This window comes from Sus scrofa, chromosome 13 (assembly GCF_000003025.6).
Source record: "Sus scrofa isolate TJ Tabasco breed Duroc chromosome 13, Sscrofa11.1, whole genome shotgun sequence".
Taxonomy (NCBI): Eukaryota; Metazoa; Chordata; class Mammalia; order Artiodactyla; family Suidae; genus Sus; species Sus scrofa.
This window is the reverse complement of record NC_010455.5, coordinates 199,541,777-199,613,157: the sequence shown is the minus strand read 5'-3', so window position 1 is coordinate 199,613,157 and position 71,381 is coordinate 199,541,777. Positions and strand designations below refer to the sequence as shown.

Here is a 71,381-nt window from a genome sequence, read left to right as displayed (position 1 = left end):
CAGTGTTTAACAAGCCTGACAAGTATTCATGGCGACATGGGTTCAATCCCTGGCCTAACTCAGTGGGTTAAGGATCCAGCATTGCTGTGAGCTGTGGTGTACATCACAGATGCAGCTGGCATCCTGTGTTGCTGTGGCTGTGGCATAGGCTGGCAGCTACAGCTCAGATTCGATCCCTAGCCTGGGAATCTCCATATGCCACAAGTGCAGCCCTAAAAATACCAAAAAAAAGGAAAGGAAAGAAAAGAAAAGAAAAAGAAACCTAAAGAAAAAGCAAACTAAGATGAATAGCATAATATCTGAAATAAAAATACGCTAGAAGGAATAAACAGCAGAATAACAGAGGAAGAAGAATAGATAGGTGATGTGTTAGATAGAGTGGTGAAAAATCACTGCCACAGGAAAAAAAATTAAAAAAAAATAATGAAGAGTTCCCATTGTGGTACAGTGGAAATGAATCTAACTAGGAACCATCAGGTTGAGGGTTTGATCCCTGGCCTCACTCAGTGGGTTAAGGATCTGGCATTGCTGAGAACTGTGGTGTAGGTTGCAGATGTGACTTGGATCTGATGTTGCTGTGGCTGCAGTGTAGGCCAGCGGTTGGAGCTCCAATTGGACTCCTAGCCCATGACCCTCCATATACTGCAAGTGTGGCCCTAGAAAAGTGAAAAAGAAACAAGAATGAAAAGAACTGAGGAGAGTCTGAGAGTCCTCTGGAACAACATTAAATGTACCAACATGTGCATCATAAGAGCCCCAGAAATAGAGTAGATAAAGGGCTAGAGAAAATATTCAGAGTTTATAGACAGAAACTGCCCTAATATGGGAAAGGAAACACTCACTCAAGTTGAGGAAGCAAAGAGAAACCCACACAGAATAAACCCAGCAAGATACAAACTAATCAAACTGACAAAAATTAAATACAAAGAAAAAAATATTAAAAGAAGCCATGTGGGAAAAGCAACACAGCATAAAAGGGGACACCTATAAGGATAACATCTGATCTTTCAGCAGAAACTCTGCAAACTAGAAGGAAGTGGAAAGACATATTTAAGGAGATTAAAATAAGGAATCTAGAACCAAGAATAGTATAACCACAAGGCTTTCATTCAGATCTGATGGAGAGATCAAAAGGTTTTCAGCCAGGCAGAAGCTAAGAGAATGCAGCACCTCTAAACCAGATCTACAACAACTGCTAATGGAAATTCTCTAGGGAAAAAAAGAAAAAGCCACAATTAGAAAGAAGAAAATTTCAAATCAGATACTTAGAGGCACTGGTAAAGACAAAGATAAAGGTAGAAAATCACCCATTGACAATTTAATGGCAAAACTAGCAAACATAGGAAGAGAAAACAGATGCAAAACATTGAAAATACATCTGAAGATAAGATGTCTGCAAGCACAAACAATTCTATACACATATAGCTGGTTATATCCAAATCTAATGGCAACCAAAACCCAAAGAATTTGGGTTTGAACACATGAAAAAAGAAGCAGCAATCCAAACACAACACTAAAGATAGCATATCACAAGAGAAAGCAACAGAAGAGGAAGGGAAGTAAAAAAGACCCAAAGTAGTATTCCCAAACAATGAGGAAAATGGCAATAAACCCATTTTAATCCATAATCACACTGAATTTAAATGGATTAAATGCTCCAACCAAAAGACACAGACTGGTTGAATGCATGCAAATCAAGACCCATATATATGCTGTTTACAAGAGACCCACTTCTGTCCTAAAGACACAGACTGAAAGTGAGGGGATGGAAGAAGCTATTACATGCAATGGAAATCAAAGGAAAGTGGGGGTAGCAATACTCATATCAGACAAAATAGACTTTAAAATAAAGAATGTCACAAGAGCTGAAGAAGGACACTACATAATGATCAAAGGATCTACTCAAGAAAAGGATATAACAATTGTAAATATATAAGCACCTAATATTGGAGCACCACAATATAGAAGGCAACTGCTGACAGCCATAAAAGGAGAAATAAACAGCAACCCAATAATATTGGGGGACTTTAACATCCCACGTACATCAAGGACAGATCATCCACACAGAAAACCAACAAGGAAACACGGGCCTTAAATGAGACTCTAGAACATATAGATTTATCTGATATTTATAGAACACTGTGTCCCCAAATAGCAGAATATATATTCTTATGAAGTGCACATGGAACATTCTCCAGGATAAATGACATCTTGGGCCAGAGATCAAGCCTTGGTAAATGTTAAAAAGCTGAAATTTCTTTCAAGTATTTTCTCCAACCATAATGCTGTGAGACTAGAAATCAACTACAAGGAAAAAACAGCAAAAAACTCAAACTTCTGGAAGCTAAACAATATGTTTCTGAACAACCAATGGATCTTTGAAGAAATTGAAGGGGAAACCAAAAGATACTTAGAGGAAGATACAACAATCCCAAATCTCTGGGACATAGTAAAAGCAGATATGAGAGGGAAGTTTATAGCAATACAAGCCTATCTCAGGAAACAAGAAAAATCTCAAATAAACAACCTACCTCACACGTAAAACAGCTAAAGGAGGATGAACAAACAAAGCCTAAAAAATAGTAGAAGGAAAGAAATCATAAAGATTAGAGCAGTAAAAAATGAAATAGAGACAAAAAAACAAGAGAGAAGATCAATGAAACCAAAAGTTGGTTCTTTGATAAGATCAAAAAATTTATAAACCTTTAGCCAGACTCATCATAAAAAAAATGAGAGGACTCAAATCAATAAAATTAGAAATAAAATGAGAAATTATAACTGACTACACAGAAATCCAAAGAATCCTATGGTATTACTTTAAACAACTGCATGGCAATAAAATGGACAACCTGTAAGAAATGGACAAATTCTTACAAAATTACAACCTACTAAGACTGAGCCAGGAAGCAGTTGAAAATATGGGTAGACCAATCACTAGTACTAAAATTGAAAATATGATTTTAAAAAACCTCTAAAAAATAACAGTCCTGCACAAGATGGCTGTACAGGCAAATTCTCTCAAACATTCAGAGAATAGTTAACACCTATTCTTCTGAAACTCTTCCAAAATATTGCAAAGGGAATAACATGTCCAAGCTCATTCTATGAGGCCACCATCACCAAGAAACCAAGAGCAGTCAAGGATACCACACACACACACACACACACACACACACACACACGCACACACACACACACATATCACACGCAATTACAGGCCAATAATGCTGAAGAACGTAGATACAAAAAGCCTTAATAAAATATTAGCAAACCGAATACAAACATATTTTACAAGGATCATACACCATGATCAAGTGGGATTTATCCAAGGGATGCAAGGATTCTTCAATTTTTGATTTGCAAGGTAATCAAAAATATGCAGGAAAATCTTTTTGACAAAATTCAACACCTGTTTCTGATAAAAACTCTCCAGAAGTATTGTATTTTAATATTATTCTCTTTTGAATATTTCGTTCTTAGTACACACAATGCAACCAATTTTTGAATGTTCATCTCATATCCTGCTATTTGCCTAATTCATTGATCAGTGTGAGTAGTTTTTGTGTGTGTGGCATCCTTAGAGTTTTCTATATGTGGTATCATGTCATGTGCATAGAGGGCCATTGTATTTCTTCTCTCACAATTTGGAGAGATTTTATTTATTTTGTTTGTCTGATTGCTGTGGCTAGGACTTTCAACAATTTGTTGAACAAAAGTGGTGAGAGTGGCATCCTTGTCTTGTTCTAAATTTTAGCGGGAAGGCTTTCAGCTTTTCTCCATTGAGTATTATATTTGTTTTGGGTTTGTCATAAGTGGCTTTTATTATGTTAAGGTATGTTCCCTCCATACTCACTTTGGTAAGTGTTTTCATCATGAATGGATGTTGGATTTAGTCAAATGCTTTTTCTGCATCCATTGAGAATGATTGTGTGTTTTTTGACTTTTATTTTGTTAATGTGGAGCATGATGTTGGTTGATTTGCATATGTTGGACTGTCCTTGTGTACTTGGGATGAATCCTACTAGGTCATGGTGTACGATCTGTTTTATATGTTGTTGGATTCGGTTGGCTAAAATTTTGGTGAGTATTTTTGTGTATATATTTTCATCCAAGATATTGGCCTATAATTTTCCTTTTTGGTAGTATCTTTGTCTGGTTTTAGTATTAGGGTGATGTTGGCATCAGAGAATGTCTTTGGGAGAGAAAAAATACAATATCTTTTAAAATTAGACCTCAAAAAATTAAATGTCTATAGCAATAAACATGACCAAGGAGGTGAAAGACTATCTGCTGAGAACTATAAAATATTAATCAGGGAAATTAAAGAGGAATCAAAGGAATGGAGAGATATTCCATACTCCTTGAATAGAAGAATTAATAATTAAAATGGTCATTGGTGTACATATATTTGGCTCACTTTGCTGTAGAGCAGAAATTGACAGAAAGTTCTAAATTGACTATGAAAAAAAAAATCAGCCAACTGTTCCAAAGTTCAATCAGAGTGATACTGTGAAAATCTGGACTCAGTCCTTAAGAATTGATGAAAAGTATTGCAGGGGTGTTATGGCTCTAAAGCCTTGTTAATCTGGAAAATTTCTGCTCCTTGTGGACATCAGTACATCTGCCTTTCTAAGGAAGAGGTTTTAGATCCCAAAGCAGAGACTTGGGCAGGAGCTCACCCATGCTGGCTACCCTCACAGTCTGTATCCTTTGAGCTTACATCCACTTATACTGGAAAGCGATGGCCCTGTTGTTGACCAGAGTGTGCAGCCCCTAGGTACTCTTTGCACAAGCAGTTGAGCAGGGCGCAAATCCTCTACAGGTCATCAATGTCTGGCTGGTGGAAGCACAGGCTCAGGCTCTCTGCCTGGTGCTGCTTCTTGGCTGCTTGCCCTTGTGCCCACCCGGGGAGATCTATATTCCCAGAGAACTTCCAGAATAGCTCCTGCATGATGGCCAATCCAATACCTGTTTGCCTTAGTCAAGAGTGCCATGTGAGTGTGGACAACATAGCCAATGCTGTTGGGGGGACCCTGGTGTGGTGAGTGGAGGGTGGTGGGAGTCTAAGGCTAGAAGCTCAGCTGTGCAAGGGGCAGCACTTGGTAACACAGAAGCCAGCTAGACTAGCGCTGGGATTCAGTGTGTCTGGGATCCAGGACTGTGACTCTGCCTTCTCCCCTCCATTCCAAGGACCACCCAAAGTTGCAGTAGGTTCCTAACAACTGAGTCCTGACTCTCCCCTCTCTCTGGTGCTGCCTCCAGAGCAGAACCTGGAAACAGCTGTCTATTGATCTCACCTCTGAGTTGCACATGGGTTGGAAGGGTGGAGACGGGTTGATGAAGGGTCTGTAGGGGGCTAGTTATTCCTGGCGATTGACCAAAAAATAATTTGGGGGGGAGATCTCCAAAAGGAGAAAAAGGAGTGCACATTCATTGTCTTGGGCTGGCTCAACACTCTCTCCAGAATGGCAGGGATTGCTTTTCCCTAAAATGCAAAAACAATTACTGAGGGCGATGGCTTCTGAGGACATAGTTCCAGGCACTTTCTTAAGAGGAATTCAGGACACGGAGTGAGAGAAAATGGTCTTGTGATTCCACTTACCTGTGGGCAGGGTACCTGACTTGTGGGATTCCCAGTGTTGCCCCAGGTGTTGGTGTTGTTTGTGAAGCGCTCTGTGCCAAGCCACTAATTGAGTGTTTCTTTAATGGTTACATAATTTTAGGATTGCTGAATGTTCCTAAATTTGGTTTTGCTTTATGTCGAGCTAGCACTAGGGAGCTCCCTGGTGGTCTAGTGCTTGGGACTCATTCCTTGCCTGGCTGCAGCCAGGGTTCAGTGCTTGGTCTGGGAATTGAGATCCCACATCAAGCCACTGCATGCCATGGCCACCGCCCACCCAAAGTAATGTATGCAAGAATGTGTTATTTACATGGAATTTGACAGGGAGTGCCTCCCTGAAGGCAGGAAACAGAAGGTGGGGGACCATTCCTGGGGCCCTGGGGAAGCCAGGCTTGATGTTGGGCAGAAGAAGCTTGTCCTTGCTGTCCTGGGTGGTACTGCGACCCTGTTATAGGGACTCATGCCAGAGGATGCTTAGCACTTCCTGTGCGTTTTCAACACTGTCACCTATATCCTGACACTGATCTTCCCAGCACACCTATGACTGTGATCCCCAGTTTACAAGTGAGGGGATACAGTAGATGCAGCATTTGCTCAAGGTCATGCAGGAAGGTGGCCCAGCCAGGACTCTTTGGTTCCAGATGTTCACTTACAAACTTGAAGCTATACTAGACACCTCCAAACTAGACTCGAGAATTATGTATATTTGAGCTGAATTAACATTTAACAGTCTGCATGCATGGACAGGTATAAAGAACTATTTATTCATCTTTGATTTTTAGTCATCATTTGGAATCCATTCCATTTTCCCTCCCTGGGATAATAGAAGAAATCACAAAAGCCTTCACAGAATGAGCAGCCGTCTCCCAGTGGCGACTTAATAGAGAGAGATTTGGATTCTTTTACAAAGTTTTTTTTTTTTTTTTTTTTTTTTTTTTTGCACAGGAATATTTTTGATAGTGTAAGTATCCTTTTGGTGAAATCAGGACACAAATTATGCATTGACCCAGGGGTAGCTCTAAGGGGGAACACCCCATTCTACAACTTTTTTCTCAGAAACAAACTGACCGTGAGGCCCCTCTGCATCTGAGGGCAAAAGGGCCAGGTACGCGGGGGTCTCTGCTCCTTCCTCTGGGCTCTTGGGGGCTTTGGGTCCAGCCATGTCAGTTCTCACCCACCCTGGGCAGCAGGCATTCAGGAGGATCTTGTCCCCTGCTCTCTGCTCACTCAGTTTCCTGGCATAGATCCTGGAGAGTACAGTGACCCCGATTTTTGTCACTCCGTACGCGGTACTTGGCCAGCCTTCCTTCTTATGGACTCCGTTCTTTGTGTCTTCCACAAACTTGTTCATGAGCCCCACCAGCTCTTCCTCTGTGATGGTCTCACTCTTGAACTTCTGTTGCAGTTCAGGACTGCAGTTGTTAAGAGCTCTGACACTCTCAGTGCTAGACACATTCACCACTCTGCCTAAAATACACACAAATCATTACATAGAGAAGTGAGTACAAGAAGGATGAATACCCAGCTTGGGACAGGACTTACCTCTGTAAAAGAACATTAGGGAAGGAAAGGAAAGTACTTGGGGTGGTTACTCACTGGGTTTTATTTGTTTTATTATTTTAAGTAACCATCTGTTATTTCTAATGTTGGTTGAAACCATCTGGGGGTTTATCATTTTGGAAATTACAGGAATGAAGTCTTCTACTTAAAATCAACAAACAAATCATGGTAATGTGAAGAGTTTTGTAAACCTACTACCTAGAAATTTGTGAAAATTACTGTAAAAATTCAACACTTTAAAGTCTTTGGAAATGGTCCTTAAGGCATACAGCAAATGAAGAAATGATTTCCAGAATATCTACAATAACTCAGGTAAGAACAGAGAGATTCTGTGGTGATTCAACCATGACTTGCTCCTTCCCTTCCCCCTTTCTGTCCACAGCAATAGAAACTGCACCCTAGACGCTGCATCTGAGAACACAGGACTCTCTTCTCGTCAAGGGCTATGGTATCTTCCCAAGATGGGTAGGACATCAGCATTTCTCACCTTGGCCCTCAGCTACCTGTTGCAGAGGTTCGGTTCCTGGCAAGTGTATCCAGGAGGTGAGGACTTCCTTCTTCCACCTGGCCCTCATTTGTGGGACAAAGGCTCTACCTTAGGTTGGGCATCTGGAGAATACTACAGCCTAGACTATCCTTGCCCCAGCTTGTTTGTAAGGCAGAATTATGCAAAGAGAAGCGAGAAGAGAAGACCAGAGACTACTGCCCCTCCCTCGCAGCTCCTAAAGCAGGAGTGTCACTGGAAGAGAAATGTCACCATCCCTGTCCCTAATTTCAGACCTGTGGCTTAGAGATTTTGCACAGTGGAAAGAGGCAGGACGTAAAACCTGAGAGGTCTGAAGCTCTCCCAAAAGGAACTGATTTTATTTGAAACAGCATGAGGAAGTTAGATCTTAAGGGCATTCTCAAGAACAATGGAAGTTGTGCTGAAAAGCAATTAGGAGGAGATTGGTAGCTTCACTAGAAATATAAGCTAAATCATGCAAGTCAGCAATTTTGCCAGAGAAAACGAGAAAAAGGTGAGGATAAGAACCCTCCTGGGTTCCGAACAGACCACAAAAAGTACCCTTTCAAAAGAGCCTGAATTTAATTGGATCAAGACCCATGTGTGGAGTTCCCATCGTGGCGCAGTGGTTAATGAATCTGACTAGGAACCATGAGGTTGCGGGTTCGATCCTTGCTCAGTGGGTTAAGGAGCCTGCATTGCTGTGAGCTGTGGTGTAGGTTGCAGATGCAGCTCGGATCCTGCATTGCTATGGCTGTGGCGTAGGCCGGCGGCTGCAGCTCCAATTTGACCTCTAGCCTGGGAACCTCCATATGCTTCGGGAGTGGCCCAAGAAATGTCAAAAAGACAAAAAAAAAAAAAAAAAAAAAAAAAAGATCCATGTGTGGAATAATTTTTGCTTTGCACTGTTAAAAACAATAGAGCAACTGGCTGTCCAGTAGTGGAGATTAACAGCCGGGTGTGGTCCAGGAAAAAGAAGGCAAAAGAGAACTTTGCTAAATCCACTGTGATCCCAGAGGGACAGTGGTTCTAAACTAGGCTGTCCTTTCTGAGCTGTAACATTAGAGGCTTCACACTGCAGAGGGAGGAGGGTGGGAAACCCAACTTCAAAAAATAATGTCTATGAACGAATAAGTAAATAACAACCACAAGCCCAAGGAAGATGGGGTCTAATAGCAAAAGTAGCTATAAAATTCTACAATGTCCAGTTTCCAATCCAAAATGAGCAGACATGGACAAAAAATTTTAAACTCTGACCCACACAGGGGGAAAAAAGTGGCAACAGAAAATTGGTCATGCTGCTATAGTCAGTTAGCTTTGATTTCCATCCCCCTAAAGGTTCGTGAGTTCAGAAAATATCAACAAATAAGAGAGTCAATGGCCTAGGAGTCCCATTCGATGATCCTGTGACATAAAGTGATTTAGAGAAACTGTTTTATTAATCATCCAAGCATTCTCCTAAGATGAGTACATTTTAGAAACGAGTCAATTATCCCATGTCCTTCTTTTTACCTAGAACAGGTAAGGAGTATGAAGCAACTCGTAAATTACTAGAAATGGCATTGTCCTTAAGACAGTATAGAGCCATCAAAATGTTGCAGTAGCACCGTTCAGAGATGCTATATATGGGTTAATTTATTTCACTCTCAAAAAAATATGACCAGCCTCTCTCACAACACAAATAACACATACTTCATGACTTAAAAATGCAAAACATAGAAAGGCGTAAAGAAAGAAAAAATGCAGGAGAAGAAGTCAGAATGGTTAACTGGTATACAGGAAAGGCAGCTATATTGCTCAAAGGGCCTTGACATTATTTTTCATGTGCCTTCAATCTGGATAGCAGATAGGGAGACACTATTCTACTAAGTTGGTTATAATTAGTAATCAAATGGCAAGCTCTTTTTCATTCTTCATTCACTAGTCTATCTTAGGAAGGCTAGAATCAGTGGTAGAAATAATAATCTGGATTAGGGAAGTCGACCAGGAGATCAAAATTCTCTCGGGCTAATACACTCCTGAGTGCCGAGTGCTCCTGAGTGCTTCATTTCCCCAGTGTACCATGCCGGCTCTCCCACTGACCCAAGGATTCGAACCAGCCTCCTGGAGCCCTCTGCCTGAAGCTAGGTGAGACTGTAGACTCCTCAGAACAGAATCCCATGCTAGATTAAGTCATGATAACATGAACCGCTTCCCCAAAGAAACAGAAGAGTTCTCTCATTTCAAAAGTCTAGTAAATCTTACACCCATCCTGAGACTACAGCTCGTATTTAGATTTTCATTAACTCTAGCAAGAGAAACTGTTCAACAGCGGCTGCCTCAGCAAATCCAGGAAGTTCTCATTCCTCCTTCTGGACAAAGTCCAGAGGTGGGAGGCAATGGCCCAGATAACTAAGAAAAATTGTTGGCCAGAAGTCGTTAGCATAAGGAGAAGGGGCAGTGGTGACTCAGGGAACTCCACTGCTGCCCTCAAATACTGGGATGAGTGGACAAATTAGGGGACATTCTAAAGATTGACTTTTGAGGCTGAACCAAGTCTTAGAAGTAGTAGAACTTTTCAGGAGGACAGGATGGGGAAACAGGGAAGAAGCTGAGTGTAAATTGGAAATGTACAAACTCAATCTCAAGCAACACCTCTTAGTCTTTCTAAAAGTATCTGCTTGTCTTATTTGGTGTATTTAATGGGTGGTGGTTCTCCTACTGTCTCCTTACTTCTGGGTCAGTATTACAGTAGTTTAACCCAAAGGAATAGGAGAGTGTTTGATCAGCAACATTAAGCACTTTGAAGGGCAGTTAAAATGGTCTTGGAGTTTGGCAGCTCAGATTACAGATCCCTATGAGCCATGCTAAGGGCTTGGACTTTGCTCCTGAAGGATTTTAGGGAGAGGAGTGAGCCTGCTGAGGGCAGAGAATGAAAGGAAAGGACTCAAAATGAGGGGAGGGGTCTCTGAGGAGGATTTACAATTGTCTACAAATGACACTGAAGACCTGCTGTAGAGCTGGAACGGAGGAGAAGGCCTGGGGCGAAACTTAGTAGGATAACTCTTAGGACCTGGTAAATGGTAATGAGTGGGAAGACATGGTGACCTCCAGCATCTCCAGGTGGGTGGAGGATGGGATCACTGACCAAGATGATTTGGGGAAAGGATGAGTCCTTGGACATAAGATGGAGAGGCTGGAAAACAAAATGTGTGCTTGGAGCTCTGGGAACGTTCCCATGCAGGTGACAGACTTTGGGGGCGAGGGCACTAATGAACTGAGGGCAGCACAGGTTCCACTAGTCTGATCAGGTCACCGTGAGAGGAAGAGGTGGAGGAGAAGGTCTTAGGTGAAATCCTAAGGGACGTCCGGCTGTGATGGGCACTGAGCAAGTTAAGGGCCTCTTGGAGGAGACCTCTGAGCTAAAATGGAAAAGAGAGGAAAGAGCCAGATATGCAAAGAGAAGCCAGACAGAGAGCACCCCTGACCTGGACAGTAAGGTCTCAGGGCACCTGGCTGGGTGGAGACACATCCTGGAGGCCAGTGGCAGGCAGGGCTCAGGTCCTACTAGAAACACTACAGCTTGGGCTCCAGTCAGACTCACCTTGGGGTTTTATCAGAGGCAGGAGCTCTGTGCATACATTTCGGGTTCCCAAGAAGTTTGTTTTCATAGTTACTTCTGCTTGAATATGAAACGGTGTGGGATCAACAGCTTTCAGGAGAAAAGGAGAGTGACTATCAGCCATGTCATAACATTCCATAGGAAGATATTAAAAAATGGTGCGTAAGAAATCTGCGAAGTTTTGGAAAAGTGCATCTAGTTAATAGCATTGCGCCCATGTGAATTTCTGGGATAATGCTGGGCAGTTTTGTAAGGTCACACCATTGGGGGGAGGCTGCACAAAAGGTGCACCGGGAGGGATCTCGGTGTAGCAGTTTTTGCAATTTCCTTATTTCAAAATAAGTTAAAAATTCACTCATCTGCACTCAGGTCCAGTCAGGAAGAAGTTGTGGAACAACCTAGAAAAGTTCCCCTGGAACCAGCCAAAGACACAGTTCCCTCTGGCTAGAAAGCACTCAATTCCCAGCGGCCTCTGCTAGCTGTACCCTTTCCCACTTTTCATTTGCTTCCCTATTCCCATTCCGGACCCCACAGCTGCGATTCCTCAACAGTTCCAAACCATCCTGCGCGACCGCCTTGCCTGCGAGCACCTACCCCCTTACTTTTGAAAGCGATGCCCGCGTTATTGACCAGCACGTTGAGTCCCCCATACTCCTTGAGCAGGAAGTCGCGCAGGGCCTGGATGCTCCGAAGGTCGTCGATATCCAGCTGGTGGAAGCGCGGGCTCAGACCCTCAGCCTGCAGCTGCTGCACCGCCGCCTGGCCTCTCGCCACGTCCCGCGCCGTAAGCATCACATCCCCCGAGAACTGCTGGCACAGATCACGCACGATGGCGAGGCCGATGCCCTTGTTGCCGCCGGTCACCACCGCCACGCGAATGTTGGACGACATGGTCGGGAGCGGGGCAGCGGTGCCTCTGCACGGACAGCGGATGGGTCTGGTTTCTCCCAAACGCGAGGCCGAAGGTCTGCGCAATGCTGGCAGCCGATGCGACGCAGAATGGGTTGGGTGCCCACTAGCAGCACTCTCGCCGCGAGCCTCCGGGCTGAGTGCAAAGGCGCGGGCCCCACCTGCTGAGGGCCTGGCTCCAGGATGCCGCTCTAGGGCTGAAGGGAAAGTAGAGAAGGGGCGCTGGGGTTGGTTTGGAGAGCTGTCAGCTGAAGAGCCGTTGCCCAGCGACCGCGTGCCTGACAGCAGAGAATCATTCCGATTGGCTGTTGTTGAATACGTTTAAACTGAGCCCTTATCTTCTGTTTTGCCAGCTTTTCTTTGTATTCACCCACTGCTAGCCTCTTCACAGTTGCACTTAAAGAAATGGGTCGATTTCACAGACTTTTTTTTTTTTTCTTTACAGCGTTTAAAAGGATATTGCTCAAACTCTTTGGAACCTAGAGTTGTGGAATAAACTGGAAGAACATGATGGGGATCAAATGTGTGTTGATATCTTCCCAAAGAATGGGAAAGCAAAGCTATTGGTTTATCCTTGGCTGGTTATCACCTGTTAGTGGGTGGAGGTAGATGATGGGCCCCTGGGCAGAGAACAGCTAGGACTTCTTTCCTTTTGACACTTCAAGGAAAAAGTTAATGGCAGGAACCGAGCTCTGCAGGAGTGGGAAGATCCGAGGACCATTTCAATCACTCCTGGGGTGAGGGAGACCTCCCTGATTACATGTGAGCAGTAAGACTCCTGAGGTCGAAAAGGGAGGGGGCGCCAGGCCATAATAAGTCCTTACTGAACACCCTTTGCTCTGGAATCCATCTTGGCCAAAAGATGCACAGGCATATGGGGGAAGGTCCTGTGTTCAGTCAGGTGTGAAAAATAAAACAAGATAATTGGCTATACAATGATCATCACAGCTCAGTTTTACAGCATGTTCATGTCAAACCCCAGCTATAAAAATATAGTAAATTTCATTGAGTTAAAGAAAAAGATAATGGGTTAAAGGTAAACAAAGAACTGTGCTGTATAAGTGATCTAAATCACCTCTCTGCTGCTCTTCTCACTTGGGGACACCTGCACCCACACCTCTCCTTAGGGTGTGTACTACTTCTTTGCTTCTAACTTAAATTACTCCTCCATTTGCTCTCCCACATGTTGTACTGTGACTCTGACAACAAATTTTACACCTGTTTTCATAGTATTTGCCGCCTTGAAACATTCTTACTTTCAACAGGCGGCAAGGATCAGGACAATTCTCTCTGGAATCTTTATCCACTGGTTTCAGTGTTCATGTGATTGCATAGTTATCTGGACAGATTTTATAGGAAATAGTTAATAAAAGTCAAAAGTGAAGTTAGATAGGAATTCCCTGGTGGCCTAGCTGGTAAGTGTTTGGCATTGTCATTGCTCTGGTACAGGTTTGATCCCTGGACTGGGAACTTCTGAATGCTGCAGGCATGGCCAAAATTTTTTTTTTTTTTTTTTTTTTTTTGTCTTTTTGCTATTTCTTTGGGCTGCTCCCACAGCATATGGAGATTCCCAGGCTAGGGGTCGAATCAGAGCTTTAGCCACCAGCCTACGCCAGAACCACAGCAACCTGCGATCCGAGCCGCATCTGTGACCCACACCACAGCTCACGGCAATGCCGGATCCTTAACCCACTGAGCAAGGCCAGGGATTGAACCCGCAACCTCATGGTTCCTAGTTGGATTCGTTAACCACTGCACCATGACGGGAACTCCAATTTTTTTTTTTTAATTGAAAAATAAAGCACCATTAGATCACACACACACACACACACACACACACACACACACACACACACATCCTCTCACATGAATCAGGGCAATTCTACTTTTAGCTTCTAGCTAATCTAGTGGCTAGGATTCCTAGTTTTCAACCAGGCTCCCCAAGTTTCAATTTCTGAACAGAGAATGAAGATTTCACTCTGAGCCATCATTCACTGCTGTCTCTCCGAGATCAGAGAGTGTTTACTAAATCATCAAGGGGTTATCTCCCTGGACACTTGCAGGGTTGCCAGGCAAGCTGTATGTGGCTCCTGGGTACAAAGGGGATTTGCAGCCCTTTGTTACACCGACAGTAACTCATCAAGATGCATCTTATCACCCCTTTAAAGTGAGGAAAAGGATCCCCAGAAAGTACATAAATTAACTTTAAGGTTGGAAATTAATTTTCTTCCTTACTATGTATATATATACCACTGAGGAATTCAGGGGAGTGTACAATAATATTCATTTGTGTACTGTACTCTTGCTGAATGAAAAAACAAAAAGCACAACCTAAAAGTTGAGAATTACATTTTATTCAGCAGACTTACTAAAGACTTAAGCCTGGATGCAGCCTCTCTGATATCTCTGAGGGACTGTTCTGAATAAGTAAGGGAAGAGCCAGGATATATAGAAGTTTTTGCAAAACAAAACAAACAAAACAACAACAACAACAAAACCAATAAAGCCAGGTAGTTGGAACATCAAAAGATTACAGCTAATTAAAGAAAACCAGACATCTCAATGTATTGAATTTAGCACTTTTCCATGTATGCGAAGATGCAAGAGCCTGTGTTTATTGAAATTATTCCTTTGGTCTGCACCTTTACTTAGGGCCAGTATCCTGTTTTTCTCCATCCTGAATCCCCTCAGGGTATACCACTGGCATCAACTGCAGTGGCTGATGGTTTGATGGTCTGTTAACATCTTTCCTTTGCAGAACCAGTTGGCAACATTCTTTGTCCACAATCTTATTGTAGCCACAAGCTACCAGTGACCATTTAAATGTAAATTTAATCAAAATAATACAATGAAAATCAGTTCTTTAATTGGATTAGCTACATTTCAAGTGCTGTATAGGCATATTTGTTAGTGACTGATGTACTGGACAGTGCAAATATTTCTTTCCATCAAAGCATAAAGTTATCCCGAACAGCAATGCTTTAGATAGTTTCCAATTATGTAGCAATTTCAAGGTAGTTTTCCAATCAGTTGCAAAAAATGAAACGAATAGTCAGGGAAATACCTTTGCATTTTTTGACATGGACGGGCCCACAGCATACACAGTTCCTGGGCCAGGGATCAAATCTGTGCCACAGCAGCAACCTGAGTCACTGAAGTGCCTGTCCTTAACCCACTGAGCCTTCAGGGAAGTGTTACTTTTGCTTTTTTTTGACTTAAAATTTTATTGAGGCTCCAGAATAGACATTGGCAACTAGCCTCTTATTTACACTTCCTGAGGCAGTAGATAAATCGGCTTCAGGGCGAACATTTACAACCAGCCACATCTATCTATACTATAAGATAGACATTAACAACAGGCACAAGGCAAATAACTGGTACTGGTCTTCTGCAAATGGTTAAACAATGGTAATGACAGGATCGAAAGAGGGGCTGAGCCCTGCCTGGGCAGAAGAACAAAGACGTCACATAGTCCCCGTCTTCAGGGTCAAGGAGCCCCAACTGCACGTGTGCAGAGAGACCCTTCTGGGTCAGAAAGGGAGGGGGTGCCTGGCCATAATAAGTCTGGATAACCTTCCCGCCATGCTCTGCTTCAGAATCCATCTTGGCCAAAAGATGGGCACACAGATCAGGGGAGGGCCCTTGGTCTGGTCAGGTATGAAAGACAAACAAGGTAACTGGCCAAAGGAAGACAAGCCCCGGGAAGAACTACCCTATGTAAGTGGTGTAAGTCACCTCTCTGGCTTGCTCCTCATTCAGGGGATGCCGCACCCTCACTCCTTTGGGTGTGTATCACTGCTTTACTCTGCCTTCGATAAATAGACTAATTCTCTGTATTTCTATGCTCTCCCACATGTTGTACTGTGTTTCGAACAATAAACTTTATACCTATTTTTACACTCTTTACTTACTTGAAATATTCTTGCTTTCAACAGCAGGCAAGAATCAGGGGAATTCTGCTTTCAGCTGATAGCTGGTCTAATGGCTAGGGTTCCTGGTTTTTATATCCAGGCTGCCCAGGTTCAAATCCTGAGCAGAGAATTTGAGATCTCGCTTCCAGCCATCACTTACGGCTGTCGCTCTGAAATGATGATCATAGATTCACATGTACTAGTGAAAAATTATACTTTACCCAGTTCTCCTCAATGGTGATATTTTGCAGCTATAATACAATGTCACAATCAGGATATTGATATCAAAGCAATCCACCAAACATATTGAGATTTTCTCAGTTTTACTTATTTGTGTGTGTGTGTTCACACCTATAGAATTTTATCTCATGTGGAGATTTATGCATTAAAAAGATATAACAGTTCCATTAGCACAATGATCCTTCTCGCTATTCATTCATAATCAAACATACTTCTCTCTTGCCCTCCACCCCCAAACCAATCCCCTGACAATCACCCATCTGTTCTCCATTTCTAAAAGTTTATTGTTTCAAAAATGTTCCATAGTTGTTGTGGTACGGTATATAAACTTAGGGGATTTTTTTTTTTCCACTCAGGATAATTAGGTGCATTGTTTTGGATTTTCCCCTTTATGCAAGTGTATGGGTGTTCTCTGTCACTTTTCATACCACTAGCTACTTTTTTCCATAGCTGGGGTGAACCAGTGTCAAAAGAAAGAGGATGCATTAAACTAATTAAGAGAGCCACTCAGGGAGAGCCCGTGGTGTGCAGGGAACTTGGGGCAGGGAGAGATCTGCTGTGTCAAAAGGCAAATTCTAAAGGGGCCATGAATCATGATTTCAGCCTGATTTGCTTATAATTTTAGCACCCGTACCAACACAAGAATTGACAGGTCCATGGGGCAGGATGCTTCAGAAAACATAGTACATAAAATATAATGTAAAAAGAATTAAGCATATGATTGTTGACTTAAAAAAAAAAAAGCACAATGTGAGAATCATGAAATAGCCTTTCAGTAAGCTCTGATGATACAGCCTTTCAGTGAGCTCCGGAGAGGTAAAGAGGAAGTCAATGTATCTGTGATTTGGGTGAAGGAGCATAGATGCACTCAAGCACACATTTTGGCAGAAGTTTGCTGCCAGTCATGAGGAGCAGATATTTCCATTAACGATTTTGTGCTTTTCTAGCTATGAGAAGACACAAGAAATTAGGCTTTTAAGTTCTTCTCCTGAAAATATCTAAATATCTGCAGGTGTGTTCTGACAGGTTTTCACAGAGCACAGAGTGCCTCATTTCTAATCTCTGCTTTCAAAGTGTGTTGAAGGTCAGTGATGACAGAGGCTAGTGACTTTTTTTTTTTTTTAGTTGGCATGATAGAAGTGGCATTGACAATTGATAGGGAAACAAAGGGCTATTGCAAAAATAGTTCCGGGGAAAGGGAGTGACAGTTGGAAAGAAAAATGATACAAGTATACCAATTATGTACTAAAGAGAGAGAGAAAAAAGGTGATTTCTCATTTTGAAATTTTACATTTTAATAAATGAAACCATAAAACAGGCATAGGAAAATATAAGTCAAATTTTACATTTTTCAGTATGGAAAAGAACTCTGTAAGCTTAAACCAGGAGAAAAATCACAGAAGAAAGGGTGGACAGATGTGACTATGGAAAACTTTTTGAAATTTGTTTTTGAAAAGCATGCTAATTTAAAACCAGTAAAGTAGGAATTCCCTTCGTGGCTCAGAGGTTAACAAACCCAGCTAGGATCCACGAGGAGGCAGGTTCAATAGCTCAGTGGGTTAAGAATCTCGTGTGGTATAGGTCACACATGTGGCTCCAACCCCTCCTTGCTGTGGCTGTGTTGTAGGTGGGGAGCTGTAGCTCTGATTTGACCTCTAGCCTGGGAACTTCCATATGCCATGAGTGCAGCCCTAAAAAGCAAAATAAATAAAATAAAATAAAACCAGTAAAGTCAAGTCTACTTGGGTGATTTTTTTCTCTGTCAAATTTGGGATTGATCCTGGTGGTGAGTTTGAGCTTCTCCCCCTCCCCATAGGGGAGAGAAGAGCCCCCTTCTCCATTGTCCTTTAGGAGTTTTTATTCCTTAAAGATGGGAGGGTACCAACGTGGAGTGCAGAAAGATGTGATTTTCTCCCATTGACCCTGCTCAATTACTTATATCAGTCCTTGTCCAATGCGGGTTTTAGGGTTGGAAATGCCCCATAAGCTTTATGGTTTCTTTGTCCCCTTTCTTTCCTTAGATTAAGTCACCATTGCTCTTATTCCTTTTTTATCAGTTGAGGAGTGGGCTAGAGATTGGTGTTTCCTACAGTAAACAAAGTCTGTGGGCAATGTGTATTTCCTATAATAAAACAAGACCTGTGGAAGTGTGACTGCCTGGAGGCCTTAAGCCATAAATGTTAAGCAATATCCACATCCAAAAAATGTATCAGAGCCCATGTTCCTACACTACTACCTGAGTTAGTATTCTGTCTCACAGCCTTGGGGCAGGGTCCTGGTTCTCTTTCAAGGGATATACATGATACTATAGGCATCTTATACACTTAAGAGGAAAGTTATGGAGTTCCTGTCTTGGCATAGCGGAAACAAATCTCGCTAGGAACCATGAGGTTGTGGGTTCGATCCCTGCCCTCGCTCAATGGGTTAAGGATCTGGCATTGCTCTGAGCTGTGGTATAGGTTGCAGACGTGGCTCAGATCCTGTGTTGCTGTGGCTGTGGTGCAGGCCAGCAGCTATAGCTCTGATTGGACCCCTAGTCTGGGAACCTCCATATGCCATGGGTACGGCCCTAAAAAGCAAAAATAAATGAATAAATAAATAAATAATAAATAATAAATTTAAAAAGAAATAAAGTAAAAATGAATCCTTGAAAACTGACCAGCTGAGAGTCCTTCCTTGTCCTTCATGGCTTAATTGCACCCTAAACACAATCACCCGTAAGCTAAAGATTAGGCACCCTGAGCAAAATTGGCTGTGGGTTAAAGATTATTAGCACATGCTGTTTCTCAAGAAGTTTCCTGGTTTGTTCTACTCTCTGATCTATGTGCCCTTGACGCAAGTGCTGTTATTCTAGGCGACAACCCGGAAGACCACCATTGTGATCAGGCCACGACCCCCTGAGTCCATCTTTGATGACCATGATCCCCCCAAAGAAGGAAAAAGGCATGTTTGCCCCACATCCTGATTCCTATTTGAAAACCTGTTTTTCTCCTTTTTACTATAAAACTCCTCGCGATTCATTCCAATGGGGGCAGAGTCTTTAGGGCATTAGCCTGGTGTGACCCTCCTTTGCCTGGCAAAGCAATAAAGCCATTTTTTCTCCTCCACCCAGAACCCTGTCTCCATGTTTCTATTCGGCAATGACAGACAGAGGCCAAATTTTAGCAACATTCCTAAAGAGGTATGGATTTTGAGTCCCGGAATCAAATTGTTGCTGAGCTGCTTAGTAGAAATGTAACTCCAAGCAATTTACTTAATTCTGTCAGACATAGAACCCGATACAAGTTAAAGTGTCAAGGACAGATTTTAATTGGTAATAAACTATTGTGACAGAGGGTTCAGCATGAACTGAGCTCAACTTGGATTTGTACAGAGGTGACTGGACATGTTAAAAAGATTGAAGGAAGTTCTTGGCATGGTGCAGTGGGTTAAGAATCTGACTGCAGAGGTTCAAGTTGCTACAAAGGTGTGGATTTGATCCCTGGCCTGGAACCTTCCATATGCCTGGGTGTGGCCATGAAAAAGAAAAAATAGCAGAGGTTCAAGTTGCTACAAAGGTGTGGATTTGATCCCTGGCCTGGAACCTTCCATATGCCTGGGTGTGGCCATAAAAAGAAAAAATAAAAAGGATCTAGGGACTAGGCAGCGGGAATGAGTAGAGTCAGGGAAAAATTACAACCAGAGTGGTAAGTGGTAATGCCCATCAGGGCTATGCAGAATGTAGCAGACAGAGGCCCTATCCTTTCTGAGATTACATTTCAAGGTATAATAGAAGAACAAATCTGACTCTATATTAGATTTGTGCTTAGGCAAGCTGGCGCTGCACTTTTTGCAAGAGGATGCCACATATGGCATGAAATGTATTAGGACAGCCTAGTCTCAAGGCTATGACCTTTGAAGATTAGCACATTTTTAGATAAAAAGTTGTAGAACAGGGATTAACATTTGTTTTGTTGGAGGTTGACCATAACATCATGAACCTGACCTACCATAGACAGCTGCAAGAACAAAGGATATCTGCGCCAAGGAGTTGGCAGCAAAGCACACCCCTGCGTGCTCCCGCTCCTTTTTATTGTATAAAAGAAATCTGAATTCTAAGAGATGATTCTTTGACACACTGGTCTGCTATTTTCCTGGTTTGCTGGCTTTCTGATTAAAGTCATTATTCCTTATCTCAACAAGCCCTCTTCTGATTTATTAGCCTGTTGTGAGGTGAGCAGAATAAGCTTGGGCTCAGTAACAAAACGACTATGGCTTTTATATCCATGAGAAAGACTCAGGTCTCAAGTTGTAGGAGACACATATATATTTCAAATGTATAGAGGAAGAATTCACAAATTTTAAGTCCTTTTTAGTAAATGCTCTAGGAAAGGGAAGTAGAAGACCTATTATTGTCAGGTGTTAGCCAGAACAACAGTAAGTTTATTGACAGTCTGGAGCTGGTTAAGGGGGAATTAGAAACTATGTTAGTGTTTAAGTCTTTTAATGTGGGGGGAGGGGAGGGGATGAAATCATTTGTGCTGAGTCAGTAGATTTTATAGATCTAGGCTGAGGCCTAGTTGAGATGGAGGCCTAGGAGTTCTTGTCATGGCACAGCAGAGGCGAGTCCAACTAGGAACCATGAGGGTATGGGTTCGATCCCTGGGCCTTGCTCAGTGGGTTAGGGATCTGGTATTGCCGTGAGCTGTGGTGTAGGTTACAGACACAGCTTGGATCCTGTGTTGCTGTGGCTGTGGCGTGGGCTGGCAGTTGTAGGTCTGATGTGACCCCTAGCCTGGGAGCCTTGCCCTAAAACAAACAAACAAACAAAAAAACTGGCTAAAGTTTGTTCAAGAAGAGAATCTTTGTCAATTCCCATCTAGAAAAATGGGAGTGTACATTATTTTTTTCCCTCATAAAAGGAAATATCTGTTTCACCTGCACATTTTCTTCCTGTCTTGAATGTATTTGTGTGAGAATATGATGCCTGGAGTGGCAGCAACTACCTTGAGATTGTGAGGAAATAAACTAAGAGATGAATGGCCAACTTCCCAAGGATGGCACTGCGGAACATTAGAAAGAGCTTTAATTTTTAATGATAACACTGAATCATGGGTCCAAATCTGGAACAACATATTTCCAGACCCCCTTTTCTTTCCAATAAACTGGTTGTTGCAAGCGTCTTGGTACTGGCCAGACCCAGAGAGGGGATGTGATAATCCTTTGTTCTTGCAGATGTCCACATGGGTCTGTAATAGGTAAGAACAAATCTGACTCCATATTTGATCTGTTGCTTTTACTTTAACCTTATTTTAACGTTTGTGCTCTGTTGCCTGTGCTTAGTTATGCTGACTCTTCGCTTTTTGTAAAAGAATGCTGCCTATTGCTTGAAATATATAGGAATGTGACTTGACTTTGACCTGACCTGAACAGAGAATAACATTTGCCTTGTTGGAGGTTTACAAGACCATCATGACCTGGTCATGACTTGACCTACATGGACAGCTGCAAGAACAAAGATAACCAGGCTTCTCCTTCACTTTGCTCTTATTATTTTTTTATTACTCAATGAATTTATTACATTTATAGTTGTACAATGATCATCACAATCCAATTTTACAGGATTTCCAACCCACACCCCCAGCACATCCCCCCACCCCCCAAACTGTCTCCTCTGGAGACCATAATTTTTTCAAATTCTGTTGAGTCAGTATCTGTTCTACAAAGAAGTTCATTGTGTCCTTTTTTCAGATTCCACATGTCAGTGAAAGCATTTGATGTTGGTGTCTCATTTTATGGCTGACTTCACTTAGCATGATAATTTCTAGGACCATCCATATGGCTAAAAATGCCATTATTTCATTCCTTTTAAGGCTGAGTAACATTCCATTGTGTATATGTACCACCTCTTCTTGATCCACTCCTCTGTCTATGGACATTTAGGTTGTTTCCATGTCTTGGCTATTGAAAATAGTGCTGCAATGAACATCGGAGTACATGTGTCTTTGCAAGTCATGGTTTTCTCTGGATAGATGCCCAGAAGTGAGATCGCTGGATCAAATGATAGTTCTATTTTTAGTTTTTTGAGGAATCTCCATACTGTTTTCCACAGTGGTTGCCCCAATTGACAATCCCACCGACAGTGTACTAGGGTTCCTTTTTCTCCATACCCTCTCCAACACTTATTGTTTGTAGACTTTTTGATGATGGCCATTCTGGCTGGTGTAAGGTGGTACCTCATAATGGTTTTGATTTGCCTTTCTCTAATAATGAGTGATGTTGAACATCTTTTCATGTGTTCTTTGGCCATCCATATGTCTTCTTTGGAGAATTGTCTGTTTAGATCTTCTGCGCATTTTTTGATGGGGCTTTTTTTTTTTTTTTTTTTGGTATGGAGCTGTAGGAGGTGTTTCTAAATTTTGGAGATTAATCCCTTGTCAGTTGCTTCATTTGCAACGATTTTCTCCCATTCTGTGGGTTGTCTTTTCATTTTGTTTAGGGTTTCCTTTGCTGTGCGGAAAGTTTTAATTAAGTCCCATTTGTTTATTTTTGTTTTTACTGTCATTACTCTACGTCCTTCACTTTGCTTTCAAAAGGGCTTTGTTGAAAAACTTCAAGGAGTTAGGGTTTTTTAAGGCATTAACCACCTGTCTCCTTGCATGTCCCTGCAATAAATCTTCATCTGCTCCCAACTCCCACGTTTGGGGCCTCACTGCGTAGGGCACATAGAGTTGAGTTTGGTCACAGATCTGGTCATGACGTTCCTGTAAACCTTCAACAAGAAAAATGTTATTTTCTGTCCTGCAATTTTTTGTCTCTATATGAATAAAAAGTGTTATGTGTTTAAAGTTCAAACCTGGGAGTCAGGGCCTTGAGAAAAGGCCATTATATATATTCTAGGCTACAGAACACACTCTTTCACTGCTTGAGGACGCAAAGATGCAGAGCCAGCATGACTAAGCATAGGCAACAGCACAAATGTTATAGCTGAAAGTAGATCAACTAGTCAGGTTTGTTTTTCTGTTACTGAACTGGGGCTATGGGTTTTGGAGAGTAATACCACAGAAGTACCTTTCCTATCTCTGGGAAACATGCAATCAGCATGACTCATTACTGATATGTTAATCTTGATCACTTGGCATAAAGGAAAATACCTCTTTTATCTGCACGTTTTCTTCCTGTCTTGAATGTATTTGTGTGAGAATACGATGCCTGGAGTGGCAGCAACTATCTTGAGATTGTGAGGAAATAAACTAAGAGATGAATAGCCAATTTCCCAAGGATGGCACTGCGGAACATTAGAAAGAGCTTTTTTAATGATAACACTGAATCATGGGTCCACTATAAAGTTATTTTCCCCTCTTTTCCATACTGGACTTTCTTGGAAGCAAGTCAACAAGCAAGGTGGGGGTGGGGGCAGAAACTGAGCTTATCTCCTGTAAGGAAGAGTATTTACATAAACGATTTTAATTTTCCTGTATGGGTGATCCTGGCCAGCTTTATCAACCCAGCTGGCAAGGTGAAGGGCGGCTGGGCTGCCTAGCAACGGTGAGGCGTTGCCTCGAGGAAGGGCAGCGTCGAAGCGAAGTTGGCCAAGGAAAGGTGGCCCCAGCTTGCAAGGCCCCAGGGCGAGGAAGAAGTTGGCCTAATAAGGCGCAGGGTGGCTCTGTCCTGGGACGCTCGTACTTAGCGATTCCACCCCCAGAACTAAGGAAGTAAAGACTCTGCAGGTCAGCATTTCAGAGCGCAAATTCTGCACCCACAGCCACTGCTTTTTCTTAACTGCTAGGCCTGAGTTTTTTGCTTTTGTTTGCTGTTTTTGTTGGCTTCCGGTAAATAATGCGCAGGCGCACGCTAGGAGGTGGAGTCTTCCGGGGACCCGGCGTCCCGTGGCGGAAAGAGGGCTCCGCGAGCGACTGAAGGCGTGGGTGAGTGCGCCCTCGAGGCGGGCCTGGCGGCGCTCCGCCGGTCCCCCTGCAGCTTCGGTTCCCTTCTTTAACTGGGGAGCAGCTAGCGTGCGGTTTTGTGTTTCCACGCTCCCTCTCACCGCCATGTTGGAGCGCAGCAGAGGCCCGCCGGGGCGACTTCCGGAACGACTTCTGGGAAGACTTCCGGGGCGGGGCCTCCCGTTGCCCGGGTAACGGGAGCCGGCAGGTGCCTAAGCTCTCCACGTTTTAATTTTTCAGTGTAAAAGATTGAATCGCCTACCCCCATCATACTTAGAACGCACCTTACAGAACTCCCCTCCCCGTATCTCGAAATCGCTCATTTAGCGAATATCGACTCGAGAAGCCGATCCTGAGGCCGCGAGTTTGTAACCGGCTGGGGCCTGAGGACCCCTCTCGCCTCTTCCCCAGCGGCCGGAAAACGGCGGGGGCAGCGGAGGTGCCCTGTGTGTCCCAGCGGGGGGCGTCCTCACGTCTGGGGTCTGAGGACTGGGGGGCTAGGACAGTGCCGCCAGCCGTGCTGTCACCCTGGCGTCATGTGCACAGCTCGCTCGCAGGACACCGGGGACCCGCGCGCAGGCAGGTCGGGGACGCAGGCTGAACGCTGGGAACCCGGAGGGGACGAGCCGCGGTTGGCCCTGGGACCCGACTCGCCAACTTTTGGTAGCTCAGTGAACCTTCCTGTGCTGGAGTAGAATAGTGATAGGGCCTGGGGTCGGTGTCTCATTATTCATTTCTGTCCAGTAGTTTTTAACAATAGTTGTGTGGTTAAAATGCACATATATGCACATACTGTAATATTCATATTATGTCACTTAGGTACTTACATAAGTCGCAGAATAGTGGATACAAAAGTAATAGTAAAAGCCCCCTCCCCTTACACATTTTCGAATGTCCTTCAAATCTTGTGTTATAAACAAAATGTACAGAAAAGCAAACCCATAAGGGATTATTGAATTTGTTCTGCACCTTTATTATTATTATTATTATTTTCCTTTTTGGCTGCCTTGTGGCATGTGGAGTTCCTGGGCCAGGGATCTGGTCCTAGCTGCAGTTGTGACCTATGAAACAGCTGTGGCAATGCTAGATCCTTAACCCACTGTAGCCAGCCTGGGATCCAACCTGCACAGAGGTGCTGTATATCCTGTTGTGCCGCAGCAGGAACAACAAGCACCTTTATTTTTCCTGTAATTTATCTTGAACATTTTTACATCTTAACTCATACTTCCTATTAATAGCTTTGTGATACTCCACTCCCTGTATAATGCTGGTGTGTTTAATGGATTTCATTTTTTTTTTTTTCCTTTTCACTGCCACACCTGCGGCATATGGAAGTTCCCTCTCCAGGGGTTGAATTGTAGCTGCAGCTGTAGGACTACATCACAGCCACAGCAATACTGGATCTGAGCCGAATCTCTAACCTACACCGTAGCTTCTGACAACAGCTGGATCCTCAACCCACTGAGCAAGGCCAGGGATCAAACGTACATCCTCATGGAGACAGCATTGGGTCATTAACCCACTGAGCTATAATGGGAACTCCTGGATTTCATTTTTATACTTCCTAGGAATTAAAATGTAGAAATTGTAGTAGTCATTTATTTGTTTGGCTTTGCCTGAGCATGTGGAAGATCCCAGGACAGGGATTGAACCCTCACCACAGCAGCCATCCAAGCTGCTGCAGTGATACCACCAGGTCCTTCACCTGCTGCACCGCAAGGGAACTCCTGTAGTAGTCATTTTAGATTTTATATCATCTCTTTGTTTTGTCTGCAGTGTAGCTCTCATTTTCCCCCTAATTTGTGGCAAACCCATATTTAATTATACTTATTTCAGGATTCTGGTTTTAAGAACAAACCATTATTTACTTCCCACCAAAAGAGGTTTTTTGTTTTTTTGTTTTTCTCTAAGACTTCGTAGCAGATGGGATTTCATGGGTACTGTTTATTCAGAGTACAGTTAGGTTGGTACTTAGTAAGTGGTAATTGGCATTGAGATGTGTAAGTACCAAAGCACACACTTGTGAATCAGTTCTGAGGATTTCCATGGTTAGTCAACATATAGTAGAACCTGCTTCAAGATAAATCTGTTTTAGAGGGGCTGATGTAATGAGCATTCCACTAGTGTACCAGGGTTCATGGTTTACCTCATAGTGTGAACAATTTGTGTGCAAAAACACTTTAGGGAAACGGTTTACCAAATAATTTATATTTGTATGTTTAAATCCTTATAGGTACAGAGAACAGTAATTATCATACGAAGAGCAAGAAAGGCAAAGAAAATCCTTTTCGTTTTCAATTGGGCAATTAAGCAGAAACTGCAAATTATAGTATGAAGAAGGGAGGGGGAAGAACAAGCCGGATCAGAAGACGAAAACGCTTTGGGAAAGCTGAATCAAGAGGAGGTATAGTTTTGGATCTTTTTTTCTTTCTTTCTTTTTGGTCTTTTTAGGGTCATACCCATGACATATGGAGGTTCCCAGGCTAGGGGTTGAATTGGACCTGCAGCTGCCGGCCTACGCCACAGCCCCAGCAACACTGGATCCGAGGCTTATCTGTGACCTACACCACAGTTCATGGCAACGCTGGGTCCTTAACCCACTGAGCGAGGCCAGGGATCAAACCCACATCCTCATGGATACTAGTCGGGTTCATTACCACTGAGCCACGATGGGAACTCCCCAGTTTTGCTTCTTTTGATGCCAGTGATGATAAAAGGAATCCTTGGTTGTTTGGTATTAGTGGACACACAAAGCTTTTCTCAAAGGCACAGTGGGCAGAGTTCATAGAGGATGTTTCTTAAATAATATTCTTTTTAGTAGTGCCATTATGTATTTTTAAACTCTTGTAGGAATACAGCTATCAATATTTGGGTATAAATTTGTCATTTCAAGTTCAGTGTAACCCAATCTGAATGAGATACTATATGTGAAAGTGCTTGGCCAGCTGGAGAGTACTACATAAATGCAGTTGTGATTATTATTTTCTCTTTGGGCTGCCTTGTGACATATGGAGCAACTTTGTTATTTTTGGTAAAAATGAATCACACTGCTCCTAGAGGGCCCCCAGCGTGTTCATGCCAACACCTCCGGCTGTTTATCCTTTGTAGCCCATGTCCTCCTCACTCTTGCCTGGCCTTTCTTACGTTAACTTCTCCCTCCTTGTCCTGGCCGGAGATGATTTCAGCTGATATAATGCTCTTTGCTGGTTTACCACATCCTTGTTTTTCTTCCCTGCTCCCTTCTGGTGGTTCCGTTTATCACCGTCAGCCCAACTTTCCAAGGGACTGTCGTCAGTTAGTCTTCTTGGTTTAGGAAACTCCAGGGATGCTCATTCCATTTTGTGTGATATTCAAACTCCTGCCCAACATCAACTCCCTTTCTTTTTTCTTTTTTGGCCATGCCTGTGGCAGGAGGAATTTTCCAGGCCAGGGATCGAACCCACGCTACAGCAGTGACCTGACCCACAGCAGTGACAATGTTGGATCCTTAACCTGCTGCACCACAAGGGAACTCCTGCCCCATTTTAACCGTTTTTAAGTGTAGTTCAGTACATTTACATTGCCGTGCAACCCATCTCCAGGATTCTTTTCATCTTGCAAAACTGGAACTCTATACCGTTGAATAATAACTCCTCATTGCCCTCTCCCCTGAGCCCCTGGCAGCCACCATCCTACTTTTTGTTTCCCTGAACTTGACTGTCCCAGATACCTCATGTAAGTGGAATCATGCAGTATTATTCTTTTTGTGAATGGCTTACTTCACTTTCATTAATGCTCTGAGGATTCATCTATGAAGTGTGTGGCATCTGGATTGGTTCCTGCTGAGAGCTGTGAGAGAGGGGTCTGTCCTAGGTCTCTCTCTCTGGCTTTGTAGATGTCTCTCTTCTCCCTATGCTTCTTTTATCATCTTCCCTCTATGTCTGTGCAGATTTTCCCTTTTTATGAGGAACACCAGTCATGCTGGATCAGGGTCTATTCTGATGACCTCATTTTAACTTGGTTCCCACTGTAAAGACCTGATCTCTAAATAAGGTCATATGCTTGACCCCGCAATCCCACTCTTGGGCATCTATCCGGACAAAACTCTACTTAAAAGAGACACATGCACCCGCATGTTCATTGCAGCACTATTCACAATAGCCAGGACATGGAAACAACCCAAATGTCCATCCACAGATGATTGGATTCGGAAGATGTGGTATATATACACAATGGAATACTACTCAGCCATAAAAAAGAATGACATAATGCCATTTGCAGCAACATGGATGGAACTAGAGAATCTCATCCTGAGTGAAATGAGCCAGAAAGACAAAGACAAATACCATATGATATCACTTATAACTGGAATCTAATATCCAGCACAAATGAACATCTCCTCAGAAAAGAAAATCATGGACTTGGAGAAGAGACTTGTGGCTGCCTGATGGGAGGGGGAGGGAGTGGGAGGGATCGGGAGCTTGGGGTTATCAGACACAACCTAGAATAGATTTACAAGGAGATCCTGCTGAATAGCATTGAGAACTTTGTCTAGATACTCATGTTGCAACAGAACAAAGGGTGGGGGGAAAATGTAACTGTAATGTATACATGTAAGGATAACCTGACCCCCTTGCTGTACAGTGGGAAAATAAAAAAAAATATATTAAAAAAAAATAAGGTCATATGCTAAGGTACCGAGGGTTAGAATTTCAGCGTATGAATCTTGGGGTATACAGTTCAACCTATAATAGATGCCTTTTATTTATTATTCTTTCCTTATTGCACTGGCTAGAACCACCGGTGCAGTGTTGAGTATAAGTAGAGAGAAGAGACATCTTCGTCTTGTTCCTGATCTTAGGGGAAGGCACATAGCTTTTCATTCTTAAGTATGTCAGCTCTGGCTTTTTTGTTAGATTTTTTTTTTTGTTGGGTTGAGGAAGTTCCCTTCTATCCTTGTGTGCTGGGAGTATTTATCAGGAATGAATGTTAGATTTTATCAGATGCTTTTCCTGCATTTTTGAGATGACCATATGGTTTTTCTATTTTAGCTTGCATTACTTGCGCATGTTTTAAAACGTATTCCCTCTTAAGAGCGAGACAGTGCATCAGAGATTTACTTTTTAAACGGTGGTCTAATATAGAGTGATTTTTGTTTGTTTGTTTGTTTGTTTTTTAGGGCTTCTTTTGCAGCACATGGAAGTTCCCAGGCTAGGGATCGGAGCAGTAGCTGCCGGCCTACACACCAGCCCCAGCAACACCAGATCCGAGCCACATCTGTGACCTCCACCACCGCTCACGGCAATGTTGGATCAGAGGCCAGAGATTGAACCCGCAACTTCATGGTTCCTGGTCAGATTTGTTTTGTTTCTGCTGTGCCATGATGGGAACTCCTATAGAGTGATTTTAATCATCATTTTTTCTCTTCCCTCTCTTGGTTAGTGAATGAGAGCTACAAGCCTGAATTTATAGAGCTGAAGAAGTGGCTGAAAGATAGGAACTTTGAAGATACAAACTTAATACCTGCTCGTTTTCCAGGTAAGTCTGGCATGTCCCCCTCACAGGAGAGCCATGTGGGCCCAGGTGAGAGGAAGGCAGAGCTGATTCTTGCAGGTGGGCTGGGTTCTCTCTAGGAGCACACCTTCTACTGTGTGGCAGGCTTCTTACCTTGTATTATAATATTTATTTATACTTTACCTTATTCTGAAAATACACTGAAGTGGCTTGTGGATAGAAATTGCAAAATGGTGAAATAAAGTGAAGAGTTAAAGATGGAAATGAGTTGCTATTGTGGCTCAGCGGATTAGGGACCTGATATTGTCGCTGTGAGGATGTGGGTTCAATCCCGGGCCTCGCTCAGTGGGTTAAGGATCCGGCATGGCCACAAGCTGCGGCGTAGGTCACAGATGTGGCTTGGGTCTAGTGTTGCTGTGGTTGTGGCGTGGGCCTCAGCTGCAGCTGATTCAGCCCCTGGCCTGGATACTTCCATATGCCGCAGGTGTAGCTGAAAAAAAGGAAAAAAAAAAAGGAAGGTAAAATGGAAATGAGAATTGAAAAATAAGACGGAGGCAGGGATAAGGATAACGCAAAAGGCATGATTATGAAATCTTGTACCCCTGTCACAGGTGAACTACACATTCGATTCATCTTTCCAGCAGCGCAATGTGATGTGATCAGTTAGCCGAATCTTTGTGTTCTGTAACTAAATTCTAAACTAAATTAAACTAAACTAAATTCTTCACTCATCAGAAGTGCAGGTATTTCTGGTACTTAGACCTGAGGGAAATGTCTTCACTGGATGTTTTTATATATATTAAAAATGTATTTATTTATTTTTTTGGCCAAGCTCACGGCGTGAGGAAGTTCCAAGGCCAGGGATGAACTCAGGCCATCTCAGTGACAACACCTGATCCTTAACCATTAGGCCACCAGGGAACTGCTTCACTGTGTTTTTATAAGGAAGATGATTTGTAATGTTGGGACTGGTGTCCCCACCCACATACTTAGGGTGATCTCATGGGATTTTTCAAGGCATGCAGGCTGTAGTTTTCTAAGGGGAAGCTGTTCCGAACATCCAGAGGAGCTGCTAGTTCCCTGGTGGGTGGTTCCAGGAGAGGAGCCCTTAGGGAGACCTCAGCAGTGTTGCCCCCTCAGCTGGTCTGTGGCTGTGCCCCCCAAGTTTTGGAGGAGACCATGGTCACCTGAACAGGGTAGGTTAACATTTTCTTCAAGAAGTTAAGGAGCTGGCTGTAGAGGTTGGATTAACATTGTTTTCTGAGGAGTTCCCGTTGTGGCCCATCGAGTTAAGAATTCTAAAAATCCGACTAAGTTAAGAATCCCTGAGGATTCGGGTTCGATCCCTGTCTTCGCTCAGTGTGTTAAGGATCTGACGTTACTGCAAGCTGCGGTGTAGGTCGCAGATGAGGCTCGAATCTGGCATTGCTGTGGCTGTGGCGTAGACTGGCAGCTGCAGTTCCTATTCACCCCCTAGCCTGGGAACCTCCATATGGCACGGGTGCGGCCCTGAAAAGATAAACAAGCAAAGAGAACATTGTTTTCTGAAAATTGAGGAGCTTGTGATGGAGTTTGGGTGAGCATTCTCTTCCAGAACATTCTCTTATAACAGTTGGGGCAGCTTGCTGTGGGTTGTGGCTGTGTACAAGGCCACCCAGCTCTGTCCACAGCTCCACTGTGGGATACACAGAAGCAATTAAGTATGTTCTGTTTTTTGTTTTTTCTTCTTTTCATTTTACGGCCACAACTGTGGCATGTGGAAGTTCCCAGGCCAGGGGTTGAATCAGAGCTGCAGCTGCCAGCCTACACCACAGCCACAGCAACAGGGGATCCTTAACCCCTGAGTGAGGCCAGGGATTGAACCAGTGTCCTCAAGGACATGGACGCTATGTTGGGTTTGTAATCGCTGAGCCACAACAGGAACTCCTTAAATAAGTGCTTGAAATCGAAACCATGTGTTTGAGCTGACTGTATGCTTCTGGGTGGGGAGATGACGCATCAAGTCAAACCTGCTAGACATCTGACTGAGGACTCAAGGCGAGTCCCCTCTGAACCAGGAGCTCCCATCAGTTCTGCAGACATTGATGAATCATATTCCCTCCCAGCTGAGAGAAGAAAGTCAAGAACAGTGAATTTGAGAAGATGACTGGAGAGACTCCGTATAACTATAGGTCATATGGTACCTCTGCCTGGCGGAAAGGCTGCCATCTATCTGACTGTGTTGCAGGAGGGGAGCCTGGGCACGGAGGGGCGAAGTGGATGTTGGCGGTGTTGGCAGGGCCGCTGGGGAAGTTAACTGTTGTGACTGTGCTCTGGCCCAGGCCTTGGCTGGTGGGGAGCAGCTGGCCCTGGGTGTCCCCCCCCGGCCCTTGTCCAGTCAAGGAGAGTGTGGCGAATGGGCTGCCTTGTTGGGAAGGGGAGGGTGTAGGCTTCAGGCTTGTGGGACCTGAGTGGGCTTTACTGGTCAATCAGTCGGAGACTCATGATCATTACTGGGGAAGGCTGGGGTAGTGGACAGAGAGGTCTGAGGGTCCCTCCTCTGAGGTGGGGTGTGCATTGGGAGTAGACCCCACCCCAGCTGGTAGGCCACAGGGGAGAGGGGCCAGTGTCAAGTTTCCTGTAGCAGACCCCGCCGCAGATCAGTGTAAAGTCAGCGATCGTCAAGCGTCCGTGCTGAAGCCAACTTTGCCCTTCGAGATTATAAACCCAAGAGGAAGTCAGAACAATTTCCTGAATAACGTTTTGATCCTCTTTCCGTTGGGAGTCAAGGATGCAGCCTAGCCTCAGCTTCGCGTAATTCTGAAGTTTACCCACATCTTTTATTCAAAATAGTATCGCTAAGACCTTGAAGATTTAGTAGGATTTACCATTTTTTCTGTCTTTGTGTTTGTTCTTAGGTACAGGAAGGGGGCTGATGAGCAAAACATCCCTACAGGTGAGAATTTCTTTCTTCTGTTGAAACCCAAAGTAGATTTTGCTGCTTAGCGTTTGTGGTTAAAACCAAATGAATTAAAAATATCTTAGACATACAGGCTTTTTTTTTTTCTCCTTCCCTAACAGATAGGTTTGAATACAGTTCTGTCAGTTAGACTTAAGTTTGCTGTGTATGAGGATAAGCCCAACGTAACAGAGCGGGAGTTTCTTCTGCCCTGGATAGGCAGACCTGGGCCGCCAGGGTGGCCCAGTGGAAGCCATTCCGCCCTCATCCACGTCTGCGTCCTTAGAAGGAGCCCCAGCCCCTCAGCTCCAGGGCGTAGCTCCCGCAGCGCCTGCCGCAGGCTGGAGCCGAGAGTGGGGAAGGGCAGACCTCCTCTCGTCCTGGAAACTCCTCTCCTTTGCTGGCTGCAGGGACACTGCCCCCTTCAGGCGGGACCGCAGCAGGGGAGAGGGCCTGTAGGGCTGGGCTCCTAGCAGTGTCCGCAGCAGCAGGTTTTATAAGTCTGGTCATATTTTAAATGTGCCAGGGGAGGCGAGGGTGGAGGGGGAGCTGCTCTCATCTGAGCATCACAGAGTACAGAGAACGTGGCCACGCTGCGAGTGGAGGGAGGAGGCCTGGGAGCCTGTCTCGGGATTGCCTTCCACCAGACAACGGCTCTGAACCCTCTCGACCTCGGTCTTCTCACCTGGTGAGTGAGGAGATCAGTGGGGTCGTGCTCATTTTAGTTCTGTATAGCTCATTTTAGGGTCTGTTTTGGTTCTTCTGTACTGCTTAAAGGACATCTATTGCACACTTTTCGGTAAAGCTAGAAATTAATTCCCTAATTTGTTCATGTTTCAATTTCATATCGAAAAGTTATTTCAGTTCCTTAATTTAATTTCTATAAAACCCAGCTGCGTACACATGTTTAGCTTAAAGAATGGTAGCTTTTAATGTAATTCTGTTACATTATTTTAATTTTCTATTAAACATTTTCAATTGTGGTAAAATATATGAAATTTAGGGCATTCCCGCTGAGGCTCAGCGGTTAATGAACCCACCTATATCCGTGAGGATGTGAGTTCCATCCCTGGCCTCACTCAGTGGGTTAAGGATCTGGTGTTGCTATAAACTGTCTTGTACGTCACAGATGCGGCTCGGATCCTGCGTTGCTGTGGCTGTGGTGTAGGCCGGCAGCTACATCTCCAATTGGACCCCTAGCCTGGGAACCTCCATATGCCACGGGTACGGCCCTAAAAGATCCTAAAAGACCAAAAAAAAAAAAAAAAAAAAAAAAAAAACCATAAAATTTAAACTGCTTTTAGGTGTGCAGTTCAATAGTATTAAATGCATTCATCTTGTGCATTATTTTTGCTTTTGAGGAGATTGATGACTTTATTCTGAAGCAGAATTTAGGGGAGACAAACATACCTCATGAATATAGCAGTGCCTATAGGTGGGTTTTTTTTTTAGTCATGAAATGATAATTGGCAGTTGCTTTACATCTACTTTCAAATGTGATTTTTTTGTTAAAACTTTTTGAAAACTGAGATGTGTTTTACCCACAGTGAAATGTGTAGATTTTGTGTCCAGTTTGGTGAGTTTGGATGATGAAGAAATATACCCTAGTCAAGATACAGAACATTCTGTTGAGTGGCTTTTTTATTTTTTTATTTTATTTATTTATTTGTCTTTTTGCTATTTCTTTGGGCTGCTCTCGCGGCATATGGAGGTTCCCAGGCTAGGGGTCTAATAGGAGCTGTAGCCACTGGCCTACGCCAGAGCCACAGCAACGTGGGATCCGAGCTGCGTCTGCAACCTACACCACAGCTCACGGCAACGCCGGATCGTTAACCCACTGAGCAAGGGCAGGGATGAAACTCGCGACCTCATGGTTCCTAGTCGGATTCGTTAACCTCTGCGCCACGACGGGAACTCCCAATTAAGTGGCTTTTTTAAAATCAGGAAGTCATGGGATGTCAGAGCAGGATACCACCCCACCTCAGTCTTGGTTTACAGATGAAACCAGGTATTGAACCCAGGAGATTTTTGGCTGAGATGTTTAACCAGCTCAGGTGCTAGTTAAGATGAAAGCAGGTTCTTATATCTGGCTTCTTTGTGCTTTATTGGTTTCTCATATCTATTCCTTGACATCTGAATTTCTCTGTCTATGTTTCTCTCTGTGTGGGAGAAACTGAAAACTACCTTTTTGCAGTTGGTCAAAGGGGACCCTTGTGTTGGATAGGTTGCCTTTTCTTCGGCTACTTGTGGAGAGTAGGCCCTTGCGGGAGTGGTCACTGGACACACAGACTGTACTGGAAGAATTTTTTAGGGTAATTTCTTTCTTTCTTTCTTTCTGTCTGTCTATCTGTCTATTTGTCTTTTTAGGGCCACACTCTGGGCATATGGAGGTTTCCAGGCCAGGGGTTGACGGCCTACACCACAGCCACAGTAACACAGGATCTGAGCTGTGTCTGCAGCCTACACCACAGCTCATGGCAATGTCAGATCCTTAACTCACTGATCGAGGCCAGGGATCGAACCTGCATCCTCATGGATATTAGTTGGGTTTGTAACACTGAGCCATGACGGGAACACCAGTGATTTCCTTCTGTGGCCTGTGGGTAGCAGTATTTCCTGGCCTAAGAACGTGAAGGAACAGTATGATTTGCGTCGTCAGAGTGTTTCTCCCTTCGTTTCTGGTGGAGGGTTATTTGTTGGTTGGTTCCAGTCACATGGTTAACCCTTAATTCTTGCTGGGGTTGGAGAGCTGGCATGGGAGCAGCCTTGCCTGCTGACTCAGGGCCTGGGAGCCGGTCCAGTGGTGGTCTCTTTGGTGGCCTGTGGTTGGGCTCCCCTGGGTGCTTAGTCTTTGGTTGTGGACTTGGGGCTTTAAGAGATTCACGTAGGTCCTTCTCAAAACCCAGGGGTTCTAAACCTTCCCTTCTTTTTGGCAAAGGAGGGACAGCTGGTTATCGCGTTGCCTGAGAGCTGCCTGCTTACCACGGACACGGTGCTTCGGAGCTACTTAGGGCCGTACATTGCTAAGTAAGTGCCCGCACACCTGCTGGTGTATATACTGGTGCAGATGCTTTTCCTTTTAAGCCTGTATCACTGGCAAGGATCTCATCTAAAACTTAGCACTTGAGGACCCAGCCCCTTTGTGTAGCCAGTAAATATCTGAAATGATTTGAAAGGTTTCTTCTGTTCTATGAAGTTGGTTCTTAATTCATTGTAAACTGCGTTTTTAAGGTTTTGACAAATGATGTTTACTCTCTTTTATTTTTACACTTATTGTACCTGCTTGAATGCTCCTTCAGGTTTGAAGAGCTCTTGATGGTAGGAAAGAGTTGGTTTTATGTGGTGTAGAGGAGCAGAGGCCAGCATGGCAGTTGAGAGCTATTCTCTGGCTTATGTTATAGGGGGTCTCTGTTTTGGGGGGAATTTCTGAGGACAGAGTGAGGGAGATCCTTAGCATAACGGGTTTCTAGATTATAAGGGTTGAAAGATTGTATTGTTTCTTTTTTTTTTTTTTTTTGTCTTTTTTTGTCATTTCTTGGGCTGCTCCCGCAGCATATGGAGGTTCCCAGGCTAGGGGTCTAATCGAAGCTGCAGCTGACGGCCTGTACCAGAGCCAGAGCAACGCAGGATCTGAGCCGCGTCTGCCACCTACACCACAGCTCACGGCAATGCCGGATCCTTAACCCACTGAGCACAGCCATGGATTGAACCCACGTCCTCATGGTTCCTAGTCGGATTCGTTAACCACTGAGCCACGATGGGAACTCCTGTATTGTTTCTTAACTCAGGGAAAGTTCTGGACTTTTCCCCCAGTTTATGTTTGTAAGAGGGCCAATGTATTTTCCTTGGCCTGAGTAGCAGCAGGGATGCTTTTATTTTTTTATTTTTATTTATTTATTTTTTGCCTTTAGGGCCACCCCTGTGGCATATGGAAGTTTCCAGGCCAGCAGATGAATGGGAGCTGCAGCTGCCAGCCTGCACCACAGCCACAGCAATGTGGGATCCAAGCTGCATCTGTGACGTACACCACAGCTCACTTCAGCGTCAGATCCTTAACCCACTGAGCAAGGCCAGGGATCGAACCTATGTTTTCATGGATACTAGTTGGGTTTGTAACCTGATGAGCCACAACGGGATGCTTTTAGTATTAAAATTTTGTGTTCCTTCTGAAATTTTGAGTAGAATGTGTGGTAATATAGGACTCTGGACTTTGAAGGATTAATGAAAACTTTTTTGAGTGCATTCATACAACTTGTGATCATTTTATCGCTAACAAAAATACTGCAGTGTTCAATTTGCAATAGAATAGGTAAATTTAAGACAAAAGCTTTAGAAGTATGACAAGTCTATAATGAGCATAGTCCGTTTTCTGTCTGGGTTAATATTGTTACAATAGAACTTTCTCAGTGTTTTACTTTGTGTTATCAGTATGGTAGCTGCTACCCACATATGGCTGATGAGCACTAGAAATATGGCTTGTATGACTGAGGAATTGAATTTTTAGTGTTATGTAATAAAAAATTAAAATTGCAGTAGCTCTGTGTACCCAGTGGTTACTGCTTTGGATGGGACACTTCTAGGTTCTTTCCACCATTTGCTGTCCCCCCCACCCCCGCGCCCAAGTTTTGTATCCTTAACCAAGTGAAACAAATGGAATTTCAGCAAAAGCTCTAAAGCTGGAGAACCAGGTTGGAAGCAAACAGGTTTTGACCAAAAGGAATCTCTTGCAAACACTGGAATGCGGGTTAGTGAGGTGGTTTTTGCGCTGGTATGACTGGTTCATGGCACTTGCATCAGGGCGTGACCCAGGGAGGAAAGGCTTGAGGGAGAGAGACCCTCCTTGGGTGCACTAGGTGAACTTGGAGTGTGGTGATGGTTGGGCCACAGTCCTTCTGGGAGCAGAACTAAGCACTAGGATGTCTGCATCTCTTGCTTACTCCATATTTTGAAGGAACGTAATTCTTTGAATCTGGCTTTTCATTTTAACAGGTGGCAGCCTCCTCCATCCCCGCTGCTGGCTCTGTGCACCTTTTTAGTTTCAGAAAAGCATGCTGGGGATCAGTCTCCCTGGAAGCCGTACCTGGAGGTTTTGCCGAAGACCTACACCTGCCCTGTTTGTTTGGAACCGGAAGTGGTGAATCTCCTTCCCGGACCATTGAAATCAAAGGCCAGAGAGCAGAGAACCCGCGTGTGGGAGTTCTTTTCTTCCTCCAGAGACTTCTTTTCTTCTCTGCAGCCTCTGTTTCCCGAGGCTGTTGAGAGCATCTTTAGCTATAGCGCCCTGCTGTGGGCTTGGTGCACCGTAAACACCCGGGCTGTGTACATGAAGCAACGGCCCAGGCAGTGCTTTTCCACTGAGCCCGACACCTGTGCACTCGCCCCCTACCTGGATCTGCTGAACCACAGCCCCGCCGTCCAGGTGAGATGTCAACCACAGAACACGTCTGTTTCAATTGGAAAGCCTCTAACAGGAAGGACCTGCGACTTAGAACAGTGAGCGAAACCACAGGGCAAGGTGCGACTGGTCAGCCTACCTGCTGTCAGGTAGCCTCCGCTCTGCTCCTGACCCCATTTCCCTCCTGGAAGCCTGCTCCCCGACTCTGCTCTCCAGGCCCTAGAAGTTTGGTGCTCTGTCCCCTGGATCTTCTGAACCAGCAACCCGCTGGCATGGTACAGCATCCTCCTCCCTCCTTCCAGACCTGGGACCAGGCTCCCTTGCTTTCGTCTCTTGGGGACGTCGCTGTCAGCATCTATTTTGCTGTCATCATCAAGGGACTCGTTCCTTCCCCATTGGAGCTCTGCAGTCTCAGAGGACAGGGACTTTTGCCTTTCCTTTTTTTTTTTTCCCCCTAACCCAGTGCTCAGTACATGACCTGGCACATAGTAGGTGTTCAGTAATCTTTTTCTGAATGGGTGGATAGATGTTTGTGGGAAACAGTCCAGGAATTCTGCTTTGGGCATCAGAGCTTTCTTCTACTCCAGGCTTCTCCCCTCTGGCGCATAAAGGAGGCGATTCCATCTGCAGGGCCCACTGGGGTGAGGGCCTGTCTTTTTTTTTTCTTTTTGGCCACGTCTGAGGCGTGCAGAAGTTCCTGGGCTAGGGATTGAACTTGCGCCACAGCAGTGACAACACTGGATCCTTAACCCCCCGATCCACAAGGGAAGTCACAGGCCTGGTTTTGAGGGCAAAGAATGTCTGTGCGTCAGCTAACCTGGGCCCCATTCAGGGAGCGCTGGAGGGCCACTGGCGGGACCCATGCCACCCCAAGAAGATCGGTGCTGCCCACTTGGTCCACGTGTCTGAGGGGAGCGGGAGGCCCCCTGTGCTTTCTAGGCCTTGGCCATCTCCCTGCCTGTCTGTCTGGTGTTTCTGTAGAAAGATGCATTCTAACAAAATTAAGCAAAGGAGATCGAGGTTAGGTGGGTGTTTCTATGCTGGATGTTGATGAAACAAAGTCAGAGGTTGTAGGGCAACAGGACGCTGGCCACAGGGACCCAGTAAATCCCCTTTGGCATGATTTTATTTTTTATTGGGCTGTTAGTGCATTTATGGTCCCAGTTGGTGATTTTACACGTGTGCCTAGGGGCTTCACAGACCACAGCCTGTGGGCACGTGGTCGCCGGAACCTGGAGAAGCTTAAAATGTTTACTATCTGGCCCTTTATGGGAAAAGATTCCCAGCCCCCTGCCCCCAGGTTGAAAGTGTGCTCCAGCTGGCTTTTGCTAGGACCCTGCAAACCATGGCCCTGATCTCTTGTTGGTGCCACAAGGTGGCATCAACCCCTGTTCCTCATCCTCATCTTGCTGGGATTTGCTGCTTGGTAAGGAGTCCTTGGTGCTTGTCCCCACTCCTTGTTGTGGGAGCAGTTAGTTCTCTCTCTCCTCTATACCTATTAGCTAATAAAACTGACCAAATCCCATGATAGTATCAACCAGTGTCATGCTGCTCAAAGGCTGTGTGTCTAAGACTTGAAATTTCATGTGTGGCCTTGACATTTCTGGGCCTTGCAGGGCCCCAAAGGCCTGACCATGAACTCCTCTGTTCTTACGGATATTTCCCACCCAGCAGGCAAGGCTTCCCACCTGGCCATTTGTCCTGTCAGCTGGACTAGCTGTACCCTACCTGGTCCTCAGCCTAATGGGTGTCACCTCCCTGCCAGCCCTCAAAATTACGCAAACAAGCAAATCACAGGTGACCCATGGGAACCAGGGGGTCACCTTTCGTCCCTGCAAGCCTGCTTCCACGGTCTCTGCCGTCCCTCTGCTCCAGAGCGCAGTTCCCCTGTGGCCCTGGCCGGCGTGCTGGCTCCTCCCCTGGACTGCACGTGTGACTAAGCTGCTGTCAGTCATCTGTCTGTTGGCAGGTGTCCTGTGTTAGCCCAGCCTCAGAGCCCTTGGGTGGGACTGCCTTGATCCTCTGTGGGGTGATGCTGAGGCCAAAAAAAGAGGCTAAAGTGCAGAGGTGGCATTTTTTCCACCTGTGGATAGATTCAGCCATGCGTGCTTGAAAGCTGCATCCAGCTTAAATGAATACAATCACTTAATCTTTTTATTGCTTTTCTGCTTTGCTCTGAAAACTTCTTTTGCAATTTTCCTTTCTAGGTGAAAGCCGCGTTCAATGAGGAAAGCCGTTGTTACGAAATTAGAACGGGTACAAGCTGTAGAAAACACGAAGAGGTATTCATCTGCTACGGCCCTCACGGTAGCCACCGTCTGCTCCTGGAGTACGGATTTGTCTCCCCCCGTAATCCACACGCTTGTGTTTATGTCCCAAAAGGTGGGAATTAACTTCGGTTCCGATCATTAAGATGATACAGTTTTTCCCCCATCTGTGGTTAAGTTTTTATAAAAATGGCAAAACTGTAAAATGGCTATCATTTATTTTCTCCTTGGTAGGACTAACCTACTTCTATTGACCACGTACCTTCAGTGTCAAAACAACAAAGCTGGAGTTTCCGTTGTGGCTCAGGGGTTTACGACCCCGACTAGTATCCATGAGGAGACAGGTTTGATCCCTGGCCTTGCGCAGTGGGTTAAGGATCCGGTGTTGCTGCAAGCTGCAGCACAGGTCACAGATGTGGCTCTGATCCAGTGTTGTTGTGGCTGTGGTGTAGGCCAGTAGCTGCAGCTCTGATTCAACCCCTAGCCTAGGAAGTTCCATGTACCACAGTTGCAGCCATAAAAAGAAAAGAAAAAAAACAAAGACAAAAAACCAAAGCTTTGATCAATATTGAGGATATTGAAGAAAACTGAGAGAATTTTTGTTGCATTAGGTCAGACAGTAGAATGAAAGGAAAGGAAAACTACTAGGGATATAAATAGGGTATAAATAGATGGCAAGACATGGACATTTTTGTCCTGAGACATTGTCACTGAAGAGTAGGATTAGAGAGCAACAAGTAGAAAATACTTATGAAGCACCCATTGTGTGTCAGGCACTGTACCAATCACAGGATAAACAAACATGTTATACAGTTCTTGCTTTGGCAGTTTAATGCAGTGATAAAATAAGAATTCATTTATATTCTCTTCTTTTTTTTTTTTAGGGCCATACCTGAGGCATGGGAGTTCCCAGGCAAGGGGTCAAGTCACAGCTGCAGCTGCAAGCCTACACCACAGCCACAGCAACTCCAGATCCGAGCCAGGTTTGTGATCTACATGGCAGCTCATGACAACGCAGGATCCTTAATCCAGTGAGCGAGGCCTGGGATTGTACCCACATCTTCACGATACTAGTCGGGTTTGTCAACCCACTGAGCCACAGTGGGAACTCTTTCGTTTATATTATTCTGTTACCTACCGTCATCATTGGCATTACTGTTTTGTAAATAATAATTTATCTATTAAATTTATGCTGTAAAAATTCTAAACAGAGTATTAAAAATAGTACATTGAGGGCTGACTTTTTCCCCCCTCCCTTCCCTCGAAGCATCAGAGAAAAAGTGTTCTAGGCACTGAAGAAATGCCAGAGGTTTACCGAGGGTATAATTTGAGGGAGTTCCAAGTTCTTGTGGAGAGAGAAACCTGGTCAAGGTGATACCCACTCCATCCTGTAGGCAGAATGATGATGTTCTTTCTCAAAATGAGATAGAAAAGCAAAACCAGGGCCTTGCTGGGGCTCTGAGAAAGGGTAGCTTTGAGCTTAGCCTCATATTGTCAGAGTCACTTTGAGACTGATGACTCTGAAGTACTGATTTGCCAAATAATTTGAACAAAATTGATCCTTCAGTTACTTTTGCATATAATAATAAAAAGACACATAAAAAGAAATTTTAAAATGGAAAAAAAAAATCCCTCGTTATGCTACCACCCCAAATAGCTTTGTTAATTTTTGCATATTCACCTTCAATTGTTGGTGATTACAATCACTCATATGCAGCCGGTTTTAAATTTGAGCTTTGAACACCTGAATCTTGGGAACATTTCCTCAGTTTGTACAAGGTCTGTACTTTTGGTGGGTGTACCTTCCCATCGGTCCTGCTGATGTTTTCATTAACCAGTTTTGTTGGTTGATTTGCTCTGTGGGAGCAGGGGCTCCGGTGGTGATGTTTTGTCCCCTGCGTCGGAATTCTTGTAGCTGACTTTTAGGGCCACACCTGTGGTATATGGAAGTTCCCAGGCCAGGGGTCATATTGGAGCTATGGCTGCTGGCCCATGCCACAGCCACAGCAACGCAGGATCTGAGCCGTGTCTGCGACCTACACACAACTCACAGCAATGCTGGATCCTTAATCCACTGAGCAAGGCCGGGGATTGAACCTGCACCTTCATGGATGCTAGTCGGGTTTGTTAACTGCTGAGCCACGACGGGAACTCCTGTTTACATGTCTTGATTCTGATGGGGAGGAAAGTGAGCTGAGAAGGAAGGGTCCACTCTTTTGTCTGAATTATACCTTAAATCTCAGCCTGATTTTTTTTTTTTAATGCAGATATACTTGTGAAATATCTTCCATCGACAGATAAACAGATGAACAAAAAGATTTCCATTTTAAAGGATCATGACTTTATAGAGTAAGTGTTTCTTTTGTGAAATTATCCTTCAGGAAACAGTGATGAAGAAACAGAGGGTTAGGGTATCTGCAGGTGTGAGGAACCTCCTGCCTCACACCTGGTGACAGACAGCTGGTTACTGAGCACTTACTATGTGCAGTAATTTTGTTGATGGCGTGGAGCCCATGAGAAGTGGAAGGTACCTTGACAGGAAACGTTTTGGGTGACATAAGATGGAAGCGTGAAGTGTTAAATGATAGCTCCAGGAGGGCCCCACATGCATTGATGGGTAGACCGGCGTGTTTATTTCTAATATGTGGCCAGGCTGGCTGTGGGTCACCCAGCCTCATGATGCATGACGATGCGTGGCTAAACAGGGCTTGAGACACTCCCTTTCAAATTTTCTTCTGGAGATAAAATGAAGTTCTAAATAATGCAGCAGTGGCATAGGGGCCAGCTTAGCTGTGATGGTTGCCATTTGTTTCATCCTTAGGATAAGCCAGATTCTTCCTCATTCATCTCACAGTGACCTGTGACATGTGCCCTCTCACTGTGGTCCCCTCACCCCGAGTTCAGCTGCTTATCCAATAAAAAAAATAGACTTTTTTGTTCTTATTTTTATTTTTATGTTCTTTTGTTTTTTTAGGGCTTTATCCATGGCATATGGAGGTTCCCAGGCGAGGGTTCTAATCAGAGCTTCAGCTGCCAGCTTATATACCACAGCCATAGCAACACCGGATCCGAGCCATATCTGCGACCTACACCACAGCTCGTGGCAACACTGGATCCTTAACTCAGTGAGTGAGGCCAGGGATTGAACCTGTGTCCTCATGGATGCTAGTTGGGTTCGTTACTGCTGAGTCACAGTAGCAACTCCAAAAAATTTACTTTTTTGGTAACACAAAGAATTTTCAGTAGAGTTCCCATTGTGGATCAGTGGGTTAAGAACCCAACATGGTATCCATGAGGACGCTGGCCTGGCCTCGATCAGTGGGTTAAGGATCTGGTGTTGCTGCAAGCTCTGGCGTGGGTCGCAGATACGGTTTGGATCCGGTATTGCTGTGGCTGTGGTTGTGATGTAGGCCTGCTTCTGCAGTTCCGATTCAGCCTGTAGTCAGGGAACGTCCATATGCTGTGGGTGCAGCCCTAAAAAAATTTATTTTTCTGTTATTCAGGCTTTTTTCTTAAGTATTTGCAGACTTCCTTTTCTCTCTTGTTTTTGTGACTTAAGACTGCGGTTTGCATGATGTTTAGTGGCCCCTTTAAAAAAAGGTTTTAGGCATTTACCATGGCGTAATGAAGTACCGAAATGATGGATTTGTCACTGTGTTTCTGCTTCAGAAATCTGACATTTGGATGGGATGGACCGTCCTGGCGGCTACTCACAGCTCTGAAGTTGTTATGTCTGGGAGCTGAAGATTTGTAAGTTTCATGAGTGTTGGTCACGAGTTGTAGTTACAATTTGGGTGTAACCTTGGCATTTTTTGGGCTTCCGTTCAAGTGCTCAGCCTCCGAGGGGAAAGGAATGCCATTGCATATTGGGGTTGCTTGTTCTCCGTGTAACTTGTCCATGTGGTGATTGTTCACTTTGAGGTTTTCAGCGTTTCTGGAATTCTGGTTTTAGAGCCATAATCAGAGTACATGGTCCTGAGAACTGGTCTCCGCTTGGACCTTTCCCCCTGGTGACCTGCAGCTCACTGTTCAGGGTAAACACTTCAGGAAGTGTGAGCATGGCCGCTGCTCAGAGGCAGCTCTGAGCAGGTGGGTTTTTCCTGGGAGCAGATGGGGCTCCTGACCACGGGTCCCACCTGGTTCTGCCCCAGGGACAGATCTAGACCCTGGCGGAGGGTAGGCATGGGTGGTTTCATGGGAGGCAGGTAGAGGAGCCCCCCCGGGGCAGGCAGCATCCGGGTCAGGCTCTGTATTCCTGAAAGGCGGTTGGTCCTTACCTTAGTGTGACAGGACCGCTGTGCATGTGGCCAGGCACCCCCAGCCCTGGGTCCTTGTCAGGGAGTAATGCCTGTTACTCAGCGAAAGCTCAGGCGAGAGGAACCATGGGGAGGACTTCCTAACGATGGCGAAGCCCATCTCTGGCTGTTGGGAGGATTAGACAAGGAAGTGCCTGGAAGGGGCCCTTAGCACAGTGCCTGGGATGCTGCTCACCTGGTCATGCCAGCGTCTGGGACGCTGCTCATGTGGTCATGCCTGTACCTAGGATGCTGTTCATGTGGTCATGCCTGTGACCTTACTGGGTATGATGTTGCTTCCTTTCCTTTTATCTTTTTTTTTTTTGCTTTTTAGGGCCGCACCTGTGGCATGTGGAAGTCCCAAGGTTAGGGGTCGAATTGGAGCTACAGCTGCTGGCCACAGCCACAACCACAACCACAACCACATCCACAGCAATGTGGGATCCAAGCCGTGGCTGTGACCTATACCACAGGTCAGATGGTGGTATAGGTCACAACGCCAGATCCCTGACCCACTGAGCGAGGCCTGGGATCGAATCCACATCCTCATGGATACTAGTTGGATTTGTTTCTCCTCCATCACATTGGGAACTCCCCTTTTTTGTTTTTTGGTTTTTTTTGGCTGTGCCCTTGGCATGAGGAAGTTCCCAGGTCAGGGATGGAACCCGCGCCACAGCAGTGACCTGAGCCACTACAGTGACAACGCCAGATCCTTAACCAGTTTTGCCACTAGGAAACTCCACTTACTTCCTTTTTGGTAGTGACTTGGGGAGAAAAACTGCTACCTGTCCTCAACGCCAGAAGTAGCTGTCTCTTCTCAGCAGATGATGTGTTTTTGTTGAACAGGCACAGAATTCTGTATCTGATCCATTTCTGTCTCTTTATTGTTTGCTAGAAAATGCAGAGGCAAATTAGAAGTCCGTCCAAGTGTGCAGGACTTTAAGGCATGCAATTTGCAATTCATCACTGACTCATTCCTGGATGTATCGTATCACTCTTCCTCTCATCTTTCCTTTGTCTTGTTTTTCCTGTCCATTCATCTTGTGTTTTAAATCTCATGGGTACCCACATAAGTTTCTTTAAATCCTTCTTGGAGGCATTCCCATCGTGGCTCAGCAGAAATGAATCCGGCTACTATCTATGAGGACAAAGTTTGATTCCCTGGCCTCACGCAGTGGGTTAAGGATCTGGCATTGCCGTGAGCTAGGTGTAGGTTGCAGACATGGCTTGGATCTGGCGTTCCTGTGACTGTGGCTGTGGCATAGGCCAGTGGCTACAACTCTGATTCAGCCCCTAGCCTGGGGACCTCCATATGCCTTGGGTATAACCCTAAAAAGACAAAAAAAAAAAAAAAAAATCTGAAGGAGTTTGGTTTTAAAAAAATAAATAAATCCTTCTTGACAAAGAATTCATACCTTGGAAATTAAATCAAATAAACAACTGGGTGTTTCCCAGAGGTCATCCTGAGGCCTCTTTTCTTCTTTCTGCCCAGAGCGGGGCAGCAGAGAAAGCATTTGGGTATTTGCCTGCTGTTTCTGCCTCATTAGCTTTGTCACTTAGGGCAAGTCCTTTACTGTTCTGGATTCCCAGCTAAAAAAGCTGCCTAGGGTGGGGATCGTATTGCTTGCTTGCTTGCTTGCTTTCTTTCTTTCTTTTTTTTTTTTTTTTTTTTTTTTTTGTTGTGGCATATGGAGGTTCCCAGGCTAGGGGTCTAATCGGAGCTACAGTTAGTTTCCAGCCTATGCCAGATCTGAGCCTCGTTTGCGACCTACACCACAACTCATGGCAACGCCGGATCCTTAACCCACTGAGTGAGGCCAAGGAGCGAACCCGAAACCTCATGGTTCCTAGTCGGATTCGTTTCCGGTGCGCCATGACCAGAACTCCCGTCATGCTTTCTTTGCGGGGCAGTTGTGAAGCTGAAGACGCATCATGGTCACATATGAGACCCTGTGCCTGGCCCACAGTGATGTCCTTCCTTCCTTCCCTCCTTTTCCGAGAGCCCCTCCGTTCCTGGGGTTGCCACCATCTTCTCAAAAGTTAAAGATGTCTAAGGCTCTGTTTCCTGTGTGGCTGTTGGCTGTTTTGAATTTCTATCTGTGAAGCTGTCACCTCACTTTCCCTCCCAGGCCACCGCCACGGCCACCTCCTCCTCTGCATCCAGAATCTGTCTCTTTCTCTCCCCCCGCTCCCCACCCCCGCCGCCAGCCCCGAAGCACCTACCCTGTTCTGCCTGCAGAAAGGTGGCTCCACCAGCCCACTGGACCCCATCTCCTAGACGTTCTTGCTGTAAAATTGGAGTAACCAGGATGTAGAGAAAGGCCCCCTGTGGAGTCCTCTTTCCATCTGTAGAACGTTTTACTTTGCGAAACATGTCTTGTTCAGTTTGCCATTTTTAGGAGAGGCTGTCACTTGAAGAAAAGAAAAACTGCCGTCTTTGCTCCTCAGTCCTCTGGCTGTGGACTCACCTTCTCGACTGTCCCCTGTTCTTTTCCCGTGACTAGTAGATGCGACTCTGCTCTTTTGTGCCAGACACAGGATTGCGATGCTTTATATATACATATATAAAATACATGCATACATTTATCTGTAAATGTATGTATATATAATTATATACACACGTGTGTATAATTATATACACACGTGTGTATATAAGTGTACATAGTATATATTATATAAGTAATATATATTATATATAAATATATGTAATATATGTAAATGTAACAAATATATATATGTATTTCGGCTGTGGCCTGCAGCAACTTGGTGTGGGAGCTCAGTTCCCAGCCTAGGGATTGAACCTGGGCCACAGCAGTGAAAGCACGGAGTCCTAACCACTAGACCACAGGGAGCTCCCCGAGATGCTAATAAAACTTCATCCCTCCCTACAAAGATCGCCAACCCCCTCACATCTTATTCTCAGGGTTCCTTCTTCTTAATGACTTTGTCTCCTTCAACCCCGGACCTGTGTGTGGTGGGAGGTTGGAGGGACTGTGCTGATGGAATGAGTTTTATTAATGCTCCTGGGAAAGTCGGAGAAGAGTGTGTGCTTTGTGTTGAAGTATCAACGCCTTCTTGACTTTCTGAGAACCTGCTGAAATGGCTGTATTGACCATTTTGGTTCTAGCACCTGTTGGAAAAAAGTACTTCTTGGGGAAGTAATTTCAGATGCACATGAAAAGACAAGTTTGGACATAGCCCAGAAAATATGCCATTATTTCATAGAGGAGACTAATGCTATGCTTCAGAAGGTATGTTTCTAGAATATTGGCTTCTCTTTGTTACAGAAGTGTTTTGATGAAGAAGTCGTGTTGTACTTGTTTGGGAATAGTACACCTTATTAGGGTGTTGGTAATGCTTTAATAAATGAATGCTAATGTAATCTCTGTTTTTTGGCTTTTTTTTTTTTTTTTTGGTCTTTTCTAGGGTCACTCCTGCAGCATATGGAGGTTCTCAGGCTAGGGGTCTAATCAGAGCTGTAGCCTACGCCACAGCCACAGCAACGTGGGATCTGAGCTGTGTCTGCAACCTACACCACAGCTCGCGGCAACACCGGATCCTTAACCCACTGAGTGAGGCCAGGGATCAAACCCTCAACCTCATGGCTCCTAGTCGGATTTGTTAACCACTGAGCCACGACAGGAACTCCCTCTCTGTGTTTTTTGACTGTTAACATGTGTCTATACCTTTTAATAGGTAAAGTTACTGCATGGGTTCTTGGTAATAAGTTTTTAAGGTCCTCTTTCCCTTTCATTTAGTGAATGTTTCATTTCTTTCCTTATTAAATGAGGAATCAGCTTATTTGAATGAAAACATCACTGGGATTAAAACTATAATTTTAATGAACATTGAACAGATTGTGTTTAGTGAAATAAACCAGAACACAAATAGGCAAATATTGCACGATTCCATTTATGTGAGATATCTGGAATCGGCAAATTTATATATAAAGAAAGTAGAATAGAGGGTACCAGGGGTTTGGGAGGGGGAGTGGGAAGTTAATGTTTAATGGGCACAGAGTTTCTGTTTGGGATGCTGAAAAGGTTGTGGAGATGGTTGGTGGTTATGGTTGCACAGCACTGTGAATATACTTAGTGCCACTGTACTGTACATTTAAAAATAGTCAAAGTGTTAAATTCTAGGTTTGTGTGTATTTTACTACACTCAAAAAATAATTTAAAATGTCTTCCAGATCTCTCATATGAAAGATGAAGACGTGGCTTTGATAAACCAACTAACTTTGGTAGAAACACTGCGGACAGAAGAGCTGAAGATTCTCCAGGCCTCGACTGAGATCCTAGCTGGTTTGCAAACAGCTTTTATGTAACTTCAGTGTGTGTGATCACCTCCTGTGGTGGGTGTCCCTTCTTAAACATTTTTAAACTAAGGTTTATTTTATATAGAATCATTAACACTCAGTGATTGGTTTCTATTAAACAATTATCTGCTGAGTCGTTCTCCTTCTTTCTTTGTTGATGGGATGACTGTCCCAGGATGCTGAAGGGTACCTGCAGGGGCATAGCAGGTTCTGGGGACTCTGGAGCTGTCAGTGATGATGGATGGCTGGTTCCAGTGGCATTTCTGATGCTCCAGAGTAAACAGTCCTGGGGGAAGAAATCTGAAGGAAGTATGAACTGTAATGAGAGAGGGAGCCAGGAGTCACCCTGCAGCTCTGTATGTGTCTTGCTTTGTATCTGACACAGCACCTCTGAAAGGGCAGGAGGTTGTGCTGCTGTGCTGATGCCTTGGGGTTTGGGGTTTAAGGACAGGTGGTGGTGGGTAGCTTTGCAAGGGCGAGTGCATAGCAGTCCTGGGTCCCAGCCTGACTCCACCCCAGCTACCCTGAGCTAGAGCAACTCACACTCACTTTTTTTTTTTTTTCCCACATTTATCATCCTTGATTTCCCCTCTGAAAATGAGATTATTGGCTGGAATGGGTGTCCCCAGTGCCCCCAACTCAGCTGCAGGGCCAAGGAGGTGCTGTCCCTCCCCTCCTCTGCCTCACTGCTCTCTGAGGTCCAGGGGTTAGACCAAGGGAGGGACCATCCCGAGCTCACCGTGAATTCTGTGCATGGGAAGTGAGTTGTCTTGGTCAAACAGGGGACACGTGGAGCCTCACCAGTCCTGCCAGTTTTCCAGAATCTGTTTAAATTTCCTGTCAGCTGTACCATTCTTTTTGTGGTGGGTGTTTATCTCTTTCATTCTGTGGCTTCTCTTCATTTTTTTCTTTTTTTCTTTTTAGGGGGCACCTGTGGCCCATGGAAGTTCCCAGGCTAGAGGTCAAATTGGAGCTGCTGGCCTACACCACAGCCACAGCAACTTGGGCCCGAGCCATGTCTGCAACCTACATCATAGCACATGGCAACGCCCTGACCCACTGAGCAAGGCCAGGGTTCAAACCTGCATCTTCATGGACACTAGTTGGATTTGTTTCTGCTGCACCACGGCAGGAACTCCTGTTTCTCTTCATTTTAATGGGGGTATTGGGAGAGTAGGAGATAAAGTTTTGTGCTCGGTTGATCATTTTGAATGAAGAGTCTTTGCCTGAGAGTTCCCTGGTGGCTCAGTGGATTAAAGATCTGGTGTTGTCACTGCTGTGGCCCTGGTTACAGCTGAGGCATGGGTTTGATCTCTGGCCTGGGAACTTCGGCATGGCATGGCAAAGCAAAAAAAAAAAAAAAAAAAAAAAGGGCTTTGCCTGTCTTTTTTTTTTTTTTAAATAATAAAAGCACTTTATTTAGGCTGTTGACTTTACTCTGAGTATGGTTTTTATATAAAGTGTACTCTAATGAGTACTTTTTAGATCTTGGCTCTGGATTTATACTTTTCACAGCATTTTCCTGCCAGTTAACAACTGTGAGGGGCTTGGTGAGCAGGTGTTACATATCATATAAGCATATATGAGCTTATTATAAAACCTGAACATTGTGGAAACATGACAGTAACATTTATTAATGTTAGTGTTACTGGGTGTGAGGTACCTTGCTCAGGCCTTGATGTGCAGTGTTTTATAGAAGCCTCACATTTCACACATAAAGTGAAGAAACAGCCCGAGATCACACATGTAGCATGTGGTAGAGTGACAGTGTCCCCTCACCGATCTTCAGAGGGAGGCGGCCCGCATCACTGGTGTGTTTGCGGCCAGAGTCCCTGCACTGTCTTGGCTGGGGGACAAGCCTGTGCCCTCCAGCCTTGGCTGGTGGGCCTCGCAGCTTCAAGGCAGGCTGTGTTGCGGCGACTGCGGCAGGGCTGGCCTCGCTCTCTCTGCCATGTAATGGAAGAATCTTGATGAGAAACATCTTGTGCTTCTTGCCCTTCTTTCCTCCAGCGACCCGGGTGGCAACTGGTCCTCTTGCTGCCCCTCCCCGAGGCCGGCGGAGTGCGCAGTTGCAGGTTCAGCTGCTCCTGGGGGAGAAAAGGGTCCAGCTCTCTAAGCGAGGGGCGGGCCTCTCGGCCCAGGTGCCTTCCTGGTGTGGACGCCGGGAGGTGGGTGTGGGAGAAGCCTTCCTCGGGGTTCCAGGTGGAGGGGGGCCCCTCGCTGCGGTCCTGGCCCCTGGCATCCAGACCCAGCTGATGATTTAGGAGGAAGGACGGGCCCAGCGCGGCGTTTCCGCTCTGCTCCTGGGGTTCCTGGACAGGCCTCTGCCCGGCGTCTGGCCCCACCCCTGCACACCCGGACTCACCCGGACTCGCCCGGGAAGGCTGCAGGATTCTGGGGCTCCGTGTAGGGACATGGGCTGAAGGCCATGGTCATATTTTGATCTCCATCCTTAATAAAGAGTGTTTTCTATTTTCAGAACTGGGGCGGGAGGGGAAATAAATCCTCCTTGGACCTCAAAATCTTTAGCCTGGGAGGGGGCCCCCTCCCCCGCCTCTGGATACGTCGTGGCGTGGCGGGGAGAGCGGGGGGCGGGAGGTTACGGGGAGGCCAGGGATCTCAGGTTGGGGATGGGCTGACCCCCACTGTGCCAGGTGGCCCAGCCCCGATGTTTCTGTTGCACAGAGCCCCTGTTTCCCCCTCCGGGTATTCATCCTTACCCAGAACGCGAATTCCTTGTGGAGTCCAACAGGAGCAGGCCAAGGGACGGACCCACTCACCTTGGAGCCAGAGTTAAAAATGAAAACATCTTCACTACTGTATTTTGAATATCTTTCTCTGTTCACGTATATCGTTGGTGCTGACTTTATTTTTTATTTTTATTTTTTGCTTTTTAGGGCTGCACCTGCAGCATATGGAGGTTCCCAGATGAGGGGTCCAGTCGAAGCTAGAGCTGCAGCCTACAACACAGCTCACCGCAATGATGAACCCTTAACCCACTGAATGAGGCCAGGGATCCAACCCACAACCTCATGGTTCCTAGTTGGGTCCGTTTCCGCTGCGCGGCGACAGGAACTCTGACTTTATTTTTTAATAGTTGCAGTGTGTTTGATGATGTACTATACCAGGCATCCACCAACTTTTTCCTGTAAAGGACCAAATACTAAATATTTTAAGCTTTCTGGGCCCTATGGTCTTTGTCCCTCTTGTACTGCACAGCAGCCATAGATGGTCTGCAGACGTCTGGGGCTGTGTTCCTGTACAACTTTATTTACCCAGACAGGCCACGGGCCATGGGGTGCTAACCCTGGGCTACTCCGTCATTTATTTTTTCTGTCCCCTATTGGTGGATATTTGGGACCTAAATATGCTGATTCTTACTTGAAGCAGCTTTACATCTTTTGAAACTAAAGCCCACCTTTAACATGGAAATCTTTGCAGACCCATGTGGTAAGTGCTGTGCTTTAGTGGTCCATGGGTTTTAAAAATGGATGGTATTAAGAAGCCACTATTCGTTTACAAATGAGAACAGTTATTCATAACAGATCTACCCTGATTTGAAAACAGTACCATAAGACTTTCAGTTTGCAGACAGTGCTTGGTGTGTGAATGCATTCAGACTCCTTGCCAGCAACACGCTGCTCCGTGTGGGACAGTCTGGCCCACAGAGTACACCCCAGGCAGGCCAGTCACCACCTCCATTGGACTGTCTTGGTGACGGCCAGCACCCTCTGTCTGCCCACACGGGGGGAAGCCTGTGCTGTCTTTTACCTGCCTCACTATTCACTTCTTTAATTTACCAGCCTCTCCCCACTGCCATCCTCCCTTTTTTTTTTTTTTTTTTTTAATTTTCTTTTTACTAGGCTTTGGGCATGCCTGAGGTTCCAAACCCATCACCCTTGTTGGTCTCTGGTACTGGGAGTTTGTGGGTGGTAAGACCTCAACTGCTGACTTGGCCTGAGGGGACAGACAGCAAGAAGTTCAAGAGTGATCTGAGGCATTCCTCACCTCTTTCAAGCTAGAAGGAGAGGAGGCCCTCCTGGACTGAAGCACTTTTAAGTGCTTTTCTGCCTGAAAGTGGAGACTGGTAATGATGACCTTTTAGGAAATCAGAGCTGTAATTCTGTGAAAATGGCTTTCACTGAAGCACCTGGATCCCTCCCCACTGAGAGGGGCCATCAGGGTACAGAAATGGGGAATTTATTTTAGCGCCCCAGTGGGCAAACAGCAACTACAATCTGTGTGATGGGTTAGTGTTCGGCAGTAAGTTTTGTCCCGAGGAGGAAAGTATGACAAAACCTATTTTGATTTGTCAGCTGACCTTGAACATAGAGCTTTGGCAGGAGTGCCACCATGTTGCTTTACTTGGAAGCGAGTCTCGTTTTACAGATCTAGGAGGTCATGTGTGAGTTACAGGGAGCAGGAAGATGAGGAGGGAAAAAGGAGGCCTGATGCACTTTTCTGCATCCCTGCCAAAGCCGTACACATAGCAGCGTGCCATCTGCTCACTCCAGGGCTGCTTCTTCTCACCTCCAGGGCTGCTGAGGGCACTCTAGGTCTTTATCATTCTGTTGTAACCTTTCCTTGAGGGGGTATTTTCTTGTTTCATTTTCTTCTCTTCCATGTACTTAAAAAAACATTTTTTTTAAGGGCTGCACCCATGGCATATGGAAGTTCCCAGGATAGGGGTTGAATTGGAGCTACAGATGCCAGCCTACGTCACAGCAAAGCAGTGCCAGATCCCAGCTTCATCTGTGACCTATACCATAGCTCAAGGCAATGCCAAATCCTTAATCCACTGAGCGAGGCCAGGGATTGAACCTGCATCCTCATGGATACTAGTTGGGTTCGTTACCGCTGAGCCACCCTGGGAACTCTTTTTTTTTTTTTTTTTTTTTGTCTTTTCTAGGGCTGCACTCTCGGCATATGGAGGTTCCCAGGCTAGGGGTCTAATTGGAGCTGTAGCCACTGGCTTATGCCAGAGCCATACAACGCAGGATACGAGCCGCGTCTGTGACCCACACCACAGCTCACCGCAACGCCAGATCCTTTAACCCACTGAGCAAGGCCAGGGATCGAACTCGTACCCTCATGGTTCCTAGTCAGATTCGTTAACCACTGAGCCACAATGGGAACTCCCGGGAACTCTTAATTATATAACTTTAAAAGGGTGACTGGTACAGCATGTGAGTTCTCTTTCAATAAAGCTATTTTTTGGAGTTCCCTGGTAGCCTGGCTGGATTTGATGGTGTTACTGCTGGGGCTAGAGTGTGATCCTTAGCCTAGGGATTTCTGTGTGCAGTGAGTTTTTTTTAATTTTTATTTAAAAATTTTTAAAAATTTTTTAGTGCCTATTGGAGAAGTCTATCCCTCTTCTCATGCTCAGCTAACACTGTTTCACCAGCAGGTCTAGTTTAATCTGATGGCGACCCTAAAACCCTGATGGTGTCAGGCCCTCTGCCCCAGTTATCAGCTTGCTTAATCCTGACAACCCTCTGTGAGGTAATACTTCCTTGATTTTGTAAATGTGGAAACAAAAGTTCAGAAGGGTTACGTTGCTGCTGAGGTCGTACAGCTGGGATTCAGACCTTGGTCACCTTCCAGACCCCACAAATCCTCAAGATTCAGGCACCCATGCCTGTGTTTGTGAAAGACCCAGCCAGGCTTAGGAGGGCACCTGACATCACGTGATTAGGACTGTGCAAAATCGAAGTGTAGCCCAAGGCCAAGGGGCTGTTGTCCTTGGAAGAACATCAGAGGGCTGGTATACTGCGATCCTGCTGTTTAAACCCTCTCCTTCCTGGCTGGACCCCCGCTGGCTCTTGACAGGCAGTGACTCCTTAATACATGAAGAGCAGGCTCAGGGCCCAGGGAGCTGTCTTCAGACTGACCCTGAAAGGGCGTGTTATTAGCCACATTGGATAGCAGAGGAAGGGGCTCCAAAGAGGGAAGTAACGGGGTCTGGGGTATTCGGCAGGTGAGGGTGGACTGATGTGGAGTGGGGTTGCCTTCTATCACAGGCAGGTGGAGCCGTATTAAGAGCATGCTTGTCAAAATGGGATCCCCTGCCTCTGGCATCAGAAACAGCCAGGTTGGGAGTTCCTGTGGTGGCTCAGTGGGTTAAGAACCTGACTAGTGTCCATAAGAACACAGGTTTGATCCCTGGTCTTGCTCAGTGGGTTGAGCATCTGGTGTTACCGTGAGCTGTGCTGTAGGTTGCAGATGTGACTTGGATCCGGTGTTGCTGTGACTGTGGTATAGGCCAGCAGCTTCAGCTCCGATTCAACCCCTAGCCTGGGAACCTCTATACGCCATGGGTGCGGCCCTAAAAAGAAAAGGGAAAAAAAAAAAAAAAGCAACAGCCAGGCTGCATGAATCTAGCCCAAACCCGTTCAATCAGAATCTCAGGGGTTGGGAGGTGGGGCCAGGAATGTGTGTTTGCAGTGAGCCCCCCAGTGACCTATGGACCCCAAGGAGGGGAGGCGCCTCACTCTGGTGCTGGTCCCAGGGCTCTGGAGGTGAAGTGTGAGGCCGTCCTGCCCCTCGGTCTTGCGACTCTGACACGGGGCCTCTAACACATGTGGCTCAGAGGGTTGGGGTGGAATATGACCTCGGGGTGATCTGCTCTGACCCCTTATTTGTGGGTGAAGCTGCCTCTGGGCTGTGGACATGGCATCAGATCCCACGTTCCCTTGCTGCTTCTACCTTCCTCCTTCCAGAGGGTAAGATCCAGACACGGTCCTGAATGAACACCCCCAGCTGTGTTCTTCCAGGAATGGATCAGAAAGCGAGAGTGAGGTGATTGGAGGAGAAAGGGGATCGGTGGCCGCAGCCCAAGAAGGGGTGCAGAAGGGGATCCCTGGGTCCTGCCTCTGTTTTTGTTTCATCTCTCATCTGATCTCATGGTCGCTCCGGGACACCTGTGTTATGTCTTTATCAGAGATGAAGAAGCGGACGCCAGGAGGGGACAGGGACTTGTCCCATATCATACAGTAGGGGTTTGACCCCAGGAGTGTCTGAGTTCAAGTCCATCGCTTGTCAGTTGCACCTGTTTCTGCCTCCAGAGATAAGTAGCCTGGGGAATAGGGTGGGGACCGGCACCTCGCAGGAGTTTGTTTTGTTTTTGTGTTAACAATGGGCGACCTCACTGACCACAGGCACCACAGAGCTTGGAGGAGAAAGAAGCCCCGCCCTGAAGTCCCTGTGGGTTAAACCCCCTCCCGAAGCTTCACCTCTTGAAGTCAGATTTCAGTCTAACAGCCCCTCCCGTTCACCACGAAGACCACATCCCATAAAGGGCCACAGGTGTTACTAGAGGGGCAAGAAGGGGAAAGTGGTCCCTCAAGGCAGGCTCCTCCCACTCTGGAGGCATGTCCTGGCCAGGCTCCCTGTCAACCACAAGGGTCCATGGCCAGCTGCGCTACCCTGGCCATGAGCATTTGGATGCCTTCTGGTGCCTAGGATCAGAGGGTGAGGCACAGCTGGGGACTGCACAGCAGCTGCTTAGCAGTTATTAGGACCATACATAATTGTCGTTCTAACTGTGCCCTTTTCACAGAGGGAAACTCTACGAGACTAAGAGAAAAGGGCATTCGGGATGTCATTGAGGAAATAGGTCCAGTGTAGGGTATGCTCAAGGCGGGCAGCACAGACCTTTGATTCTCAGGTTATCTCTGGGGCCCCGTACACTGGGTGACTGACCTCTGAGCCTTAGATGGCAAAGGTGGGACCAGCAGTTTACAGCCTTAGCTGTTCAGGGAGTCCTATATGCAGCTTCTTCTTCTTTCTTTTTTTTTCTCTCTCAACTTGTTCCTGATCTTAGAGGAGAATCATTTACATTTTACCATTGAGGAAGATGTAGCTGTGGGTTTTCCATAGACCACACTGATCATGCTGAGAAACGTTTCTTTGACGCCTGGTTTGTTGGGAGTTTTTATCATGCAAGGATGTTAAATTTTGTCAAGTGCTTTTTCCGCATCTCTTTGAAACAATCATATGATTATCTTCCATCCCGTTAATGTGATGCATCGCATTTATTGATTTGCATGTGTTCGAACGTCCTTGCCTCCCAAGGATGAATCCCACTTAATCATGGTGTGTGATCATTTTAATGAGTTCTTGAGTTCCGTGTGCCAGTATCTTGGTGAGGATTTTTGCATCTGTGTTCACCCTCTGGTGATTGAGAATGTGATGTGTCTCTTTCATCTTTCTGTTTTAAGAATTCTCTTTGTTTCTGACTTGTGAGAGGTTGATTATAATGTGTCTTGGTGAAGATATCTTTGGGTTGTATCTGTTTGGACACCGTTGGGTTTTATGTACCCAGATGGCCATACCTAGCCCAAGATTTGGGAAGTTTTCAGCTATTATTTCTTTGAATATGTTTTCTGTCCCCCTTCTTTCTTCTCTCTCTCCTCTCTCTCTCTCCCTGCTTTTCTGGGACACCCATAATGAAAATATTGTTTTGTTTGATGGTATCCCATAGTTCACATATTTTTTTTCACTCTTTTTTCAATCTATTTTTTTTTCTCCTCCATCTGCATATTATATCAGTAAATTAGTCTTCAAGTTCACAGGGTTTTTTTCTTCTACATGTTTGAGCCTCTTGTGGAAGCTCTTTATTATACTTTTTTCATTTCATTCACTGTAGTCTCAGCTCCAGAGTTTCTGTTTTGTTCTTTTATTTTCTATACTTATTTTTTTCAATTTTATGGCCACACTCATGGCATATGGATGTTCCTGGGCCAGGGATTGAATCTGAGCCACAGCTGTGACCTACGCCACAGCTGCAGCAGTGCCAGATCCTTTAATCCATTATGCTGGGCCAGAGATTGAACCCACACATTTGCAGGGACCCTAGCTGCTGCAGTTGGATTCTTAACCTGCTGTGCCATGGTGGGACCTTCTGTTCTTTTGAAAAATTATTTTTCTTTTTATTGAACTTCTTATTTTTTAATGTATTGCTCTCTTGAATTTAAATTGTGTTCTCTTAAATCTTGCTGAGCTTCTTAAAGTAGTTATCTTGAATTCTTTTTTTCAGGAAACTCATAGATTTCCATTTCTTTGGAATTGGTTCCTGGAAAATCATTATGCTTCTTTGGTGATGTCATGTTTCCTTGTTTTTTCATGTTTCTGATGGCTTTACACTGATATCTGTGCCTTTGAAGGTGCCTTCACCTTCTGGACTGGCTTCAGTGGGAAAAGATTTTCACATAAAGGTGGCTGCAAGGGTGAAGGTTTCTGGGGTCTTCTGTTCTGTTTTTCCCATGGGAGTAAGTTATAACCAGTGGGATCCCTCTCTGTTGTAGTCTGGCATGAGGGCAAACAGTAGAGGTGGAGCTGGGGTCTTGGAACCACAAGCTAAGGCCGTGGCACTGTGTCTAAGGTGTGGGCATGTGCAGGTCACCTGTGGAACCAAGGTCAGCTCTCTGGGTCTCACCATTGACTCTATCCATGGGGGCAGGGGTGACAGAGCAGTTGAACAGGCCCTGGGATGACAAGATGCATCAGCAGCTTGGTCCCAGGGCCCAAGGGCAGGGTGCAGTAGCAGCACAGCCTGTGGATAATAGGTCAACATCCCAACATCCCAGTAGCCCTCCACCTTGCTCCCTGTCATGTGCAGAGCTTTAAAAACAATTGAGGCTGGGGTCCCACCCCAGATGGTCAGATTTACTTGGTCTGGGGGTGTTCCAGGATCCTGGGGGTCTTAAAGATCTCTGGCGGCTTTGATGTTTCCTTTTGGAGTCTCTGGAACAAACTCCTTTAGCTTCCCCCTGCTGGAACATTCTGGATTTTCAAGCCTACAATTACAGTAGTTTTGGGAGGCAGGATAGAGAGCACCACTTTGGCCCCAGTGGGCAGTTAAGGACAGTAGCAGCACATGCCTGGTAGTGACCTGTTAAAATTTTGTGTTAGGATCCAGGGAACAGGGCTCAGGGCAGTGGCGGTGCCTCTGGCAATGATAGTTAAGAGCTTTGGCCTGGGACCCAGGGGTAGGGCTCAGAGCATTGGGAGTATGGCTCAGCGATGATGGTTCAAAGTAGGGACCTGGGTCAAGAGGGGTGGGGCTCAGGGAAGCAGCGGGGTGGTACTGGTAATGATCAAAGGGTGACCTGGGGCCCAGAGGGTGGGGGGTCAGGGCATCAAAGGCTGCCCTGTAAGTGATGGCACAAAGCTGTGACTGTGACTGAGACTGAGGGCAGGGCCCCGGGCAGTAGTGGATCCCTTTGTGTACATGGTGAGGCACTGTGAAGTCCTGATCGCAAGAGTGGGGCACTCTGAGGGCCACTCCTACTGCAATAGCTCCATCCCTAGGGAGGTGTCATGGTGGTGGAGACTCCGGCAGCTCCATCTGCAGGGATCAGCATTTGTGTAGACTGGAGGAGACCTCAGGAGCAAAGGCTGCAGAGGCGAGGCTTACCCGGATTCGTCTTCTCTCCTTTTCCTTGGGAGGTAGAATTTCTGTGGGGGATCCCCCGCCCCGCCCCCGGCCCTTAACTTCTCTTGACTTGAGGATGGAGTGACGTAGGTAAAACACTTCCTGTATTCTTCTATGCGGCCGTCCTCAGTTTTTGAGCTCTGCAGGGTTTTGGTCCTTCTTTATTGTAGTCTTAGAGCTTTCCCTGAGCTCTTTTTGTTGGTTCGTAGTTGTTTATTGTTCCTGTGAGATGCATGTTGGGACCTCCTAGCCCTCCACCTTGCTGACGTCAGCTCCCTGTCACTTTCAGAGCTTTAAAAACTACTGAGGCTGGGGTCCCACCCCAGATGGTCAGATTTACTTGGTCTGGGGGTGTTCCAGGATCCTGGGGGTCTTAAAGATTTCTGGCGGCTTTGATGTTTCCTTTTGGAGTCTCTGGACTGTAGAAACAAACTCCTTTAGCTTCCCCCTGCTGGAACATTCTGGATTTTCAAGCCTATAATTACAATAGTTTTGGGAGGCAGGATAGAGGGCAGCAACTCTTATACCCCCATGCAAATTGATGCTGCATAAATAATTTTTATTTTTTATGGCTGCACTTGTGGCACATGGAAGTCAAATTGGAGCTACAGCTGCCGACTTACACCACAGCTCATGGCAATGCTGGATCCTTAACCCACTGAGTGAGGCTGGGGATACTAGTTGGGTTCGTTTCTGCTGAGCCACAATGGGAACTCCATGCCTAAATAATTTTTAAAGTAGTACCAATCCATGTTGTGTACCAATTAATTCAAAGCTCAAATGCTTTAATATTCAGTTCAGCCAGTACAGTTAACTGTGAGTGGCCAGACCAAAACTCGTGCTCAATACATTCATTTCTTTTCACAAGTCTCCTTTAAAAACAAGCTACACCTGTAAGTGTCCAGTGTTATGGTGGATGCCTGAAACATACCAAAGGGATCTCTGAACCTGTGGGATTTCGCAATGAGTTTGAGACACTTCCATCTTTAGCCACTAGATGGCACAAAAGGACTGCCCAGCTGAGGAGGATGACTGGGCTCTGTGGCTGCCATCAAAATCAGGGAACTGGAGTCTCAAGTTTTTCAGATGCAGGATCCAGACAAGGTAAAGAACTTGGTGTATTGCAACTGGAATAAAATGCAGAGTTCATATTCTTTTGTGGGCCATTGGATCTCCTTGGGTGAGAAACACATTAGTTCAAGGTGATGCTGCTAGAGAAGAGGCCTGGCCAGGTGTGGTGGGCTCGGAGGTGAGAGGAGGGGTGAGTGATAAGATGCAGGCGCTGCCTTGTCTTTGCCTACAGACAAATCATAAACAAATGTTGATATTCAGCACTTTGTTTTGAGAAGGGGAGAATTTTTCACACCAGGTGGCAGGTTTTAAATCCCTTTTCACACCGGGTAGCAGGTTTTAATTTCTCTCCTTATTGGTAGGTGGCCAGGCCTGACACGCAGGTGACAAGCAAGGGTCACTTTTAAGTTTAAGTTGACCACCCACCCAAGAAGAGTCTACTCCCATGACTCCTCTTCTGCTAGATGCTTCCAGAATTAGAAAGTGGTCCATTTTGTGCAGAGCTGGAAGGGGGCCATTTCTCTCCGACTGCCCAGGGGGAGGGCTGCCTGTCTGTTGTTAGAGGCATGCGTTTGATCTGAGGACAGAGCTTCAAAGGAGAGCGAAAACAACACCGGGGCGACCTTGGGCTGCTCCGTCTGCAGGTGACTGACAGGCTCCAGATCCCAAACGGCTGGGGAGGCGCAGTGACCCAGCACAGCGTCCTGTGGTGACCGTGTGGGGGGCCTCCTCTGAAATGGTTCCTTTGGTCTGCTGGGCTTTCCCAGTGCCTCTGTGAGCTGTCCTTCCATCCAGACTAATTCAATTTGCAGATCAGGAAGCTTCCATCACGGTGTCTCCCTTCTCACTCTCTGTACCTTCCACACCTCTCGCTGCTTATATACATCCTGGCATTGCCTTGAGTGGGTGTGTTTCCTTTGGCTGGCAAGGCCTGGACGAGGCCCTTACTATGGCCTTGATGTTTTCCTGCTTTATTGGAAGAGTAGAGAACACTGCAGACAGCTGGCTAGCTGTGTGGGAAACAGATCCTGGGACGTGTATAATGGGTGATTTGTCTCTGTCCTGCTTCAGTAGTCGGGCCAGGTAGCCACACGTAGCCTGGATTGGGAGCCAGGGCTCACCCAGGCACAGATGTTATGAGAAATTGTGTGAAAGAGGATATTTTCTGTCTATATTTAGGAGGTAGTGTCTCTAGTACTAATAGGAGCAAAATACTGGCACAGGGCAACTGTCAGAGTCTGTCATCTTTCTGGGAGTTCCCTGGTGGCCTAGTGGTTAAGGATCTGGTATTGTCTCTATGAGGATGGGTTCCATCCGTGGTCTCACTCAGTGGGTTAAGGATCCTGCACTGCCACAAGCTGTGGTGTATTTCTCAAATGTGGCTCAGATCTGGTGTTGCTGTGGCTGTGGCCAGCAGCTGCAGCTCTGTCTGATTCGACCTCTGGCCTGGAAACTTCCATATGCTGCAGGTGCGGCCATAAAAAGAAAAGAAAAAAGAATCCATGGTATTTCTGGATGTTCCCTGGTGGCCTAGTGGTTAAGGACCTGGTGTTGTCACGGCTGTGATGTGGATTTGATCCTTGGCTGGGAACTTCCCCATGCTGTGGGCAAGGCCAAAAAAAAAAAAAAAAAGAATCCATCAACTTTCTTTTATGTTTTAATTTCACTTAACTCAATTTCTTTTGCTTTTTAGGGCTGCACCTGTGGCATATGGAAGATCCCACACTAGGGGTTGAATCGGAGCTGTAGCTGCCAGTCTACACCACGGCTGTAGGAATGTGGGATATAAGCTGCATCTTCGACCTACACAGCTCATGGCAATGCCAGATCCTTAACCCACTGAGCAGGGCCAGGGATCGGACCCATATCCTCATGGTTACTAGTCAGGTTCATAACCTGCTGAGACACAAAGGGAATTCTCTCCTCTTTCTTTTATAGTTGACTAGTGACAGGAATCTATAGGAGAAGTCACTGCCATCAAAACATGTCCCTCAAGAAGGCAAATAAGTGCTGTCATCATCTTTTGCGGGGGTGGGGGGGAGCCGGGGTCACGTGCCTTAGAACCCCCGATCCTTAAAGGGTGATCTACAGACCAATGGTGTCAGCCACACCTAGGAGCTCGTGAGAAATGCAGAGTCTCAAACCCCGCCCTGGACCTACTGAATCAGAATTTGCAAGTCTGAGAAGCCGTGCCTCCAGAGTGTGGCTGGCTCCAGGCTTCAAGCCATGTTGGTAGAGAATTCCCAGTCTCCTGGACCAGTCTGACCAACAGCACACCATTCGACATGGTTGAGGGACCCCCAGCCCTGACCCAAAGGTGCCGCTGGAACCGATGGCCTGCAAAGAGAGAGGCGGAGCCCTGGGTCTCTGCTGGGAGAAGCCATGAAACCGGATTCTCAGCAATTATCATCGTTTTACCCTTTTACTTTGGCGGCTGGCTGTTGTCAAGTCCTCTGAAGTGCCAGGGCAGGTGGCCCAGCAGAAGCCCCCTGGGTCTTTACCCCCATCCCATGCTGGGGACTGCTGGGCTGTCGGTGACAGAGCCCTGAGCTCCCTGACACCCCTTTCTGAGATTCCCGTTCACGGGGAAGAGATAGATCCCAGTGCAGTCGTCTGATTATGAATTCACCGGGCGGCCATGGGTGCTTTGGGGTTGACCTAGACTGGGAGATTTGGGGTCTTTCAGAGGGCACCACAGTGTTAACTTAGCCATTCCTCAGGGCTAGCGCAGTGGGTGCCATGCATGAATAGATTTTATCCCCCCCGTGCACTGTTCTCCGGGGACATAGGGAAGGCCCAGCTCAGTGGGACAGTGGGCCACATCACTTCTGTGCTCAACAACAGACAGGGCTGGACACAGTCCTGGTAGCCTTTGTACCCATACGACTTTTTTTTTTTTTTTTTTTTTTTGTGATGCCCAGGGCATGTGGAAGTTCCTGGGGCCAGGGGTTGAAACTGTGTCAGTGCAGTGGCAGTACTGGCTCCTTAACCCACTACACCGCAAGGGAACTCCCCATACAACTTCCTTCTGGCTATTGCCACAAGCCACTTTCTGATTCTCCACAGTACCCAGGTCGAGGCGGCGGTGGGGGTGGGCATAGATTTTGTCTTTGCTTGTCTTAGGCCTGGTGGGTTCTGGGACAGAAAGACCTCAGAAGTGGAGGAAATTTCAGGAGAGCTGGGGCGGGGGGAAGACCAGACTGCTGTGCCCTGAGTGCTGGCTGTGCCTTTTCTTCCTTGGGGCTTGGGTTCCCCACGGGTCCTGACATGCCCCACGCTTAGATCCCAGCCGATGGGGCTGTTGGCAGCCTGGGACTTCTGGGCATCATTCTCACCCATTAGCTCATGTTATGCAGAATGGTGGGGGATGGGGAGGGGGGAAGGGGTGGTGCGCCCGGGGTCCTTCCCTTTGTTTATAGACATGTTTTTCTCTGTGGGGAAAAAAAAGAGCTTGACTCCCTTTTAAGGGACATGAAAACTGAGTTTTGTCTTCTCTTCCTCTTACTGTCAAACAAAAGTCACCTTAGAACTCTTGATCACATGGGGCCCGTCACTGGCAGGAAGCGAGGCCTTCCCTTGTGAATGTATAACTTACAGTAAGTTCTCAGCAGACCAAGAAAAATGCCTTTTATCATGTTCTGGTTTTTTTCCTCCCCCTGTTTTATTTCACTTACAGCATCACTCAGGCCCAAATGCTATTTGTCAGGAGTAATTGGCAAACGCTGGAGGCTGTGTTCAAGGCTGCTTGAATGGAAAATCTCAAAGCAGCGGTCCACGTTGAAAGAAAATATTACATTTGATCTTTTTTTTTTTAATGATTTCTGCAGACATGATGCGTGTCTGCATTCTTTAGCTTTATAACCCTTTATATTTGAGGGAAAAAAAAAAGTCCTGGCAGGAAGTGGTCCTTCACAGCTAATTTACAGTTGCCCCAGAAGTAACCACAACACAGGAGAAGTCATTTTTAAAAACCCGACCGTGATTTATTTTTATTAGCCGTCTAATAAACCTGCGCCAGTTTGCAGGTTGGTAGACATTGAATTAGGACTTCGAGCTTCGCATTTCATGTCTCTTTCTACTAGGATGTTTACTCTTCGGAATGAAAATATGTTTCAGGATGGGGGCAGCCCTCGGCAGGATGCTGGGACTTTCTCCCCCTGGGGCTCCTTTCTGGTGCAGGAGGACATCATGGAACCAGCCAATGAGGATCATCTGATCTCGCTGAGCCCCAGAGCGCGGAAGGATGCATCTGAGGAACACGAGGCGAATGACGGCTGGTCTCCCAGGCCGTTGGTTGTTCTGTTACTGCGGGAGGCCTCCCAGAGTGTCAAGGACAGAGTTAGGGGGCTGTTTCAGGTCCTACAACCCAACACAAACAGGCCTTTCTCCGCATCCCACATACGTATGCGTTTATGCCTAGAAGGAAATGGCACAGCCCAGTGACTGAGCACCTCGTATCTGCTACACCGGAAAATTCTGGAGTAATACACACACGTTGCAGAACACATGTTACAGAGAACTCTAGATGGGGCGTCAGCTTCTGTACATGAATTTTTTTTTCTAAAGGTATAGCGCAGAGAACTCTACCAATATTCTGTGATAACCTTATGTGGGAAAAGAATCTGAAAGAGAATGAATGTGTGTACAGGTATCGCTGAATCACTTTGTTGTGTAGCAGAAATGACCACAAGCCTGTAAATCAGCGATGCGTCAATAAAACTTTAAAAAATTGTGGTAAGGTAGGTACAACATAAAATTTGTCATTTAACCCTTCCTGAGTACCTAGTTCAGCGACTCTGAGCACAGCGTTGTGTAACCACCACCATCATTTATTTCCAAAACTTTTCTCTCACCCCAAACAGAGATTCTGTACATGAAACAATAACTTCCTATCCTCCTCGTGACTGCCAACACGCGGTAACCTTTCCTCTACTTTACGTCTCTGTAATTTATCTATTCTAGACATTTTTCCCCTAGTTCATTGGACTCAATGTGTTTATTTAACTCAACAGCCTTTTCCCTGGAAATTTATGTATAGTTAACAATTCACATGTCTTTTTAAAATTGAAGTATAGTTGATTTACAATGCTGTGTTCGTTTCAGGGGTGCAGCAAAGTGATTCAGTTATGCATACATATAGATTTTTTCAGATTGTTTTCCCTTATAGGTATTTTCAAAACATTGACTGAGGATGGTTCTCTGTGCTGTACAGTATGTCTTTGTTGGTTATCTGTTTTGTACATAGTAGTGTGTATCTGCTAATCCCAACCTCTTAATTTGTCCCCCCCCCCCCACTTTCCCCTTTGGTAACCATACGTTTGTTTGCTATGTCTGTGGGTCTTTGTTTTGTATACAAGTTCATTTATATCATTTTTTTTAGATTTCATGTGTAAGCTATAATATGTGAATATCATATTTGTCTTTCTCTGGCTTACTTCACTTAGTATGATAATCTCTAGGTCTATCCGTGTTGCTGCAAATGGCGTGATATTACATTCTTTTTATGACTGAGTAATATTGCATTGTATAAATATACTGTATCTTCATTGATGGACATTTAGGTTGCTTCTATGTCTTGGCTCTTGTAAATAGTGATGCAGTGAACATTAGGGTGCATATATCTTATCAAATTATAGTTTTCTCTGGATATACACCCAGGAGTGGAATTGCTGGATCATATGGTAGTTCTCTTTTTAGTTTTTTTAAGGAACCTCCATACTGTTCTCCATAGTGTCGGCACCCATTTACATTCCCAAGAACAGTGTCCTTTTGTGTCTGATTTATTTCACTTAGCCTGTTTTTGGGTTCATCTGTTATAGCATGTGTTAGTACTTCATTGCTCCCCCCTGCTTAGTTGAGGTATGATTGACAATCAAACATCGTATGTATTTAAGGTATACAACTTGATCTTGTATTCATTATGAAAGAATCACCACAATTAGCTAATTAACATATCCATCATCTCACATAGTTACTTTTTTTTTTTTTTTGGTGGTGAGGACACTTAAGATCTACCCTCTTAGCAAATTTCAAGAATACCATACAGTATTTTTAGCTGTGGTCACGGTGCTATATATATTAGATCTTCAGAAGTTACTTACCTTGCATCATTGCTTTTTGTCTATTTATGGTCAAAACGTAACGTAAAATTTACCATCTTCACCATTTAAAAAAAGCACGGTCAATAGTATTAACTCCAGTCACAGTGTTTTGCAACAGATTTCTAGAACATTCTCATCTTGAGAACTGAAACTCTATATCCATTGAATACCACCTCCCCTTTTCTTTCTCCCCTCTGCCCCTGGAACCATCATTCTACTTTTTGTTTCCAAGAGTCTGAATCCTCTAGACAGCTCATATAATTGGAAGGCAGTATTTGTCCTTTGGTGTCTGGCTTATTTCACTTGTCATTGTGTCCTTAAGATTCGCCTACATTATAGTATGTGACAGGACTTCCTCTTTTTTATGGCTAAGTAATATTCCACGGTATGTGTATACTACATTTCATTTATTTATTAATTGGTTAATAGACACTTGGGGTGCTTTTACCTCTTGGCTATTGTGGACAATGCTGCCGTGAACATGGATGTGCAAATATCTGTTTGAACCTCTGCTTGTATATACCCAGGAGTGTGTTAATGACGATTTATGGAACACGGCCATCTCTATTGTTAATTTTCTATGGAAGGGTTTACAACAGCAGAGTTGAGTCATTGTCACAGAGCCCGATGGTTCACAAAAGCTGAAAATATTTACTATCTGGCCCTCTACAGAAAAATTTGCTGACTCCTGCTCTAGATATAATCTTTAGTGATTCTGTTGGAGAGTTCCTCCTCTAGGTTACCGGTTTTGAACAAGGCTTAGTTATTTACCTGGGGTTTGATATCCACAGAGTGGTCACACTGGGCATGCTCCAAGCACAGGCAAACTCTGGTCCTAGTAGGTCTGCTCTCCTCCCAGGGCCTGGACTAACAATGAGATCCTATTCTTTCCCTCCCTTAACACCTAGACCAAGCATGACCTGTGCTCTCTTGCCCCAACACACGCGTATTCATTTTCTGTAGCTGCTGTAACAAATTACCACCAACTGGGTGGCTCGAAACACTAGAATTCTATTTTCTCACAATCCTGGAGGCTAGAAGTCTGAAATCAATGTGTCAGCAGAACTGGTTTCTTTTGGAGACTAGCGGAGAATGAGTTCCATTCCTCTCCCTCCAGCTTCTGGTGGTTGCCGGCCATCCTTGGGGTTCCTTGGCTTGTAGTAACGTCATCTTAATCTCCATCTCTTGCATCACATCTCCTTCTCCCTGTGTCATTCTGTGTATGTGCTTCTGCTTCTTTTCCCATATAAGGACTTGCCATTGGATTTAGGATACACCTGGTTAAACTAAGATGAACTGGATGAACTCAGCTTGAGATCCTTCACTTAATTAAAACTGTTAAAAAACCCTATTCCCAAATAAGGTCATGTTCAAAGTTACCAAAACTTAGGACATGGACATTTCTTTTGTTGGCAGTAGGGGAAAGACACTGTAGGGGAGGAAAATCTTTTCCTCTACTCTCTTAGGTTCAGTGCCTGGAGCTTGCAAATTAACTGGCAGATCAACAGGAGAAAAGATTTATTTTGTATCCATATAAGGGCTTGATACACAGAAAAGAAATGAAAACCCCAAGAAAGAGGTTTCAGAGCTTATATACATACCATTTTTTAATTTTAATTTAATTTAATTTTATTTTTTTGTCTTTTTGCCGTTTCTTGGGCTGCTCCCGCAGCATATGGAAGTTCCCAGGCTAGGGGTCGAATCGGAGCTGTAGCCACCGGCCTACACCAGAGCCACAGCAACGCAGGATCGTTAACCCACTGAGCAAGGGCAGGGATCAAACCCGCAACCTCATGGTTCCTAGTCGGATTCGTTAACCACTGCACCACAACGGGAACTCCTATACCGTTTTTTTTAAAAGGTGATAAATTGGAGAGGAGTGACTTGACAAAATATAAGGGTTTTGAGCTTGTTGGGGGGGGTAAATTGTGGGAATGTAAAGTATGGAGAAACTCAGGAAAGATAAGGGCTAGTTAGCAAAGTTTCTTATGAAGGCTAAGAGGCAATCTCTAATTACAGAAGTCTGAAGATGAGGAGTTGTTTTCCTCTTCCAGGTATGGGGATAGGGGGGGATTCCCTTACAAATGGAAATTTATGCTCTGAGTTTAGGCAAAAAGGAGGTGGGCAGAGGGTTCCTTCTGCATCTGCTGTTTCTCAATTGCCTTTAGCTCAAAAGAGTCCTTATGCCAGAGTGGTATATTTTAGGGTGGCATATCGGATCCTTTTCATCACGTAATGGGTGACATTCACATCCAGATGCAGAGATGTGTATATATCTGACACAACGAACATCCCATGAAAGGGCTCAGATTTTGGGAAAATATAAAAAAATCTTGTAGGGAAATAAGGCACCTGACGCCGTGCTTTTTTGGGGTGACTTTTACAAATACATTTATCCACACGGTGAGTAAAGCAGCCATGTGAAGTTCTCAAAAACTAGTCACTTTACAGGTAAAAAATTAATATTGCTAATGTAGATACTGGAAATTATTTTTGAAATATATTTCATGGTGCGGATATTTACAAAATTGTTCTTCTATATTCTGCAGATGATTTAGCAGGCATGTACTATAATAAATACATTGATTTTTTCCCCCACAAATTTTTACATGTTATTAGTAAAGAGAGATCCCGTGATGTGGGCGTGAAGCTGTGCAAGTGGCTTGTCCTGCTAATCAGGGACACAGTTATATTCAAGTTATCTGATTTTTTTTTGACTGTGCCTGTGGCACATGGAAGTTCCTGCTCCAGGGATAAAACCGGTGCCACAGCTGTAACCAGAATCACATGGTGACACTGGATCCTTAATGCACTGAGTCACCAGGGAGCTCTTCAAGCTGTCTGATTTTATTTTGGTGATACATGCCTGTAAAATTGGAAATAATCGTATTGGAAAACAAATAATGAAAACAGCTGGTTTGCAGATTTCTCCAGCATGCTGACTAGCTCCGAGGACTGGTATGGTAGCAGTCTGTTCATTGGTGATGTGGGGTCTGCTGACACATGACTTGCTTGTCTTTGATGTTTCCTTCATTGAAAATATATTCCAGAGTGAAGTTTAAGAGAGAAAAGCAAACTATAAAACCACGCCTCACAGAGTTCCCTTGTGGCACAGAAAGTTAAAGATCCAGTGTTTTTACTGCAGGGGCTCGCAGGTCGCTGCTGTGGTGTGGATTCAATCCCTGGCCCAGAAACTTCCTTGTGCCATGGGTGTAGCCCAAAAAACCAACAATCAAAACAAACCAAAACAGGAGTTCCCGTGTTGGCTCAGTTGTAACAATCTCGATGGGTATCCATGGGAATTTGGGTTCGATCCCTGGCCTCACTCAGTGGGTTAAGGATCCAGCATTGCCCTGAGCTGTGGTCTAGGTCACAGACGAGGTTCGGATCCTGTGTGGCTGTGGCTGTGGCTGTGGCTGTGGTATAGGCTGCCAGCTGCAGTTCCAATTTGACCCCTAGCCTGGGAACCTCCATATGCCACAGGTGCGGCCCTGAAAAAAAAAAAAAAAGAAAGAAAGAAAGAAAAGAAAAAGAAAACAAACTGAAACAACCCTTCCACCCCCAGAAAACCCCTCTACTTGTAACTTGTAGTTCCCACACCCACCAGCTGTATGGTGGGCTTTTGGTTGTGAGTGTTGGGACGCAAGGTTAACTATCTCTCCTTTATTTATATAGTCTTTTTTTAGGGCTGCACACATGGCATATGGAAGTTCCTGGGCTAGGGGTTGAATTGGAGCTGCAGCTGCTGGCCTGCACCACAGCCACAGCAATGCCAGATCCAAGCTGCAACTGTGACCTACACCACAGCTCACGGCAACGTGGGATCCTTTAACCCACTGAGTGAGGCCGGGGATGGAACCCACAACCTCATGGATACTAGCTGTATTCTTAACCCGCTGAGCTGCAACGGCAATTCCTGTCTCTTTATCCTTTATTTTAACCCGTCTTTTTTTTTTTTTTTAATTGAGAAAGTGTTTCTCTCTTCCTTCCTACCTTCCTGTCTTTTTCTTTTTAGGGCTGCACTCGAAGCATATGGAAGTTCCTAGGCTAAGTCATAGCCACAGCAACGCAGGATCCAAGCCTCATAGCTCATGGCAACGCTGGATCCTTAACCCACTGAGGGAGGCCAGGGATTGAGCCCACGTGCTCATGGATACCAGTAGGGTTGCTTACTGCTGAGGCCACAACAGGAACTCCCTCACTGTTTCTTGATTAAAAAAAAAAAAGACATTATTTCAGGGGTCACATTACATCTGCTCTAAATTATTGAAAGAATCATTTTATATCAAAGCCGTTAAGTTTTTATTAATTACAAATCCTTTGCGCACATCTCGGGCTGCCTGGGACAACTTCAAGGTTGATCTTAACTTGCAAGGTCATTTTCCTGTTGAAAAGTTAGAGGCTTCTCCCTTAAGAGCACCGCAGTGATACACGGCGGTGGAAATGGGAGTCGTAGCTCCATTTTCTGGGAAGAGGAGAGAGCAGGACAAAGCAGAGGGGGCCTCTTAGACCAAAAGTCGGAAGCGCATCAGGAGTTCTTGGGAGTGTCTACAGCTGCCCGGGTTGGAACGGGGGGCGGGGGGTGCCTGGCGCAATTCAAGCCCCAATCTGCTGTACTGATCCTTTGAGGTGAGCCTTTTGGAGTGATTGTGGAGAAATAGAGACCATGTTAGAATGAATATAAGAAGACGCGGAGGAAGCAGGCAGCCTCTCCAGGGAGGCGTGGTGAGCAAACGCCCAAGGGCATTGCAGAGAGGGAGGGGCCTGGGACCTGCTGCCAAACCCGAGTTAGCCAGC

At 45.4% G+C, this 71,381-nt stretch overlaps 2 protein-coding genes across 5 annotated transcripts; one reads left to right on the top strand and one right to left on the bottom strand.

The window, feature by feature from the left end:
- Positions 6,540 to 12,390, bottom strand: LOC100622246 (carbonyl reductase [NADPH] 1). The gene is given in 3 exon segments (NM_001315746.1): positions 6,540 to 7,087; positions 11,269 to 11,376; positions 11,889 to 12,390. Coding segments are annotated over 3 exon segments (846 nt in total). The 5' UTR covers positions 12,178 to 12,390; the 3' UTR covers positions 6,540 to 6,638.
- SETD4 (SET domain containing 4) lies at positions 23,234 to 49,110 on the top strand. Of its 4 annotated transcripts, none has more exons than XM_003358943.4 (11): positions 23,313 to 24,479; positions 26,505 to 26,675; positions 29,693 to 29,788; positions 32,662 to 32,699; positions 35,641 to 35,729; positions 37,692 to 38,121; positions 40,305 to 40,479; positions 42,632 to 42,713; positions 44,034 to 44,114; positions 47,787 to 47,910; positions 48,852 to 49,110. In XM_003358943.4, the coding sequence occupies exons 2-11, from the start codon at positions 26,603 to 26,605 to the stop codon at positions 48,984 to 48,986; spliced, it is 1,323 nt and encodes a 440-aa protein (XP_003358991.1). In that variant the 5' UTR covers positions 23,313 to 24,479; positions 26,505 to 26,602; the 3' UTR covers positions 48,987 to 49,110. The 4 variants fall into 4 exon arrangements, 3 of the variants coding, with proteins under 3 accessions (XP_003358991.1, XP_005670385.1, XP_005670387.1); XM_005670328.3 differs by having other exon boundaries at positions 23,324 to 24,253; XM_005670330.3 differs by lacking the exon at positions 23,313 to 24,479 and adding an exon at positions 24,509 to 24,854.

Bases quoted from the DNA above. Each gene is read 5' to 3' on its own strand.
- SETD4 (XM_003358943.4), top strand. From the start codon at position 26,603: ATGAAGAAGGGAGGGGGAAGAACAAGCCGGATCAGAAGACGAAAACGC. The intron at 40,480-42,631 runs GTGGGAATTAAC...TTTTTAATGCAG, and splicing joins TTGTGTTTATGTCCCAAAAG to ATATACTTGTGAAATATCTT. The intron at 47,911-48,851 runs GTATGTTTCTAG...AATGTCTTCCAG, and splicing joins CTAATGCTATGCTTCAGAAG to ATCTCTCATATGAAAGATGA.